The 72089-nt window shown below is 45.9% G+C and overlaps 1 protein-coding gene across 1 annotated transcript; it reads left to right on the plus strand.

Annotated features, from left to right (window-relative positions):
• The first annotated feature begins 4534 nt into the window (after positions 1–4534).
• Positions 4535–39429, plus strand: LOC132584066 (butyrophilin subfamily 2 member A1-like). Its single transcript, XM_060255858.1, has 12 exons — positions 4535–4632; positions 5958–6314; positions 9739–10023; positions 11451–11549; positions 15048–15074; positions 16691–16717; positions 23316–23342; positions 24305–24331; positions 29864–29890; positions 36526–36546; positions 36705–36731; positions 38098–39429. The coding sequence occupies exons 1-12, from the start codon at positions 4566–4568 to the stop codon at positions 38763–38765; spliced, it is 1659 nt and encodes a 552-aa protein (XP_060111841.1). The 5' UTR covers positions 4535–4565; the 3' UTR covers positions 38766–39429.
• Positions 39430–72089: the final 32660 nt, after the last annotated feature.

Genomic DNA, 72089 nt, shown 5'->3' on the forward strand with positions numbered 1-72089 from the left:
AGGCAGCGGAGGCGACTGGGGACACCCAGGCGACTCAGCGCAGAGCGCGGAGCACCCGCCTATCACCACCAGTGGCGGGAAATTGGCTGGCCAGGATTGGACTGGCCAGTCTGGGAGGTTGTTCCGGGCGATGTATATAAGCGGGACCCGGCCCGCGTGCTCTCTCTCTTGTGTATAGTGTACCAGCAATAAAGTATGTTGCCCTACTCTCGTCTCTCGTTGTGGTACATTATACAAGTGTTATACAATTCAATTGTCCCTGAAGTGAATTCATCTTCAAAATATGGTAGGAGACAGACAACAAAATTATTTGGCTAACTGAAAAGGCAACACTGCTCAAAAGTACACAAAGGTCACCCCCTGCCCCCAACATACAATATGAAAGTGTGGACTGTTTTTGAAGTTATTAAAAGTAAGAGTGATACAGAAGAAGGTACCTTTTCCTGAAATTAGAAGTCATCCTGGTTGTTCAGTCTCTAGTTACTGAAAATTGTGTAGACGAAAGCGAAGGCTGAGCCTTGATCAGGAAAAATGAAAGTAAATGAAGCACTTCGGCATGTCAAATATTAACCTCTAGAGCAGAGGTGGCCAAACTTGCTTAACATAAGAGCCACATACAATAAACATCAGGTGTTTGAGAGCAATGAGACATGAACGTCAGATGTTTGAGAGCAGGCAGGCAGGAAGGAAATAGATGGGAAGAGAAGGGAGGCAGAGGTGGAAGGAAAGCAACTCTAACTTTAAAAGCTTTTTTCAAGCCACCAGCCAATGGGGCAGGGAGGACTTCAAGAGCCACACAATATGTGTGAAAGAGTCACATGTGGCTCCCAGGCACAGTGTGACCATCCCTGCTCTAGAGGAAAGTACTTGATTAATTACCTTTTCCAACAGAACTGAACTCTAGTCGATGATATTTTTATGCTACAATCAGTCTTGTTAGTCTTGGATTTGACACCAGACTCTTTTATCATTAGAGTATAAACTTACCTATTGCAGCTTCCCCTTAGTTCCACCTTTCCAGCAACTTCTGCAATAGGAAGCAATAGGAAGAGACTGGTGGCTGGGTGTTCTCTTCCTGTTTGCCTGTTCTTTTCCTCTGATCCACTGATGCCACTCACATCTCTGCTTATGCCCTGGCAAATTCTACCTCTTGGGAAAGTCCTAGTAATTCTGGGGCCTGGGCAAATGTCCAAGATAGAGCCCCAGAATCATTGCTACACCCACCTTGGCCCTCATCCCAGTAGGAGTCATCACTAGAAGCTAGCTGCTTCAGATAGAGCAGGCACAAGTGGTTGCTGCTGAGCTGATTGTCTAAGCCACAGACAGGGTGGGCACAAGTAGTTCTGTGAGTGGGCAGCCTGTGTATAAGAGGAAGAGAGCACAGCCCCTCTGTTATTTTGCATGCATTTTAGAAGTTGGATAGAAAAATTGATAGTAAAGAGTTAACTAGAATCTAATTATGGAGGAAAACTCCACACCCTAGACCCCTCTGTTCCTTACTTTGGTTTTCCTGTGTTTCTCTGAAGTTGGTTGAAATACAGCAGATTGTTACATTCAGCAATTCCCATGAGTAAAGTAATTTATACCATTACTCGAGATCACAAAAGTGTGGGCTTGCAAACTGTTTATTTTGGTTGCTTTGTGTTTGTGTGTGTGTTCACTTTCATGTAGTGGAAGTACATGAACTCTGCTGGGGAACTCTTTGAAGGCAACAAAGAGGATGAGGAAATGAAGACTGTATTCAGGGGAACTGCACTGATGTATTTTTATTTATTTATTTATTTTAGGGAATGGAAAAGTCTCCAGACTGCACCCCCAGAGTCCCAAGGCATTTCCTAGTTGGACCTGGCAACCCTATGTTGGTTGGTTCCCCCATCTGTGACAGCTACACTGTTGAAGCAACGTGATTCATCTTGGGTGTGACAGTGTGAGTACTGGAGAGACCATTGGGGTTGTGGCCCATGAGGCTCATGGCCTTTTGTGGAGCATTTGTCTGTTTCCCCTTCAAGAAATGGCCAAGAGCTGTTACGGTTGCACTAGCAGTTGGCTGCCTTGACCACAGGGCCTCTCAGGATTAGGCTGCTCAACACTATGTGATATGAAGCCCTGGAATTTTGTGTAGAAGTACTAGGGTTGCCAAGTCCAATTCCAGAAATATCTGGGGACTTTGGGGGTGGAGCCAGGAGACTTTGGGGGTGGAGCCAGGAGACACTGGAGTGGAGCTAGGGAGGAGGGGGGAAATGGCGCCAAGGAGCATGGCGAGCCGCCCCATTTTGGAGTGGGCGATGCTGCTGCGCAGCTGCCGCCTCTTCTCCACTCACTGTAGCTGCTCCTCCGAGATGGGCTCAGACTGAGCCCATCTCAGAGGAGCAGCTACGGTGAAGCGGAGAAAAGGCGGCAGCTGCGCAGCGGCGTCGCTTGCTCCGCCTCTGAGGTAAAATCAGAAAAGGGGAGGGTGGAGGCAGGCCAGGAGCGCAGCTCGCCACGCTCCTGGCCTGCCTCCACCCTCCCCTTCTCTGATTTTACCTCAGAGGCGGAGCGGGCGACGCCGCTGCGTGGCTGCCGCATTTTCTTCGCTTCACTGTAGCTGCTCAGCCTGAGCCCATCTTGGAGGGGCAGCTACGGTGAGCAGAGAAGAGGCAGCAGCTGCGCAGTGGCGTCGCCTGCTCCAAGATGGGGCAGCTTGCCATGCTCCTTGGCGCCGTTCCCCCTCCCCCCACTTCCATTTTTTGGGGGAGCGGGGGAAGAGGCTGGAAATCCTGGGGTCCCCCGCCAGGGCGGGAGGGTTGGGAAGCCTAAGAAGTACACATTAGAAGTTTTGGTATGGTGCAAACATGTTAGAGTAAGAGCTACGAGCTGCATGCTAGACGATATCATTAACTCCTACCTGCTTCTATTAAGAAAGGAGAAAACGAAAGAAAAAATAAACAGTAGCAAGCAGTTTGTGTTAAAGGACAAAAGTCCACCAGAAGCCAGAAGCGGAGCTAAGGGAAGCAGCAAAAAGAATGTAACAGAATATTCTGGGCAGGTAAGAAGTTATATTTTAATAGAACCAGGACTTAAGTTGATTTTTCCGTCAGCCAGAAAGTACTTTTTAATGGAGAATTAGGGTTTTGCTTGAAGGAGATTTCCCCTTCCCATTTTAGAAACTGAATTATTCTATTGTAGTATATAAGTGTTAAGAACAAACATACTCTAATACTACATTTCATTGCTGGCCTTAGGAAATGTAAATTAATTATTGGGGAGGGGGGGAATGCATTCCTTGCTGTAAAGATCCTTCCTAAAAGTATAAGCTTTGTTAATGACCACTGCAGCACTAATTTGTAGCTGACAGAAAATGGCTATTTGCTGCCATTTCCATTTTATAAGAGCAAATTATATTCATCTTCAGCACAAGGCTACTTCAGTTTGCTTTCAGTTTGTTTCACTCAACAAAGTCAGTATGTTATTTACAGCAATTGCAATGTTACATTAAAATACTCGTGGTGTGGTGAACTGTTTTGTCCATAGGGCCTCTTTGGATATATTTTGAATGACTGTTGCATTCATGCTGGCAAGCTGCTTTTTCTACATTTAATTAGATCCCATTGTTACACTTGTACATTGAAGTAGTGAGGTATCATACAAATAATATAACATACCATTCATTTGTCCCCCCCCCCCCCCCCACAATGCAATGTGCTTTGGGGTGAGATTGAAAGGAAGGTGGGAAAATTGCTTGAGTGAGAGAAAGGAGATCTTCTGGAGGGTGTAGTGTTGGGAAGAAGCAGTTGGGAGATGAGGATTTTGTTTTAATTAGCATAGAGGGCAGATGGCTTTTTAGAGCAGGAACATGTATGATATTTTATATTTCCTGTTCTGGTTTATTCCTTTGTTAAAAAAAACAAGCCAAACCAGAATTTCCTGTTCTGGATGATTCCTCTGTAAAAATATATATTATGGGACTATACCATCAGTACTACTACATTCAGAAACATTCTGAGATAAATATGAATTTGATCTTTTTTTCTGATAATTATAGTCTGTGAAACTCTGATGTGTATTCCGTTGGACTCATGTTGCAAAGGTCTGAATATTCTCCCCAAGGAAGAGTGTTCATACTAGTCATGTTTAGAAGACACAGTGTACACTTGATTTTCTTTAAGCATGTATTGAGTAATTCTTATGTTAGAAATGCATGTGCAGCTAAACTTCTGAATGAATTTATTAAATGCATTTATTAAATTCAATTTCTAAACTTCCCTCCTTTGTGAGATAGGGATCAGGGCAATGTACAGCTGTGAAGCCCCACATTTATCCGTAGTCCCCAGTTTCATTTGTAAAGTGAATATGCTATGGCTTTAAAGAAAATATGTACATCTATGATATATGTGTGTTTACTGTATATGAATAGGACTTCTATCAACAGAAAAGCTCAAATGATGTGATAATTTCAAATTCTTTACAGCCTGCTGTAATAATCAAATGACCAATAATCATTTGACCAATATGATAAAAGACATGTGTTCTTTGTATACTCACAGTGGCTCCTGTTCAGCCCAGTCCTTCTCTTCTTCTGATCCATGTGTTCCTTAACAACTTTAGTTTGCCTCTTGATGGTTCTACAAACTTCCTATGTGGTGTATTCAGGTAAACCACTTCTGTACAGGCAGTCCATGAAACTGAGCAATTTGGATGTGTTAAACTCAGAGAGATGAAGTACTTCCCTTGTTTAGATCTACTTATGTCTTTAGGATGTTTTTTCTCCTTTTTAGGACAATCAGGTGAGACAGTGGGTGTTCTAATCAGGTTTTAGAGGAGTAATGGGATGCGCAAGGGCCAATGAAGCAAAGTTCAGTCTAGTGACAAGTGAGGTGCTGGTGGATTGATAATTATGCTAAACAGGGAATGAGGTGTCACCCTGTTTTAATGGGCCTGCATTCTTGCCAAAAGATCAGGGCTTGGATCCAGCCCTCTTCTCTTTTGTGCCAGTGGGAAACCTGATCCATCACAGATGATAGATGTTCAGGCCTCAGCTGTGGTACATAGTTCTTTCAATGAAACTTGAGGGTTGTCAGCCTCCAGGTGGGGCCTGGAGATCAGCTTCCCTGGAGAAAATGGCTGCTATGAAGGGTGGACTCTATGGCACTGTATCATGCTGAGGCCCCTCTCCTCCTGAAACCCCACCCTCTCCTGGATCTACCTCCAAAGTCTTCAGGTATTTTCCAACACAGACCTAACAACCCTAGGCAGCCTTTCTTCCTGGGAAACTGGCTACAGTTATAAGAGGTCTGTTCTATCCAGGTTAAATTTTGTGTTCTATACAGGGTAACTGTTGAATACTGTTCCAAAATTTCACTTAGTACAGAATGCAGCAGCAAGGTTGTTGACTGAGAAAGAACAGAACTTGAAGAGGCCACGGTGGCTGACATTCTGTTTCTGAGCACAATTCAAAATTTTGGTGCTTACTTTTAATGCTCTGAATGGATCCTGGGTATCTTAAAACCTTCTTCTGTATGAACCTACCCAAATATTAAAACCAGCATCACAGATCCTATGCAGTGTGTCCCACTATGTACTACGAAGACTTTTTCTGTGGTGGCATCTGGTATCTTGCATACAAAACTCTTTCCCCACTGCTAAAGGCTTGATACCTTCTCTGTGCAGTTTTGTAAAAACAGTTGTATTCCTTCAGGCAAAGGATGCCAGGCAATCAAAGAAGCTCCCAGCTATACATTTTATAATCTACCCTTGTATGATCCCTTGACATATATCAGGATAATGACAGGTTACAAGTAGAAACTTGAATCCAGTACTGGTAAATGTAAACTATTCCTCCTAGTTTTAAACATTTAGAAAAAATAGGTGGAAATGGTAAATGGACTCACCAGGGAAAAAGCTGGTTCCTGAGTAACTACCACTACACAGAAAACAAACCTACCTAAGATGTATTTTTGCTTTGTTGCTCCCTGAAGGTCAGTTTGCAATCATTCCACCCCCAAGCCCTGTTATTGGATTTCTTGGAGAAGATGTAATCTTGCCATGCCAGCTAACAACTTTCAGTGTACCTGAAAGTATGAAATTCACTGTCCATTGGACCTATGACAATTCTTCAGAAAAAAGTTATGTGAAGTCCTATGATGGAAGCAAGAAGGTGGAAACGCAGGACAAGAGATACCAAGGTCGAACAGAGCTCTTCCATGCTGAGCTTAGTAAAGGGAACATGTCTTTGAATCTGAAAAACAGCCAGCTCTCTGACCAAGGACAGTACACCTGCATGGTCTACCTTGAAAACTGGTATGATCAGGCAATCATTGAGCTGAATGTGATGGGTAAGCTGATAATGTATTGTGTTAAGATAATTAGCATTAGGACAATAACAAGTCTAGGGCCTGTGTGGTAGAGAAAGCTCAGTTTCCTGGCTCTCATTATTAAAGGGAGATATGACAACCTACTTGGAGGGCCTGTCTCTGTTCTGGCAGTTTAACCTCCACTCACCAGCCCTTCAGGCTCCAGGTGTGTCAGACTTGTCTGTCACTACCAGCACTTTTTTGGTAGAAAAAGCCCAGCAGGAACTCATTTGCATATTAGACCACACCCCCTGACATCACTAATTTTTCGCGCAGGACTTTTTTGTAGAAAAATCCCAGCAGGAACTCATTTGTACATTAGGCCACATCCCTGATGCCAAGCCAGCTGGAACTCCATTCCTGCTCAAAAAAGGCCCTGGACACCACCAAGATTTTAAGATATAGAAGGAGGAACTCCTTGACTTTTCTCCTTTTCCTGGTTTATACAAGAATGATCCCAACTTTCTCAGGCTTTCTCTTCATATGTAGTTTGTGCTATGTAGCAGACAGGAACAACCATGGGATAAATCTCAATAGTCTCCAGGTCCCTGAGTGCCTCCTTTTGTTGTTCTCTTCACCTAAGTAAAGGGGACAATAGCAGGGATTTGTTATGGGATAGAAACAACTAGGAGTCAGGTCACATGAACATACATAAATCCATAAAGGCTTTGTTGCAGACAGAAACTGTACTTAATACAACTCAGTAACATAAGGGGAAAATAATCTCTTAACATAGACAGCATTCTGAGAGGGTTGAACCAAGATTTGATCATGACATTTTATTTTGTGATCATCCCTACTCAGGCATGCCAGTATTAGAGATACGAATGAATATTGCTCTTGTGAATGATATCTAGGATTTTTTTTTGAGATTTTAAAACAAAGACAGCTGTACTGTGTTGCTGAGTAATTGGGAAATTCCTATCCTGCCAACTGAGAAGAAAGGAGTCTAGGATAATTTGAACTCAGTTTTACCAACCGACAGACAAGAATTAGTAGACTGTAATACTAGATCATTATCTTGTCAAAGCAAAGGAAACCTAGAAAGTGGATGATTAGGGGATAATGCTGAGTGTATGCTCTGATTTTGTGGACCATATCCTCCATGTGGAAACTACCGTATTTTTCGCACCATAAGACGCACCCCCCCCCAAAAAAAAGTGGGGGGGAAAGTGTGTGTGTCTTATGGAGCGAAGGTACCATACGTACCTTCCTTGGGGGGGGGGGGGATCCGCTGCCTCCGTCCCGGCGCTTCCCGCGCCTGCCTGCCTGGCTCCAGCTCTGACGCTTACAGCAAGCGCCAGGATTGCTCCCTCCGCCCTCCGATCCCAGCGCTTGCTTTAAGCATCAGAGCTGAAGCCATGCAAACAGGCAGGGAGAAAGCACGCTGCCCCCCTCCACAGCCGATGCTTGCAAAGCGCTGCGTTTGCGGAGGGGGGGGGGTGCTTCCTCTATTCCTGTCTGCCTGGCTTCAGCTGCTGCTTATAGCAGGGGCTGGGATCCCAGCCCTTGCTATAAGCAGCAGTTGAAGCCAGGCACAGAGGAATCACCCCCCCTCCGCAAACCCAGTGCTTCCCGAAGCGCTGTGTTTGCGGAGGGGGGGGCTTCCTCTGTTCCTATCTGCCTGGCTTCAGCTGCTGCTGATAGCAAGGGCTGGGATCGGAGGCAGCCAAGCGAAGCGCTGCATTTGCGGAGGGGGGGGTGCTTCCTCTATTCCTGTCTGCCTGGCTTCATCTGTTGCTTATAGCAGGGGCTGGGATCCCAGCCCTTGCTATAAGCAGCAGCTGAAGCCAGGCACAGAGGAATCACCCCCCCCCCCTCCGCAAACCCAGCACTTTGCGAAGCGCTGCGTTTGCGGAGGGGGGGGGCTTCCTCTGTTCCTATCTGCCTGGCTTCAGCTGCTGCTGATAGCAAGGGCTGGGATCGGAGGCAGCCAAGCTTTTTCCATGCCTGAGTGCCTGGCTGGGAGACAAGCGGCGAGATCGCTCCCTGCGAAGTGCTGGGTTTGCGGTGGGGGCGGAGGGAGCGATCTCGCCCTTGTCTGCCAGCCAGGTACCTGCGTCTTATGGTCCGGAGCGTCCAATGGACCAAAAAATACGGTACTTAACACATCCTCTAAACTATGAGGTAAACACTCTAAAGATCACTATTTCTCATCCTGCTGTAATGTTCAACAAATGAATGTATAAAACATAAAAAGGAAACTGAGGAACAGGTTAGGGATATATTCCATCCATTCACACACTTAAGCAACTTCAATGTTGTCCAATGGGGAGTGTGTAACCCAATGGTTTATTAGCAATCTAAACAGACCTAAATTCAGGAACACTTTCCCTATGAAGAAAGATTAAAATGCTTGGGGCTCTTTAGCTAGGAGAAACGTCGACTGCAGGGTGACATGATAGAGGTTTACAAGATTATGCATGGGATGGAGAAGGTAGAGAAAGAAGTACTTTTCTCCCTTTCTCACAATACAAGAACTCGTGGGCCTTCAATGAAATTGCTGAGCAGTCGAGTTAGAATGGAAAAAAGGAGGTACTTCACCCACTGCCACAGGAGGTGGCGGCGGCTACAAGCATAGCCAGCTTCAAGAGGGGGTTAGATAAAAATATGGAGTAGAGGTCCATCAGTGGCTATTAGCCACCGTGTGTGTGTGTGTGTGTGTGTGTATTGGCCACTGTGTGATACAGAGTGTTGGACTGGATGGGCCATTGGCCTGATCCAACATGGCTTCTCTTATGTTCTTATAGGCAGTTGCAGGGGAGAACTATTGTCTTCATGCTGTATTTGTAGGTCTTCTGGGGACCATCTCGGTGGCCACTGTAGGAAACAAGAATGTCATGTTAGATAGGCTCTTGTTCTGATTCAGTTAAGGTCTTTACGTGTCAGTATGTTGCCAGTCTTCCTCAATGAGGGTACTCTAGACAGATTCATTGTAGCAGTGGAATAATGGGGCCGCACACTTACTGATTGAAACGAAGTTTACTATTGGCACCAATAGCAGGGTTCATTTGAGCAGCAAGGCTCCCAAAAATAATGAAACCCCCTTTCCAGTCCACAGACCATCCCTTTTAAGCACCAGCAAGCTCAGCAAGCAGGCCCTTTACAAGTTATCCTATTCAACTTCCCCCCACCCCCTTTCTTCCAGAAGTTTTTCACTGTGAGTCTGCTTATAAATTCAGCAAGGAGTTTCCTTAGAAAACCTGTCTGCTATCTATACACATTTGTGACTCACACCCATTAGAGGCCTGTCTGGTTTTTTATCACATTGCAGCTTCTTCAATATTACATCAGACACCCTTTTTGCTTCTAAAGACAAGAGCATATTTTTATTTATTATTTTATAGGGTTATTCATTAATTATTTAGGGGTCTCTCCTTCATCATCTCTTGTTATTTTTGTGCAGCAAAAGGGGAGGGCCCTTCCATTTCCTTGGAGCTTTATGAAGGCCATGGAATTGGCCTCACTTGCAACTCTAAGGGTTGGTATCCAAATCCCCATACCCTCTGGCTGGACAGCAAAAGGAAAAATCGAACTGAGAAATCAGTCACCATGAACACAGAAACACCAGATGGGACCTTCAGCATTTCCAGTTCCATAACAATAGAGCCAGGAGCTGACAGTGAGATCTCTTGCAAAATCGTCAGCAATGTCTTACAACTAGAGAGTGAATCCAGAATCCTGATCTCTGGTGAGTATGAATAAGGCAGATCATTTGGTAGAAGGGCATGATGACACACAGAGTTTGTTCCACAATCAGCCTAAGTGTATCTTCTCACTAAGAAGCAGCTACATCTGGCAACATACACTAATGGGTTCAACCTCATCAAAACTATGAGTCAAATCCAACCAGCTTTTCTGGTGGTGAAAAAGAAAGAGAGGTTCCCTTTAGCACTTAAATAAAGGTATGCTGGGGGATTGCAGAACATTCATGTACAAAAGCCATGTGGGATGCGGGTTTAGCAAGGAGGGAAATTTGATGAGATTGCATGCACAAGCTTGCTGGATCCAACCCTAACAATATCCAAACACTTAATTTTGCTTCATACTCCTCTCTTTGAGTCAATACTCCCAATTTTCCACCCCCTCCTTTTCCTTACCTTTAGTGGATGGTTGTTTCATCTTTTAATTCTGATTGCATCACTTCCTGAAGTGGGAAAAGTCATAGTTTTTTGGCTTGCAAGATTTGTTTATGTTGTGATAAACTGTATTGTTTTAATGCTGTTGATGTGTCTGTTAGTTTTAATATTAGCAGGGCTTTTTTTTGTAGTAGGAACTCCTTTGCATACTAGGTCACACACCCCTGATGTAGCCAATCTTCCAAGAGCTTACAGGGGCTCTTAGTATATGGGTTACTGTAAGCTCCAGGAGGATTGGCTACATCAGGGGTGTGGGGTCTAATATGCAAAGGAGTTCCTGCTACCAAAAAAAAGCCATGAATATTAACATTAGAAATGTAATTCTAGTGGCTCTGGGGATCCTTCATTTCATTGGAGCAGTAAAATAAAAATATTTTTGTAAGTGAAAACATATCTGTTAGCCTCATGTACTTCATAGAGTTGAAGACTACTTTGAATTCTGGGAGTTCATCCTCAGGGATCTATAACCTGGGCAATCTGACTGGTTTTTTTTTTTTTTTTTTTTTTACAGTTTAAGGACTGAGTGAAAATGCAAAAACCGTCATAAAGATTTGGCCATAGATGTTTCACAGAGAAACATTTAGGGCTTGTGCCCTCATTTTGTTGCCTGTAGAATTTGCTGAGATGTGTACCTGGATGGTACAGCGTTTCAGTTCTGTCCAGAAGTGTTTCATATATCCAGTCATCAGCTGGGGAAACAGGTAATCTAGACAGGTTTTCTCTTCTAGCTTTCATGCCTTATGAAGAGCTGAGAGGCAGGAAAGGCAGGGCTGAACCAATACTACTAATTTAACATCTGCTCAGCTGAGTGAGGTTCTTCCAAAGTGGCTGTAAGAAGAAAACAGGGGAGAGGAGAATGGGTTGGACGAGAAGAGTAGGCCCTAAGGCATTGACATAATTCTGGATGATATTGTTTTGCAACTTGAATTTTTTTTGGGAAAAAATAAGAAGTATAACCAAGATTTTATTGTGTTTTCAGATGCCTTTTATCCTACCACCTCTGCCTGGCTCCTTCCCTTTATCATAATTTTATTGCTTATCCTGGGCATTATTTCTTTTGCGGTTCATAAGCTAAAAAGTAAGTATTCCAAATTTCTTATTTGAAAAAGTAAGAAAATTGTAGAAGCCTTCAGTTTTGTGTTATATAAACAAATAAGTGTTATATTTAGATGTCGAGAAGAAATACATATCAATTAAATTGGGTTTTGACTAAGATTAAGTCATTCATTTATGTACTACATAAACTGCTTGAGCCAGTCTAGTCATCTTGATCTTTACTATGCATTCTTGAAGTAATAGATTTACTTAACCAGGACCCCTTTCCCAAGAAACTAGAGTTGCCAGGTCCCTGCTGGCCACTGGTAAGGGTTGAAGGGGTGATGTTGTGAGATCCAGGTTGGAAAACTCTTGGAGATTTGGGGACTGAACCTGGAGAATTTACCCTCCAAAGAGTTCATTCCCCAAAGCATCTACTTTCTGTAGGGAAACTGATCTCTGTAATCTAGAAATAAGCTGTAAGCCAGGTCCCACCTGGAGGTTGGTGTCTCAACAAGATACACTGCGGCTGAATTCAGACGGCCAATTTGGGTTGAAATAGGCACAGCCCACAGGTGGATTTAAAAAGCAAGGTCGGGCAGGCACAGTTGCTGCCCGTCCCACTCCTGTACTCACCCTGTCCTCTGACATTGCTGTAATGGATCAGATAGCTACCACTTGCAAAGTGGTAGCAAAATCTTCTGTTGCATTCCTCCCGCCTTTCCTGGCATCTGAAAGCAGGAGTGTGCAAGTGAAGTGGATTGGCAGTGTGAACCTGCCAATCCACTCTGGATGTTTACCAGTATTTTTCTTCTTCTTTTTTTTTAAACCTGACCGAGCACATGTGCACATAAGTGCATGGCCACTAAAAATGTTAAAGGAAAAAAGAAACCCAGAGTGCTCTAAGGGGATGGTGCACAGCAACTATGTGAACATGCCAACGTGCCCTTCACACTATATATGGGTGTATCACATGGGAGCATTTGACCGGGATTTGTCCATTCCATTTTGGGGCGGCACAGTTGGAGGAACCTCCAGTGTGCTCAAAGCTGCCTGTCTGTCCTCAGCCTAAGTATGTCAAAAACCATAGTGAAAGTCAGTGTGGTATAGTGGTCAAGAAGAGTGATGGACTCTCATATAAAGAACTGGGTTTGATTCCATACCGCTCCATATGAAGCCTGCTGGATGACCTTGGGCCAGTCACAGTTCTTTTAGAACTCTCTCAGCCCCACAAGGATCCTGCTGTGAGAAGGGGAAGTGAATACAATTAAAAGCCACATTGAAGCTCCTTAAGGTAGAGAAAAAGCGGGGTATAAAAACCTTCTCTTCTTCTTTTGAAATTAGTTTGTTCTACAGCTACACAAACACAGGTGCCTTAAAAGAACATTTTGGAGACAGGTTCTTGAGCCAGTTATAGGACTGGTAATGTAGTCCAGAAAAAAAAGAGTTCCTTCCAAGCTTGGAAAGAGGCGGTGAACAAGGCAAAAGTTTCAAGTCTGTAACTTGATTTGATGGGGGGTGGGAGTGATTCATTCAGAGTCTTTGTAAAACTTTAAGGGATAAAGAAGAGATAATAGGTATCCAGGTGAACAGAAGAGATTATTTGAAGGCTGTTTTACCTAATCATAGAGAAGCAGATTTGATTAGCAGATTAGATTAGTTTATATTGCATAATATATAAGTGATTCCAAAACAGAAAAATCTTACTTCTAGGGATTGCTAATTTAGGAGCATGGATTTCTTTTTTTGATACTTGTTGACATTGTATTTTTGTAGATAAAGACACAAGGTCACTAAGATGCCTTGATAAATGAACTGATACTGGGCAAGACAAGGTTTTACACTGGAACAATCCCAGTAAATATGATTAACTTGAGTTAGGGTTGCCAAGTCTAATTCAAGAAATATCTGGGGACTTTGGGGGTGGAGCCAGGAGACTTTGGGGTGGAACCAGGAGCAAGGGTGTGACAAGCATAATTGAACTTCAAGGGAGTTCTGGCCATCACATTTAAAGGGACCACACATCTTTTAAATCCCTTCCCTCCATAGGAAATAATGAAGGATAGGGGCACCTTCTTTTGGGGCTCAAATAATTGGACCGCCTAGTCCAATCTTTTTGAAACGGGGGGGGGGGTATTTTGGGGAGAGGTACTGGATGCTATGCTGCAAATCTGGTGCCTCAACCTCAAAAAATAGCCTCTCCAGAGCCTCAGATACCCACGGATCAATTTTCCATTATTTCCTAGGAGAACAAGTCTCCATAGGCAATAACAGAGTTCCCTCCCCTCCCCGCATTTTCTCTCTCTCACTCACACATGCTTAACTGGTGGAAGTGGGCAGCCATGTTGGTCTGAAGCAGTAGAACAAAGCAGGAGTCTCTGGTGCCTTCACAACGAGGTAGGGAAAGTACAGGGGCTACGCTGCTCTTTTACACACACACTCACTTGTCCGAAAGGAAAGCAAAACAGACAGAGGGGCTGCAATCTCAGGAGGTCGGCTATTGCTAACCCTTCCCCATGAAGTACTTACTGCTCCAATTTAAAGGCACACACACATTTTAAAACCGTACCTGTTTGCAGGTCCTGCCCAAGATCTTGCTGGCCAGCTGGCTGGGGAAAGTCTGTAAAACCCGGGAATCCCCTGCTGGGACCTGGGGATTGGGAAGCCTAAGGGAAAAGGAAGGGGCAAAGAGAAGCTGCTGCAATGGGGCTGGGTGGGAGGGGAAGGGAAGGGGCGAGGAGAAGCTGCTGCGATCGGGGCTGGGTGAGAGGGGAAGGCAAGGGGCAAGGAGAAGCTGCTGCCATTGGGGCTGGGTGGGAAGGGAAGGGGCGAGGAGAAGCTGTTGTGATGGGGCTGGGTGGGAAGGGAAGGGAAGGGGCGAGGAGAAGCTGCTGTGATGGGGCTGGGTCGCAAGGGAAGGGAAGGGGTGAGGAGAAGCTGCTGTCATCAAGGCTGGGTGGGAGGGGAAGGGAAGGGGCAAGGAGAAGCTGCTGCCATCGGGGCTGGGTGGGAGGGGAAGGGAAGGGGCGAGGAGAAGCTGCTGTGATGGGGCTGGGTCGCAAGGGAAGGGAAGGGGTGAGGAGAAGCTGCTGCCATCGAGGCTGGGTGGGAGGGGAAGGGAAGGGGCAAGGAGAAGCTGCTGCCATCGGGGCTGGGTGGGAAGGGAAGGGCCGCCATTTTCCCCCTGCTTCCGGATTTTTGGCGAGCGGGAGAGGAGGCTCCAAATCAGGGGGTCCCCCACCTGGGGTGGGGGTTTGGGAAGCCTAACTTGAGTGTGGTCCTGTTTACTCTGATGACTCTGTTGTCTTTTGTTTCCATGAGGTCCAGAAAGTGTTATAAACACAGAGAGAAGGAAAAATAGTCCAGACTTTAAGATGGAAGTGGAGGGAGGGGAGCATAGACCAAAATGGAGGCATATTGGTAACAATCAAGATGGGCTTCTACAATTTATTCCTTCTGCAAAAAACAGATAGGATTGGGCTACATGTTCGATTCCAGTTTGAGCCACAAGCCTCTGATAATTTATTCTATTTTGTTTCAGAGAGCAATCAGAATGTAATTCAGTCTGGTGAGTAATTAACAATGACATTTTATAATCACAATATTTTTAAAAGAAAAGGCTGTTTGTTATAATGTTAATATTAGATGTGTAAGGAGCAATTTTTATAACCTGTATCCTAGAAGTAATTAGATATCTGTAGGGATACCATAACCTCTACATTTTCTGTTCCTGTGTGATTCTCATATGTTTTGGAAAAAATTCCTCCCACCCGAATTATTGTTTAAATGAGCTGGTTGTTTCATTGAATTTGAGTTGAACATGCTTTACACCTTTAATTTTTAGCTTTTATTTTTTCTGTCAAAGATTATAAATTGCAGTTGTTTAGTAGTCCAGATTTCATCATAAAGCTTAAATGACAATTGCTGTCTATCTTGAAGAATCCCATCTTGAAGAATCCCAGACTGAGTTGAAGCACAGAATGTCTTGCATTATTAGACATCCCCAAAGAATGCTTTCTTCCCTTGCAAGCAGAACCCACATCTTCAGATTAGCCTAGTATAAAATTCAGCTATGATTTATATTAAAGTGATAAATGTTTCATGGTGGTGAAAGCTAGTAAAAAGTAAAAGGTTGGACAGTAGAGTCATTTCAGAGAATTTTAGTCACTGGACATATTTATACTTCTCTTCTGCTACAGTTTATTTGATTAAAATTCATAATTCAGTGCTGGGTGTATTACTTTGCCATACCTAGTAGTAAACATATAACACATAGACCGTTTTCGCACACAGCTTACCTTGCAGTCACAATCCTGTTCCCTCCGCAGCGTCGGGTCGGATTTCTCACCATCTGCGCCGAAGTTACAGGAAGTGCCGTGGCTTTTGCGTAGCAAACGTAAACCGCTAAAACCCAGTTTACGTTTGCTATGCAAAAGCCGCAACACTTCCTGTAACTCCGGCGCAGATGGTGGGAAATCCGACCCGACGCTACAGAGGGAACAGGATTGTGACTGCAAGGTAAGCTGCGTGCGAAAACGAGGATAGTTATTTTTCTGTTTTGGAGATTACATCTCTACTGAAATTATGTGTGGCTCAATCTTAGTAAAGCAAATATATAAATATATATATATATATTTAAAATGACCTATTTGAAATATGTTTTTGTCTGATTTGAATAGATATTTCATTGGTGTTTGAATTTGTTGTCACTTAATTTTATGTCTTTGACCACGTTCACACAGAGGTAGCAAATCTCTGTCCAAATTGTGCCATTAAATATATATATATATATATATATATATATATATATATATATATATATATATATATATATATATATATATATATATATATATATATATTTAAAATGTGGGAGTATTCCATCATATGAGTCTCAAATGCTAACTGAAATGATGCCATCAAGAAAACAACAGATTACTGCTACTGCACAAACCTTCTATATTAGTATGTACTAGATACAGGTTGTTTGTGAATGAGCCTCCAGGTTCCCAAACTGGAGCCTGAGTTTATATAGCCAAGCAACTTGTCCTCACTATCCCTGGAGGGGAGGGGGAATTTGCATTTATGGCTGCTGTTACTGGATACAGTACATTTGAAGCAAAATGTCATTCAGTAAACAATTCAGTAAATAAATAATATAGAAATGCAATTTTTCTTTTGCAGAAAACAAGAAGAATACAATGAAACTTGGTAAAGATGTAAAAATATGTACATATTCTAGTGCTTAATGTATCTGCATGCATGCTTGTCTACCTTACATCTCCTGACTTATTTCTCTAGAAAAGTGGGAGAGAAACATTGAGTTGAATATAACTCTGCTTAGGACTGTAATGTAAGGATCGGTTATTTTGAAGTGCTTTTTATGAATGAGACTTTGATGGCTTCCTCATATGTTAGCTGCCCCAAGTTCAATGTTTTGGGGAAGTGGTTTTTCTCCTGCTTCCCCACAGCATGGTGGTTCATTCACAAACCACCAGGAGTTTCCATGGCTTTTATTTGACTTTTCTCAAACCTGCTTTGCTCTGAAGTATTGGGAAGGATTGCAGTAAAGCTTTAATAGATATTATGAGGTTGGGAATGTCAGATTTTATGGTCTACATGTCAGCCATTTTCTCTGACCCTGTTCCTACAGCAGCCATTTCCTCCCCTGTTACCCAAACTGGACCTAGAGAATGTGGAAATTAGCTTTAAAAAGCATCCAGAAAGGAATAATGCAGGACCTTTTAAGTCTGCTCATACTAGGATGGATCTTGGGAAGGATACTCCAAAATAAAATTATGAAGAAAGAGTAGGGTTGCCAAGTCCCCTGCATTCTCCACCTATTGTACCATAGAATTCCCCCTCCTAAATAGCTAGAGCATCCTGGAAAACCATAGAATTTTCCCAGAAACACCTAGAACGGCCGTGAGTGATGTCGCTGGTGTGATGATGTCATTTCTGGGTGAACATCATCTCACTGATGACGGGGGAGGTTCCCCCCACCTGCCCAATGTGGGCTGGCCGGTTGGGAACCTCCTGGGTGGGGGAACCTCTGCCCAGACCGGGGGGGCTTGGCAGCCCTAAGAAAGAGGGCGAGAAAGTGGTTGTAAACACAAGCAAACAATTTTAGTGTGTGTGGTGGAACCGGCCCGATTCTGCCTTCAGACCCAGTCCCGTCAACTCCCTATTGAGTCGCCAACTCCTGGAGGGAGCTATTTCTCCTCCTGCCCCTTGGGCTCGCTGCCACCACCTGCTCAGTCTACGGGTTCAGATTGAGAGGAACAGGACTCCCAATCCCCCTCTCCAGCTATGAGGCCAGGCCTCAAGGTCCTCTGCCACCCTGTACTTGGGTATCAAAGAGACCTCAGCACTTCTTTGGGGAACTCCTGGAGGATTGGCACCTTATCCAACTGCATGCCTTCCCCCTTCCCCGGGGCCCCCTTCTTAAAACAGCGTGACCTAAGGCAGTTGGGGATCTATGTGGTACAGAGATTGACTGCCAGCATTTAAAACAGTAAAAATATTTAATTAAAAGAGAAAAAGAAAAGAAAAGAAGTACAAAACAAAAACAGTTGCTTGTAAATGGTTAGCACAGCACAGCACACGCACAGCAAACAGCATGACAAAAAAAAAGTTGATTATAAACGCATCCTATTGTCCCTGGTCTAAACTGGTCCTGTCTTGTGGACGACTTACTTGGTCTGACTACCTGGGGGCCTTTTCCTGCGTAAATAGGCCTCTTCCCCAGGCAGGAGCTCCCATGCTCACATCCTTCTCTGTGGAGCGCAAGCTGAGAACTGACTTCTCTTCCTGCCTAACACATGCCAAGAACAAAAGAACTTCCTGCCGCTCTAGGAGACTTTCCCCCTAGAGTTGTTGGTTTGGCTCTGGAAGGGAGGGGGGAGTGAGGGGAAGGCTAGGCCCAAGCCTGCTTGGCAGTTTCATGTTTTCCCTCCCAATGAAGCACCAACATTGACTAAAATGGCGTTTCTCCACACGTCCCCCTCCTTAAATTCTGAGCCGGAGGGGTTGCCTCCTACAGAGGTGACCCCGTAGCAGAATCCAACCAAACAAGGAGAAACCCATTAACCCAAACAGAACATTCACCAAGATTAGGAATTTTCCCAACAATACACAAAGTCCCACACCCTAGGTGTCCATGTCCTTTCTGGACAAGTCGCATTGCTGCATTCGGAAGGAATGTCCAGTCTTTAAGATGTACTCCTCCATCTCCCAGGACCACCTCTGGAGTTTGGTGCTCTCCCTCCGTTGCTGCTGTTGCTGGGGTGAGTGGCCCATCAAAGGAGGAAAGTCCTGGCCCCACATATGAGGTTGGAAACTGCCCAGTTCCCACACAGTTGCTTCTTCTTTATCCCTCATTGGTGGAATGTTCCCTCTGTCCACTCTGACCTCCCAGAAAACCACCTCGGGGGCTCCAAACAATTGCTGTCCCAGCCTCTTTTTGTCTCTCTCCTTCCTACCTATATGCAACACCATGGACCTCGCAGAGAATGGCTGTGGTATATTCACCTGCACCACTTTAACTGCCTTTCCCGTCTTCTCCATAGCCACCACATAAGTAGCATCGTCCAGGTCATCCACAATCATATGGGGTCCCTCCCATTCCGCTTTCCGTTCACCAGTATGAAGTGGCAGGAAAACCAACACCCTATCCCCTGTCTCAGCTTCTGAGAACTCCACTTTCTGGTCCCTTGCCACCTCACACAGTGGTTCCAGCCTAGGGTCACTTTGAACCTCAGACAGGAACATTCCTGGCTCCCCCAGACTTTCTATAATCTGTTCCTTCAAGCCACCCCTAGTCCCACTGTTTCCCAAATCCTCAGCAAGGGTTTGGCTTGGGTTCTCAGTCCCCTCGGTTGGATGTTCAGCACTACCCAACTGACCCCCCTCCTGCCTGGAAGGTCCCACAGCTTCCCAGGACTCCTGTCTGCCCTGCTTCAAGACAACCTGTTCTGAGAGAGTCTCGGACGATCCCACTTCCTGATCCACAGCTACTTGGTGAACCGGTTCCCACCTAAGGCCACTCAGGACCCCCTTCTGGGACCACTCCCATTCCCTCAAGCCTTCAGCTATGTGCTCCTCTGAGCCCACATTAGCCTTGCTGCTCTCAGAACCTCCTGTGAAATCTCCACTCTCCACCTCTGTCTCTTCAGGATGCACATCCTTTACACTAGACAGGTTCCCTTCCTCGCTAGGAACATCTACAGTCTCTTGCTGCACTTGGGGAAAGCTACACCCCTCTTCCCCTTGGGAACACCCTCCTCCAGGGCTTGAGACAGGCTGGTCCTCCCCCTCCTGGGTGACTGCCCTCTCTTCATCCTCAGTAACCTGGGCTATTTCCCCCTCCCTGGTTGGTGGTGAGGTGGCTTCCCTAAAGTTGCCTTCCTCCTCCCACTTTCCTCTGAGGGTTTGGCTGCGGGTTACAGCATTAATAGAGTACTGGCCAACCAACAAATCCCGGCCCAATAACACTGGAACTGTCTGTTCCTTCATTACCCCAAATCCAGAATAGGATTTACATTCTTGTGGAGCTAAACCCCTGAACTGCTTTTGGGAGTGGTCTGGCCCCAGTTTAAACCTTTTAAATACTGTGGCTTTATAGGCTGCAAAAGTTATCCCCCCATCTTCCATAGGCATGCTGTAATAGATGGCTGAAAGTTCTCCAGTCAGGTTGCTACAGAGGTAAGACATATACTCTTCCTCTGCAACCCCCCACTGTTTGGCTGCCTTCTCAAAGTTGGAGAGGTATATGGAGGGGTCTTCTCCCTCTTTGTACACTGCAAAGTCTTTGGGGGTGACTTTGATCTTTTTGCTTTGTTCAGCTTTCAGATGTAGCACCTCAAGCTCATGGCGACGTTGCTCTTTCTGCTCCCGTCTGTGGATCTCAGCTCTCTCTCTTTCCTCCCGTCTGCGGATCTCAGCTTGTCTTTCATCCCTCTCTCTTTCACTCTCTCTTTCCTCCCGTCTGCGCTCTCGGTCCGCCTCGATACGCATTCTCTCCAGTTCCAACTGTAGCCGCAAGATTGCTTCTGACTGGGTGGGGGGCACTTCTGCAGGTGCCCCTGCATGCTGATGATGCTCCAACAGGAGGTCTTTCATATCTGCTACAGTCATGTTGTCACACTCCAGCTTTTGCTTTGCGCACTCTTCCTGGAGCTGTGGCTCTGTCATCTTCAGGATTTCCAGTCTCTTAGCACGCTCCATCCTAACTAGCTAAACTTTCCCTATTCCAGTTGACCCAAAAATAAAACAAAACCTCTGTTGCTTCCTCTGGGTGCTTGCACGTATCAAAAACCAAAAATGCCTGGCCAATCAAGTTCTCTGTTTGTTCTTATCCCACCGCTGCCACCAAATGTGGCGTAACCGGCCCGATTCTGCCTTCAGACCCGGTCCCATCAGCTCCTTATTGAGTCGCCAACTCCTGGAGGGAGCTATTTCTCCTCCTGCCCCTTGGGCTCGCTGCCACCACCTGCTCAGTCTAGGGGTTCAGATTGAGAGGAACAGGACTCCCAATCCCCCTCTCCAGCTATGAGGCCAGGCCTCAAGGTCCTCTGCCACCCAGTACTTGGGTTTCACAGAGACCTCAGCACTTCTTTGGGGCACCCCTGGAGGATTGGCGCCTTATCCAACTGCATGCCTTCCCCCTTCCCCGGGCCCCCCTTTATAAAGCAGCGTGGTCTGAGCGGTCGGGATCTATGTGGTACAGAGATTGACTGCCAGCATTCAAAACAGAAAAAAAAATTATTTACAAGAGAAAAAGAAAAGAAAAGGAGAACAAAGCAAAAACAGTTGCTTGTAAATGGTTAGCACAGCACAGCACACGCACAGCAAACAGCATGACAAAAAAAAGTTGATTATAAACGCATCCTATTGTCCCTGGTCTAAACTGGTCCTGTCTTGTGGATGACTTGCTTGGTCTGACTACCTGGGGGCCTTTTCCTGCGTAAATAGGCCTCTTCTCCAGGCAGGAGCTCCCATGCTCACATCCTTCTCTGTGGAGCGCAAGCTGAGAACTGACTTCTCTTCCTGCCTAACACATGCCAAGAACAAAAGAACTTCCTGCCGCTCTAGGAGACTTTCCCCCTAGAGTTGTTGGTTTGGCTCTGGAAGGGAGGGGGGGAGTGAGGGGAAGGCTAGGCCCAAGCCTGCTTGGCAGTTTCATGTTTTCCCTCCCAATGAAGCACCAACATTGACTAAAATGGCGTTTCTCCACAGTGTGTGCAAAATAAAATTAAAAAGAATAAAAATGTAAAGGACCTACACTGGGCACCTGAGAACTAATTCCCAGAGTAACCACACATGCACATACCAAACAATGTACACTTATAAAAGGTAGGACGGAGGAAACTGGGATGTTTTTAGGGGAGGGACATACAACATGAAATCCTAGGCTTGAGATCCAGGGGTAAATGCAGCTGAAGTCCGCGAAGCAGAGTATTGAGGAGGGAAACAAAAAGGAACCTGTAGCAGGGGTTCTCAGAAGGAAACCAGATCTCTGACCTGCAGAGATCTGGACTAGGGATCTGAGATACTATTTGCTAGCACTTGGGGTCTTTTATGGATAGAAGATCCCCAGAGTAGATAGGGTTTGGCCATCCTGGCTTTGGATTGGATCACGATAAATGTTTGAATCTCATTGACTGGTTTAAAGTTAACCGCTGTCAGACTTTGGAGGGGGAAAGTGGAAAAAATATCTTGATGAGTCTATCATGAGCCAAATCTGCCTGGGCATAAGAAGCAAGGGTGAGGAAACATAATTATCATATGTCAGTTATGTTAAAAGATAAATCTGCATGGACACAAATGTTTGAGTGAGTCAAAATAGCTCCTGAAACAGGTTAGAGCATAAACTGAGTGCCCTTCTAGAATAAAAAAGAGGAGCCAGATATTGGGTGATATCCCCAGCTCTGGAAAGTCTTTTATTATTGAGAACAACATGCCACTGAGCTGGGGGAGAGTGCTTTTAATCAGTTTCTAATTCAATACAAACTTTCTCTTCTTTCCTGGGATTTTCCAGTGTCATGACTGTACCCAGGTGCTTTTATGAGTCTCTCCAAGTTCCAGATCCCTTGGCACAAAAGTGGCAAAAGGGATGCCTATTTAAACAACTAAGCCCCAAATAAAAGAAGGGACTGTACTATCCAAGAGGGTCTTGGCTAGAGGAGGGGGAGGGGTCCTCACACACAACCTGTCACTAGCAGACTTTTTTCTAAGAATGAAAGTTGGGAATTCAGAGAAGCTGCTACACCTATTGCTACAGGAGTATATCACTATAACAATATTCTAGCACATTTAAAATGTTACAAAAGTCCTTGTGGCAGGGGGGTGGGTGGGGTTGCACTGCTGGAGGACTGAGGCAGGGGGACTGTATGGAAACCTGCTCTGTGGAAGCCCATTGCTGCTGTGCTTTATCTACAGCTGCACCAACAATGGCAAAACCATACAATTCTCTGTGTGGAATGCATCTTAATATCATAGGTGAAAATTGCCTGACTTTTGGTATAATGTGGTAATATTTGGAATATAGATTTACTCTGTTTCTCTGATGTTATGGTTTGATACCTTTACACATCTTGCTGTATGTTATCACGAACACATTCCAGGAAAATATGTATGTTATCTTGAGCACATTCTAGGGATACAATATTTTAATAAATAACTGGTGCATGGAACACTGCTTTAATAACTTTAGATTTAGGTATGAATATGTATGAACTGGAAGTGGACTAAAATAGAAATAATTTGATGGTATGGTGATCTAATACTACTTTACTATCAATGTTTTCAGAGCAAGAAAAACTAAAAGGTAAAATAGGTAAGGTGAATTTTTTTTTGTTTACATTTGCAAGAGTTTGAAAAAGAAAATTAGTTTGGAGAGATAAACCATATCCTTAGCAATGTAGGCTTATAAAGACTATGATGAGTGGTTGGAAAATTTATAAATGGCACGAAGTGACATCTTTGATCACTTCCAGGGCTTTTTTTCTTTGTAGCAGGAACTCCTTTGCATTTTAGGCCACACACCCCTGATGTAGCCAATCCTCCAAGAACTTACAGGGATTTTCTTACAGGGCCTACTGTAAACTCCAAGAGGATTGGCTTTATTGGGGTGTGTGGCCTAATATGCAAAGGAGTTCCTGCTGCAAAGAAAGCCCTGATCACTTCAAGCTGTTCCACAAGAATGTTATCAAGTTGGGAAGATTTAAGAAAGGTTGACAAAATGATAAAGAGGCTGAAAGACATCATATTAGAGAAAAGGCTAAAGGTATTAGTTACGTGTGGCCTAGAGGATAGAAAATTAAGGCAGAAAAAAAATGCTTTCACATAATTTTTGGAAAAGAAAAGCAGAAATAAAGTAGAAATATGATTGGAAAAAATATCTGCTCACTGTTGATGTTAACTCTGTAAATATGTAGGTGTGGAACTCAGGGAGTCAATATATGGAAACTGCTGCACCTGAAATCATGAGCACTTAACCAATCTCTTGCACTGCTCACATGAGAGGACATTTGTATCAATCACAAAAATAATATGCAAGCTACTTTAAGTTCTTCAAAAGAGTACAAAGGCAGAATAAAGTTAACGTAAGTGCAATAAAAAGCAATTATGCTGATCTATTTAGAAACGGAAAAGAATCAAGGTCCCTGAAATTTACTAGGTGTTGCCACAATTTTACTTAAACCTAGGTTGTAAATCTCATCTTGGGGAGTTTTATATGTATATGTGAATAAAGTGTAAGAACTCTGATTAGTAATTCTTTTTTCTGTATTATTGTAGACTCAGAAAGACTTACAAGGCAAGCCTGTGAGTATTCTTTAAAACAACAGCATAACTAATCACAAAATGCCCACTATTTTGGTTACATTGCCTCCTGCTACTTTACCTGACGTGAGGAAAGAGGGAAAAGTAGAAAAAAAATGGACAGAAACACAATAAAGTTTTTTAAAAAACCGATTGAAACAGTTCTTGTTGAACTGATGTTGGTAGATACACTCTAGTTTTTGGGCAAAACTCTCTGATAGAAGTTAATTCTACCATAGAGTTTTTGCCCCAAAGCCAGAACATTGCCCCCAATGTGCCTATGTCACTTCTAGGTCATGTAGGCATATTAATTTTTGGCATTCCTCTGTGCTCTCGGTAAATGTACCCCTCATCCCCCACTGGCTACTCCAAGGGACCTGGCAGCCCTATGATGTGTATTGTACTCCAGCAGGGAAATGTCAGAACCAGAAAAGACATTACTTGTGACACTGTGGATCATGATGATAATTGCAATGGTAGCAACATCAAATATCCAAAACTGAGCCAAAGTCATGAATCATGCAGTCATCTCTTGGTTCCTTTGTAAAGATCTATCAACATAGATAATTCGGGGAGGGCGGGATATAAATATACTAAATAAATAAACAAATATGATATAAGCAGACATCTTAAAAAATAAAATTAAAAAATACAGAAAATGGCAGATGCTAGAAGAAGCTAGAAAAAAAGGGCTGGCAGGAAACTGAATGGCATCGTTATAAGCGTGGAAGGCATCACGCCCATATCAACAATTGCCCCCCAAGTCGGAATGAAGAGTCGGACACAAGGTATTGGTATAACTAAGGGCCACTTTATTAAGTATAATAATAAACGGCAAGGGCAACCAGAACTGTGGCCTGGTCAAGGACAGGGGTCTCAACAGACTGCTCCCCTGCCATTAGCGGGTGAGACACCCAGCCCCCAGCCAGAGCTGTGTGGCACAGCTCCCACCAGGCCAGCCCAGCAAGGAGGCAAGCCCCAGAGGCCTCGACCACCAGACGCACATCTCAATGGAAGGCACCCTCTAGTCGAGCCTCCAGGATCGTCTACATTCTCACACCCCAGGTCATCAACCCTAAGGTTGATCCTGTCTAACTTCCCAAAAGGGGGAAGAAGAAGAAGAAGAAGATATTGGATTTATATCCCACCCTCCACTCCGAAGAGTCTCAGAGCGGCTCACAATCACCTTTATCTCCCTCCCCCACAACAGACACCCTGTGAGGTGGGTGGGGCTGGAGAGGGCTCTCACAGCAGCTGCCCTTTCAAGGACAACCTCTGCCAGAGCTATGACTGACCCAAGGCCATGCTAGCAGGTGCTAGTGGAGGAGTGGGGAATCAAACCCGGTTCTTCCAGATAACTGCACACTTAACCACTACACCAAACTGGCTCTCCAGTTTGCTTTCTGGTCCTCCTCTAGCTGCATAGAACCATAAACCCTTAACAACCTGCTAAACTAAAGTGACCAACCTATGTAACAGCACCTCCCTATAGCCAAATCCACAATCCACTGACCTGCTATGTAGGGTAGGCGAACCCCCCCCCCAGCAAACAGCCAATCAGCTGGAGAGCAAAAAATTCCTACCCGGCCCCCCCAACCATGAGGCGACCAGCACTTGCCTACATAACAAACAGGGCAGGTGGGAGGGCCGATCTTCTTCTGGGGACTGAGAAGGGGGTCGGATGGCTCTACCGTTACAATGGCAAAGTCCCGCCCCCTCCTAAGCATGCCCAAACGGGCTGCAAAAGTCCTCCCTTCCCTTCCAGGGAGGCAAATACACTCCTGCAACCTAGCAGCATTGCTGCTGGCTGCTAGAAATGGATTGCACCCCAAGTCGGAACGAAGAGTCGGACACAAGGTATTGGTAAGGACCACTTTATTAAGTATAATAATAAACAGCAAGGACAACCAGAACTTCAGCCTGGTCAGGGCCAGGGGTCTCAACAGACTGCTCTCCTGCCATTAGTGGGTGAGAGACCCAGCCCCCAGCCAGAGCCGTGTGGCACAGCTCCCGCCAGGCCGACCCAGCAAGGAGGCAAGCCCCAGAGGGCCCAACCACCAGACGCACATCTCAATGTAAGGCACCCTCTAGTCGAGCCTCAAGGACAGTCTGCATTCTCCCACCCCGGGTCATCAAACCCCAAGGTTGATCCTGCCAGACCCCTAACTACCCAAAAGGGGAATGCTTTCTGGTCCTCCCCTAGCCGCAGAGTACCATAAACCCAGTAAAAACCTGCCACTACTAAGACCAGGTCTCTACTTAGGCCTTAGCACCCACTGGGAGGCCCAAGGCCACCTGCAGCCCTTGCCGGAGATCTCTCAAGAAAAGCATGTTACCTTTTTCAGAGAGATGCACCCCATCCCCTCTGTAGAGGTCAGAAAATTTCGTAGAAATATCCGGTTGGGGCAGAGAGTGGCCCAACCCCCCTTCCAATGCCTTCCTAATTTCTTTGTTAGCTTTATAACAGGCCCTCTCAATACCTGCAGGATCCCAAGCACTATGCCAAACAAGGCGGGGAATCATGGCTGACCAAACTATAGTGGTCCTGGGCCATCTCTCCCTGATGTACCGAAAATACTCTCGGGCCTGCAAGACTAAAGCCTTGCCTTTTACTAGCCCTAGATCATTCCCTCCCAGGTGGATGATTAAAACCTGAGGAGGAGGGCCTGCATTCCCATGGAATAACAATGGCAGCAGGCCAGGCCACTGAAGACCCCAGCACTCGCGCCATTCGATAGTAACATATTGGCTGAGTCCCAGCTGAGAGCCGACCAAAGTTCTCCAAGCCTGATGTGCAGCCCAAAACACATAGCTGTGTCCACAGATGAGAACTTGGCTCCTCTGGCCAGGAACAACAGCATCTAAAAAGAAAAATTAATACAGTCAAACTAGAAATAAGAACCATAACATTCCAAATACAAACAAATGAAGCTAGGAACTGAGAAAAGGGCAAACATAAGAGTTATAGGCCAATGAGTGCCAATGGCCCAGGTGCTGAATGGAGGGGGAAGGATATCCCAGGCCAGCGGCCGTAGAGGCCACCCCAATTCTATAGAAGTGGGTACCAAACCGCACCCCGGACAACCCTAGCTTGGCTAAAGCCCGGGAAGTCACAGCCTAAAACTGATGCTTTGTCAGCGGGCTGCCGTTAAGGTGACAAAACAAAAACCCCTCATTAGGCCCCCCGAACTGCCAAATAACCAGCCAAAGCAGAAACCGGGAACAACTCAAGCTCAGAACAGGTGCCCAGCTCCAACATGGTCCCTCTTCGATGCTGGTCAGTCTTAAACTGTCGAATGGTAATGACCACCTTACTCTCCACTAACTCTCCACTAACCGCATTGCCAGAAACATCATTTCTGGAGCCTGCCACTAGCTCATAACTCTAAGGGCCCCAAAGAAGGCAGCTAAGGAAGCAGCATGAAACAGTGTGGACTTGAAATAAGATGCACACACTGTGCCCCAAACCCCCTTCAAGCCCCTAAGAATGAGAGGGGAAATAGGTTGCCTCGCATCAGGCCTAGGCCTGGCCTCTCTGGCCCACCCCTCCAGCATCTTTCAAAGATGAAAGTCTGCTGTTTCCACCTTATATCCCAACGCCTTTGGCAAAAGCCAAAGCAGACAGGCATCCTCTAATGGATCGCATGGCCAATCCCTTACCTCTTAGAGAAACACAGTGGCAGGGCAACTGCTCCACTGGGAGGGGCCAAACAATGTGATACCCTACCTCAACCCTAAAGTCCTCAAACTGCCGCACAGCACATTCGTAAGGCTTCCTGGTGCTAGGTGCAATGGCAAGGCCTATCGCTCTGCAGGCCTTGGCTCTCCAATCAGCCATAACTCCTGGGGCATTGGCGCCGGTTCGTGATCGGCATCTGGGGCCAGCTGATGAAACCTCTCCATCCACAGTTCAAATAGGCACCAGTGCCGACCCTGATCCTGCATCCCCCGGAGATAGAACTGATCTCCTGTCTGAACTGCCAAGACCCATGGCTTCTCCTGCAATGTTTACAGCAGACCTGCCCTTGAGAATAGACAATCTGGTTAACATATCTGCCTGAAGTGCCATCTTAGAAGCTTTTCCAGATCCTAAACCTTGTGAGGGAGGAATACCGGACACTCTCTCCAGCGCCAACAGCCTTTGCATAGTAGCTGCATTGACTTCATCCTCACCCTCCTCATCTGAAGAAGATAAAGGCGGTGGTGGCCTTTTTGGCGAGGCCTTAGGGGCCTTTGGCGCAGGCTGCTTACCCTTGGATCTTCCTGTCCCTTTTCTACCAGACATCTTTGCAATGCCAAGGGCAAATAAGACTACACAAAATGAAGCCAAAATGGCCCCATGTTAAACTGCACCTAAGACAGCTGCTCACTACTGAAGAACAGCCCCAGGAAGCTAATATTGCCTGCTTATGTGAATGTTTAGAAGTCAAGGCACAGTGAAAAGAACATGGGGAAATATCCTTGGTTAGAGTGGACAAGACATGTTTAGCCTACATAAAGTTCCCCACATTTTTTAAGGCATTATAGGGAATATGATGGCAACATTCTGATGGTGGCAGCTCATCCTAATATTTAATCTTCATCCCCTGATCCTTTTGAAGCATATAGGATGTAAAGTTAAGTAATGGTATTGTCATTACCAGGGCTTTTTTTGAGCAGGAACGCACGGGAATGCAGTTCTGGCTGGCTTGGTGTTGGGGTGTATGGCCTAATATGCAAATAAGTTCCTGCTGGGCTTTTTCTACAAAAAGCCATGTGAAACAATGGTGATGTCAATGGGTGTGGCCTAAAATGCAAATTAGTTCCTACTGGGCTTTTTGCACATACAAAAAAGATTTGGTCATTACAGTTTTCAGAAATGCAGTGGTATAAATGGCCCTCTGACTTCTCCTTATGGATGAGGGAGGAGATATAGCAGATCCCCTTCCGTAGTCTCTTTCAGATACTCGGGGATTTGCTATGCCATGGAAGTTACTGGAATTTGGGTAGTGGAGATATGATGCTTCTTGCAATGTAATGGAACATGCACAAATGTCTCCAATACTCATGCGGCAATATTGTTTGTGTTAAATACACAGATATCATCTCTGTGTTAGAGCACTATGATGATGCCATTCTTCTATGCTAGTGCAGGCTGTGTCTAATGAATGTCTCTGATGAATGACAGAAATATCTCAGGAAAATATAATCAGATTCTGGAAATTATATAGCACATTCTGAAACATTATTGCCACAGGCAGAACCTCAGATTCACTGCCACATTTTGTCTGTGGCAGAATTCGGCAAAATCCATTCTGCCATATAGCCAGATTAGTTTTCAGTTCATGAAGTAAATATGTGAAATATATTACCACACAATGTACTTAAAATTTGTCAGGTGGCTTTATGTGATTACTGCTTATCCATGCGATGAACTGCAGTTTGTAGAAGTTCTCAGATGATTGTTGTTAAGTGAATTGTTCACACATTTGTGTTTATGTCTTTTTATAAGAACTTTCCTTTCTACTGATTGAAATCATTTTTTTTTTTTGGTAGTCATTGCTGAATTGCAAGAGCGTTGTGGTAAGAGAAGCTATATGGGTTTGATGGATGGGAAAGGGATTGGATTAAGGGATAGAAATAGTGCAAGTGCAAAATCAGATGGGATTCAGCTAGCTTTTTTAAAATCTTGCCCATTTCTCTCTTATTCCAGATCCCATCTGTTATGGCTTTTCTCCATGCAGTTCCCATGCTCCCTTGCATAGCCTTTTCAGATTGCAAAAGAAACCCTTCCCTTTTTCACTAGTGGAAAAGCTGGTTGATCCTACCCATTGGCAGCCACCGGAGCAGTGCTGAGAAATTAGGATTATTTGAATGGGGAGGGTTGTAAAATGTATTTCAAATATAGTTAATACTACTGGTGGGTTCACTATGTATTAGCTTGTATTTTAATCACAAAGTTGGATAAATCTTTGGATACTTAAATCTAGTGACTGGAGCTGTGAATGGGAAAGACAGATCCTTCTACAAACCTGAAAAAAAAGCCCCAGGTTTGCAGAAAAATGTGAAATCTAATAAACCCAAGATACACTGGGAGCTTTAAAAAGCCTGAAAATGATAAATGGAGTGCCTGTAGCTTAAAAAAAAAAGCATATTCCCTCAGTGGCTGTTGCTAGGCAACCCCAGCATTCCATGTTTCAGTTTCTGTGAGTAAAAAGCAGTGGGAGGGGGAGGGACCTTTTCTAGGCCTATTTCGGCCTTTGAGGAAGGACTCACTGGGGCCAGGGCTGACTAGGGTTCCAGTTCCAGGTTGGGAAATTCCTGGAGATTTTGCAGTAGAGTCTGAGGAGGGTAGGGTTTGGGGAGGGGAGAGGTCTCAGATGGAAATAATGCCATAGAGTCCACCCTCCAAAGCAGTCATTTTCTCCAGATCGCTGCTGCCTGGAGGTCAGTTGAAATTATGGGGGATCTCCAGATCCCTCTTGGAAGCTGGCAAACCTAGGCCTGGAAGCAACCTCTCTGTGACTTGATACCAGCCAACTTGTATAACTCAACTAGACCTGGCTGCTTGCTATTCTTCAATAACAACAAACGTATGAAAGCCAGTGTAGTATAGTGGTTAGAACTTCAGAGCAGGGTATGAGACCCAAGTTTACATGTCCAGCTTGCTGTGGAAACTCTCTGGGTGATTTTGGATCAGTCTTATACTTTCAGTCTAATCTACATCACTGGGTTGTTGTGCAGATAAAAATTAGGAGAGGAGAATACTGTAAGGTGTGGAGAAAGTGGGGCATAAATGAGATAAATAAATGGTAAATATAGCAGATAACAGCAAATATAGCAAATATAAGGTAGGTTGGTGAATGCTGAGGAGAGAATGAGGCAAGGAAAGGAACAGGATTTGAGGTTTGTCAGGAGAATGGAAAGAGGAAATAGTGTAGGGAGGGGGATACAGAGGAAAGTGAGGCACCTCCCAAGTTCTTGAGGGTTACCTCCCATGAGCTATAGCTTTCCTATGCAGAGACTGCCTGCGGTGGGCAGCTTAAAATAGAAAGGCAGATAAAGGTAGTGTAATGTACTCAGTGACGAGACGTGTAGAAGGCAACATACTTTATTGCAAGGTACATCACAGAACTGGGCAACGCGGGCTGGGACCCACTTTATATACATTTCTCCCGGAACAGCCCTCTGGCTGGCCAGTCCAATCCTGGCCAGTTGAACTTCCCGCCACTGATCTTGATAGGCGGAGCCTTTTCCCACGCTGCGCAGGGTGACCACGGGACTTCCCCTGGTCGCCCCTGCTGCAAAGCCGCACGGTGTCTTGTTTAAGCCCAAGACACTACACTCCTCCCCCCCAGTCTAAGATACATAATCCTGCAAGTACGCTGGCGCCCTGCGCTCCCGGGTAGATCGCCTCGGGGTTGCTTGCGGCGCGTAAACGGGCCCTGTGGAGGGGATCGCCTCTTGGGGATTCACTCCCGGTGGCTGGCGTGCTGGCTCTGGTTGTGGTTCAGGATCAGCCGGCCCCGGGAGATTGTATGTCGGCAGGCACGGCGCTGGCGGGGCCGCTTCTGGGTTTTCCGTTGCTGGCTCCCTCTCGCTCTCCACCTCGGGCGGCTCCTCCGGCAAGGTGCGATGCCGCAGCTGGTCGATGTGCCTCCTAAGAATTTGCCCCCCTTCTGTCGCTATCTCGTATGATTGGGACCCCGTCACCCTCAGTACCCTGCCGGTTACCCATTCTGGGCCACTTGCAAAGTTCTTCGCATACACTGGATCGCCCGGAAAGAACCCCTGCACTGCTTCCCTGACTTCTGGGGAACCGTGGACGTCAGTGGCTCGGTCCGGGTGTAGCCTATCTAGCCTGGTGGTTAATTTCCTCCCCATGAGCAGTTCCGCAGGACTGGAACCTGTTGTTGGATTGGGGGTGACCCTGTTATGGAACAGGAAGGCTGCGAGGCGGTGTTCCCAGTCCCCTTGAACAATGCGACCCAGGGCCTCTTTGGTGGTTCTTACCATTCGCTCAGCCTGGCCGTTGGTGGCCGGATGGAAAGGGGCGGACCTAATGTGCCTTATGAGGTACCTCCCGATGAACTCCCGGAATTCCCGGGAGGTGAATGCGGTGCCGTTGTCCGTGACCAGGGTATCGGGGATTCTGTGCGTGCAAAAAACCCTCCGCAATGCTCTGACAGCCGCTGCCATGGAGGTAGACCCTACCGGAATCACCTCTAGCCATTTTGTGTAGGCATCGACCAGGATGAAGAATATTTGCCCCTGGTACGGCCTGGCGAAATCTAAATGGAGACATGACCATGGCCGCCTGTGAGATTCCCACCTGTGGACTGGTGCGGAGGGCGGACTCTTGGCATGGTTGGCACCTTCTCACCCACCCCTCTATCTCCTCATCCATACCTGGCCACCACACGTAGCTTCGAGCCAGGGCTTTCATTCTCACAATCCCCAGGTGGGTTTCGTGTAGGGCTTCCAGTACCTGTTTGCGCAAGGGGGGGGAACCACCACCCTGCTGCCCCAGAGTATGCACCCCTTGTGGGTGGATAGTTCGTCCTTCCTGGATGCGAATGGCCTGAACTCACTGTCCACCTTGCCCGTGGGCCACCCCCTCGCCACCCAGTCCGAGACCCATGCGAGGATGCGGTCCCTGCCTGTTGCCCAAGCCACCTCAGCAGCGTGTAGGGGCCGCTCAGGCAGGGATTCAATGAGCATCACCAAGTGGGCCGGGGCGGGATCTGGGTCCATCGAGGGAAGCGGCAGGCGGCTGAGGGCATCCGCGTGCCCCATGGCTCTGCCGGAGCGATGTACTAGTGTGTAAGTGTACGAGTTCAGGAACTGGTTCCACCTCAGGACTCGCTGTGACAAAATTTGGGGGGTCTGACGATCAGGGGCGAGGAGACCCAGGAGCGGCTTGTGGTCCGTGGCGATGGTGAAATGCCTACCATATAGGTAGTCGTTGAATTTGTGCACCCCCGCCACGATTGCCAGGGCCTCCTTATCGATCTGCATGTAGTTGCGCTCCGCCGGAGTCAGAGTCCTAGAGTAGTATGCCACCGGGACTTCCCTCCCGTCCGGGAGTTGGTGTCCCAGAACGGCGCCCACTCTGTACGGGGAAGCATCGCAAGCCAGAATCAGCGGCAGGCCCTCATCAAAGTGGTGAAGCACAGCGTTCGAGATGAGGAGGTCTTTCACCGCCTGGAATGCAGCAGCTTGGCGCTTGCCCCAAACCCACTGGGCTTGCTTGTCCAGCAGCCGGTGGAGCGGATCCGCAATGGCAGCTTTGTGGGGCAAGAACGAATGATAGAAGTTCAATAACCCCAAAAAACTCTGTAGCTCCGCCTTGCACGTGGGGGCTGGGGCTTGGACTATAGCCGTGGTCTTTTCCTCGGTCGGGTGGATTCCTGCCGCATCCACTGTGAACCCCAGGAACTCCACCCGCGGTACTCCCAGCAAGCATTTTTCTTGTTTGACCTTCAGCGCCGCCTCCTGGAAATGGCAGAGAACCTCTCTCAGGTGGCTGCTGAAGTCTCTGGCGTCAGGGGCGGTGATTAAAGCATCGTCAAAAAATGGCTGTACTCCGGGGATTCCTTTAAGAAGAGAGTCCATTATACTCTGGAAGATCCCTGGAGCTACGCTTACCCCGAATTGTAGCCTCCGAACCCTAAAGGCCCCCCGGTGGGTTACAATGGTCTGAGCCTCGGCAGTCTTGGCGTCGACCGGCAATTGCTGGTATGCTTGCGCCAGGTCCAGCTTCCCAAAAATTTTGGACCCTGCTAGTGCCGCTAGTATGTGGCTGACCACCGGGACGGGGTAAGGGTTGTCTTGGAGCGCTTTGTTGATCGTGCACTTAATAAATAAATAAATAATAAATATAGTCAGCGCAGATCCTCACATCCCCATTGGGCTTCACGGGAGTTACTATGGGGGTTTCCCAGGCCGCGGAAGACACAGGTTCTAAAACTCCTTGGGCAGTGAGGCGGTCCAGCTCCGCCTCGATTTTTGGTTTTAAGGCAAACGGGACCCGCCTCACCTTGAGCCAAATCGGTCTGACCAAGGGATCAAGTGGCAGCGTGATGGGCGGCCCTTTGTGACACCCCAGGGACCCATCGAATATTGCTGGGTCATGGCAGATGTCCTCGAAACTGTTCGCCTGCACCTGGTCCACCCCCACTAGCTGGATCCCGAGTGGTTGGAACCAGGCCAGCCCCAAAAGGGTGGTGAGCTGGCGCTTCACCACCAGAATATCCAAGGGTCCCCTAAAACTCCCCCTCTCCACCCGCACCCGGGCCCAGCCCATGATGTGTACCGGGTTTTTCTGAAAATCTCTTAGCACAAAGTCAGCCGGCCTCAGTTGGAGGTGGCGGCAGGGACATAGCTTCCGTAGCGTCTCCTCCAAAATAATGGAGATGGAGGAACCCGAGTCCACCTCCATAAGACAGGGGGCGCCCTCAATGAGGACCGACATTTTGACCTAGTCGGGGGCTGAGAGGGGCAAGTTCAATACCTGTAATCTAATAGACGCTGTCGTGTAAGCTTCGGTAGAATCATGGTGTGCTGTCGGGCGCCTGCGGCTGCTCTTGGCCCAGCACGCCCGCGCGATGTGGCCCATCTTCCCGCAACTACGCAGTCCATGTTGCGGTATGGACAGTCCCGCCTCTCGTGGGGGTCGCCGCAGCTTGTGCATTTGCTCGTAGTGGGCCTTTCCGTTGCTCGTTGTCTTGTGGGGGCCCTTGGGTCCGTCCCTTGTGGCTGACGGAGCTGAAAAGCCTCTTCGTCCTCTGTGCCGCCGGGCGCCATCTCTTCCTGGTGGACTGCCTCTCCACGTAGGTGGCTGTATGCCTTGGTGGCTCTTTCGAAAGCCGTCACCTCGTTGAAGGCTTGTTGGAGGGTGAGCTCTTCCTTGGCGAAGAGCTTCTGCTGCAGCCTTTCGTCTCAGAGGCCCCAGACGAAGCGGTCCCTCAGGGCCTCCTCCCGTTTGTCGAAGTTGCAGTTTCCTGCAATCTGCCAGAGAGCGGCCAGGTAGATGGCCGCTGTTTCCCTGGGCTTCTGATTCCTCTTATGAAAGAGGAATCGGCACGCTACGATGGACGGTTGGGGCGAGAAATGCCCAGTGAGGAGTCGGACGACCTCCCTGTAGGTCCTCTCGGTGAGCTTCACGGGGGCTGAGAGTCCTCGTGTGATCTCGAAGGTCGCCTCTCCGTAGACGCTCAGCAGGACGTCCCTCATGCTGTTGTTGTCGGTGATCATGTTGGCCCGCAGGTAGCACTCGACCCGTTCAGTGTAGGTCTCCCATCTTCCGGGGTGGTCAGGGTTGAACTCGGCAAGATGGCCCGTCGTTACGCTAGGGTTCACCATTGTGGCGGTGGGCGTCTCTGTTTCTTGCGGTCCTGCGCCTTCCTCATCCCCAGCCAGGTAAGCTGCTATCCTCTTGGGAAAAGCCTTCCTAGCCAGATCCCACCTTCATCGCCAGTGTAATGTACTCAGTGACGAGACGTATAGAAGGCAACATACTTTATTGCAAGGTACATCACAGAACAGGGCAATGCAGGCCAGGACCCGCTTTATATACATTTCTCCCGGAACAACCCTCTGGCTGGCCAGTCCAATCCTGGCCAGTCAAACTTCCTGCCACTGATCTTGATTGGCGGAGCCTTTTCCCGTGCTGCGCAGGGTGATCACGGGATTTCCTCTGCTGCAAAGTTGCGCGGTGTCTTGTTTAAGCCCAAGACACTACAGGTAGGTTGGCTGTTGCATGGTAAAAAGATAGGGTTGCCAACTCCAGGTTAGGAAATTGCTGGAGGTTTGGAGGTGAGCCTGGGGATGGTGAGGTTTAAGGAGGGGGCAGAAAGCCATAGACTTCAAGCTTCAAAGCAGCCATAGACTTCAAGCTTCAAAGCAGCCATTTCCTCCAGGGGAACTAGGGCTGCCAGCCTCTAGGTGGGGGCTGGTGATCACCCAGAATTACCACCACTTTCCATATTATAGAAATCAACCCTCCTGGATAAAATGGCTGCTTTGGAGGATGAATTCCGTGTCATTATAGCTTGCTGAGGTCACTTCCATCCCAATGCCTAGCCTTCCCAAGCCTCCACTCCCAAATATCTAGGAATTTCGCAACCCGGAGCTGGCAATCCTGTAGTACACTTATTCTCCACCGAAACATCCCTATTTGAAAATGTTATCAGTAATTGGAATACTTTCTATTTCAGGTAGACTCACGGTTGAACTTGGTAAGCCACAATGCTTTTGGTAACATTTTCTGTACTGGGAAATGATTGTTTATTTAATATTAAGATAAAACGACCTCTTTCTGAGCTGTCCATTGAGTTCATATATAATTTCCTATTTCACATTCTTTCAATTGATTCATTTTTCTTTCTTTTTGGAGATTTCAGAAGAGCTCGGAGTTACGCAGGTAAGAAAGCTATGCGATATTGTAGTTGAAGCCTAATTAGCATTTGTATGATCTCATTTAATATTTTATCATCTAATCCATCCAGTGTGTGTGTGCTTCTCATTTTACTCAGATTTAGAACTCTCCAATTGTTCTTGTTAAATTGCATTTTATTCACACCCACCCACTTTTCTAGTGTGTTTGGATCTTGTTGAATTCTATCTTTGTCTTCAGGTGTGCTCCTCCCAATTCAGTGTCATGTGCAAATCTGATAAGTAGTCTTTCCACTCCATCATCCATATCATTTGTAAAAATACTGAAAGATACCTGGCACAGAACCAAGCCCTATGGCACCCCATTGAATGCCTTCCTCCAATCAGATGAAATGCCATTAACAGCAACCAGTTCCCAATCAACCTAATTATCCTAGAGTCCAGTCCACAGTCCTCCAGTTTACTCATCAGAATATCTTGATGAACCCTGTCAAAAACTTTCCTGAAATCCAGGTAAATAACATCAATGACATACCCACTTGATCAAAAAAGGAAATGAGGTATGTTTAGTAGGACTTGTTTGTGACAAATCCATGCTGACTTCCCCAGATCACCAAGTTGTCCTTCAGATGCTCACAGACTTGACCCCCTTTAAAATCAAATCCAATATCTTCCCTGGGACAGAGGTCAGACTGACTGGCCTGTAGTTTCCTGGGCCATCCTTCCTTCCTTTTTTTAAGATTAGGATAATATTCACCCTTCTTCAGTCTTGTGACATATCTCTTGTCCCTCAAGAAGTCTTGAAGATGATGGATAAAGACTCTGAAGGCTCTCTAGAAAATCCCTTGAGCACTCTTGGGTGCACACCAGAAGATGTGTAATCATCCAGTGCAGCCAGGTGCTTCTCAACAACCTCTTTGTTCATGTCAACTAGCAGTCTGGACACCGTACCTTGCATACTACTGTATCTAGATAAGCCTCTTCTTCAGGGGAAAAAACTGAGACAAAATAGACATTGAGTCTTTCTGCTTTCTCTGTCCTCTGTCAGAGTTCTCCACTTTCATCCAATAGCAGGTCTATTGCCTTTTACCTTGTGTTTGGTCCTCACAAAGCTGAAGAAGCTTTTATCATTGTAGCAACACTAGTGAGCCTCAGATCATTCTGAGCTTTAGCCTCTCTGATGGCTTACCTACATTTCCTAGCAACCCTCAGATACTCTTCTGTAGAAGTATGTTTTTGTATGAAAATGTCATGGTAAAAAACTCCTGATGCACCTGATGATATACTTTGAATGAGAAAATACTAGTTGTAGCTTGTTATTGTTGCTGTCACTGGTCCTGCTGGTGGTGGTGATGATTGATAATAATGATTCCCCCCCCTTCCCTTCCCTACAGCTGCTGTCACCTTGGATTCACATTTTAAACATCCTGTGCTCACCATCAGTGAGGATCAAAAAACGGTCTTTGTTAAGCCTAGCAAGACTGAGCAAGAAATTGCTCTTTCTGGAAATCCTGTTGTAGTGGCAAAGGAGGCTTATGCCTTTGGGAAGCACTATTGGGAGGTGAAAGTAGATGACTTGATGGACTGGGAGTTAGGGGTGATGACTGAAGCTCAGAGGGACAAAAATAAAACTGAGACATTTGAGAAGCCCCTGGAGAAAGAAAGCTGGACTCTAAAAAGTCTTGGGGGAGATTTTTTTTCTAATCAAAATAAAATTGAAAAGAAAGAAGTCCCCCATTCACTGATTGGCATATTCCTGGATCAAGAAGAGCAAAACATCACATTTTATAATGCAAATTTGATGTTCCTTATAAAATCTATTCCCATTCAGTCAACTGGGAAGTTGTATCCATTTTTAAGTTTTGGGAAAGCTCATGAAATTGGCAAAGAGAAATCACTACAGATAGCCCATATCAGGGTACCTACTCCCTTTAAGAACCCTTTAGCAAAAGATATTAATCAAAGCTTGCTATCAGAGGATGCCATAAATTCATCCAGAGAAGGGACAAGGAGCAATAAGGAAAATAAATCACTAAAGAAGAAAAAAAATGAACTAAAATAATTTCCACAAACTCAAATGTACTACATTTGCCTTCCAAATGATAAAAAAAATAAAAAACGGATATATTATGTGTCTAAGAAACATGTATTTTAAAAGATCAAGAACATATATTAAATTGCAAAAGATTAGAGGTTATATATAAGGTATTGCAATATATATTAATAACCAAAGTTCGGAAGTTCATACACTCCACATACACTCCAAATAATAGAAAAAATATGATTTTTTTGATTTTAAAAAAACTTTGAAGAAGGATAGATTTTAATTTTTGGAGATATGACTTCAAAAAAGACAGATCTAAGAAGGAGGAACTACTCCCCCCCCAAAAAAAAATTAAATTCAAATGTATGAGAATTCTTGAACTGGAAGATGTTTGGCAAACATTTTATACAGATGAAAGAGATTTTGTATATTCTTTCAACAGGCAACAATCATATTCAATAATAGACATGTGTTGAATATCAAAAACTTTAATTACCAGAGTTGGAAAAACAGAGATTTGTTCAATTTACCCTCAAAACATAGATTGAAGATTTTTGGCTCTATATCTCTTTTTACATCTCCAGCCTATGTCCTTTACATCCATACAAATGTATATAATTTCCTTTTTAGTATCAAAATAACTCCCCCCCCCCTTTGAGAGAAATAAAGGTTTTGCCTGTATTACTTCTGGACTCCTTGTTCCTCACAAGTGGTCAAGATTATTCCTTCTGAAATTCCAAGAAGGGGGAAAGTGACAAGTACAATCACAAAGCACCTTTGGAAGACAGTGGTGCCTTTGTAATCACATTAGTACAATTTCTCTCATAGAAGGCAGTCTCAGAATTCACAAAATAGTTTAGGTCAGTTGATCAATATTTTTCTGGCCACTTAGTTATCTGAATTTACTTTGAGATTGGCAATGAAGGGAAATGGCCCTCAAATTCTGGGAAAAATCAATAATATGCTACCACAAAGAAATATTGGGTTTTTATTAATGGTTATATACCCTTAATACAAGCCATCTCTGCTGTCCTGTCAATACACCCATTACAATGGGACTTAAGCAACTTTGCTGCTGGTGAAGAAGAGTGGAAGATAGCGATTACCCCAAAATTTCATACTTCAGATCTTGGAGCCTTGTGAAGAAAAAGCATGACAGACAAGAGCTGCAGTGTGGTGAACCACTAGGTAAGATTGAGCAAAAAAGAAACCAAACCTGTCTGGATCCAACCAGACAACTAATATAGTCATGCAGACATTGTCATATATGTATGCATTTGCATGACAATGGATACAGAAAAAAAATGTAAATATTTCACTGATCACCACTTATTTTGATTTGCACATATCCTTTTGTTACCTGTCTTGAATTTCCAGGGTATGGTGAACTGTAGATCTAAAATGAATGGATGGACAATGCAAGAACACATCTAATCTCTTATAGGCACCCACAATTCCCAGATTTCTCTTTTCAAAATGGATCATTTACTTGGAACCACTGTGCAAAGTCCATGTGGGAAGATACCACATGGTGGCTACCATCCATAGGGTTCCTTCCTATGCTTATTACTAGAACAGTTAGAAAAGGTGGCTCCTGCAGCATTATTATTTTCAATTTTAGTTTATTTCAATTTATATCCCGCCCTTCCTACCAAAGTGGCTCAGGGTGACTCACAACATATAAGATCTAACATAAATTTTAGATTTAAAATACATCAAGTTACAGCAGTTAAAACAGTAAAATAATAAAACAAGCGATGTCAGACGTTGGAACTTCAAACTAGAATGAATCATTTTGTTTCAAAATAATCCATTTATTTGAGAACCAGTGGTCTGGCATAGAAGCAGGTTGAGTTTGATACATTCCAAGGTTACCCTTGGGTTTTTGTAGAATACAGAAAGTATAACAATAAAACCATTCTCACACCCAGAGAGACAGTTGTCTGTTCCCATACCTCCTTATCTTGTTCCCAGGAAGGAACCCCGCTGGTTACCTTGGGCATGCCATCTTCAAAGGCTTAAGGCGCTGGGAACTGTCAAGGGAGGAATTCCTCTCTTGTGGTTTACAACCATCCCTCTCTGTTTGAAATGCACATTTTTATTTCTAGGGTTAGTAACAGCAGACAACATGGCGTTAGTTAGGTCAAGAGAACTCATCTAAGCAAAGCATATTTTAAGGCAAGTTACAATGTCTGACATACTGCCCCCCCCTAAGCTCCTGCTCAGGGTTTGTTTGGGTGCAGTAGGTAAAATTTCTTCAACAGTTGGGGGGCCCGTAGGTCGGTGGACTTGACCCACTCATCGCAACTACTGGGGAAGTACTTCCAGCGCACCAGGAAGTATAGAACCCCCCTCTGGACCCTGGAGTCCAGGATTTCCTGCACCTCATGGTGGCTCTGGCCCTTCACTTGAATAGGAGGTGGCTCTGGAGGGTGGGGGTGCCAAGACGTGGCTCCAGGATCCTTGCGAAGAAGGCTGCAATGAAAAACAGGGTGGATCTTACTAAACATCTTGGGTAATTCCAATTCCACTGTCACTTTGTTGATCACCCTTTTGATTTTAAATGGCCCCCAAAATTTGTAAGCTAGCTTCCTACATGCCTGGGGCAGGGGGAGGTTTTTGGTTGACAGGAATACACTCTCCCCTTCCTTGAACTCCCACTGTTGAGAGTGTTTCTTGTCGAATTGTGCTTTGTAGTCTCTTTTTGCGGCCTCGAGGTTTTCTTGGATCACCTCCCAACCCTTCCTCACTCCTTCCCACCACTGCCGGCAGGAGCTAGGTGGCGAGGCTTCCTCTGCCGGTGGCAGCGTTGGGAAGGGCCTCCCCTCGTAGCCATTTACTATTTGAAAAGGGGAGGCTTTGGTCGAACTGTGCAGGCTGTTGTTGTAGCCATATTCTGCAAAGGGTAATAGCTCGACCCAGTTGGACTGTTGGTAGTTAATGTAGCATCGCAGATACTGCTCCAGAAGCCCATTCAACCTCTCCGTCTGTTTGAGGGTGATAGGCAGAGCTCAGCCCCTATTCTATTCCAGCCATCTTACAGAACTCCCGCCAAAAGTTGGCAACGAATTGCGGGCCGCGGTCGCTAATGGCCTTCTCGGGAAAGGAGTGGAGTCTAACCACGTGTTGGAAGAATAGATGCGCTAGCTTTTTAGCTGTGGGGAGTTGTTTGCACGGTATAAAATGCGCTTGTTTGGAAAAGGTGTCCACCACCACTAAAATCACCATTTTCCCTTGCGAGGGGGGCAACTCTACTATGAAGTCCATCGACACTACTGCCCACGGCCTGGAGGCGGTGGGTAGGGGTTGGAGCAGCCCCGGCGGCTTCCCTCCCCGTCTCTTAGCCATGATACAAGTGGGGCACGACCCTACGAATTCTGAAATATCTTTCTTCATTTGAGGCCACCAGAATTGCCGATTCACCAGGTGTAAGGTTTTCACGTACCCAAAATGCCTGGCTATTCTACTGCAGTGGCAGTGCTGTAATATTTCTTGTCGGAGGCTTTTGGGGACGTAGAATTTCCCATCCTAGTACCAGAAGCCTCCCTCCCCCTTCTCTATGTTCTCTGGTCTTTCTTCTCCCTCCTTTTCCGCCTTCTCCCTTAGTCTTCTGCTCCCCCAAGGCTCGGGCGGTCCCGTTTGCTTCCCAGATCGGGTGGTCACTCCCCCCGCTACGACCGAGGGTGGAATGAGCGAGTCAATGACTTTGTCTCATTGGCTCTCGTGCTGGGGCAGGCGTGATAGAGCGACTGCCAAAAAGTTTCTCGAGCTGGGGATGTGTTTTAGCACGAAGTCAAATTTGGCGAAGAACCTTGCCCAGCGGATTTGTTTGGCTGTTAGCTTCGACCACCCCGTTAGGGCTTCTAGGTTCTTATGATCTGTCCAGATCTCGAATGGGACTTGGGCCCCTTCTAACCAGGACCTCCAGGTCTTTAATGCGTAGGTCACAACAAAAGCTTCTTTGTCCCATACTGACCAATTTCTCTGTTTGTTTGAGAATTTACGGGACATGTACGCACAGGGCCTGAGTCTCCCTTCTTCATCCTTCTGCATTAATATTGCTCCGACGGCTACATCGGAGGCGTCACATTGCACCACGAAGGGTTTTAGCTCATTGGGGCCAGCACGGGTTCGCTCGTGAACATCCTTTTCAATTTTTCGAATGCTGCTTGGCATTGCAGGGACCAGGGAAGGCGTGCCCCGGGTCTCTTTGCCTCGGCCCCTTTCCCCTTCGTCTTTAGCAGGTCGGTTAGGGGCAGCATCACCTGGGCGAACCCCTTAATGAACCCCCTATAAAAATTTGCAAATCCGATGAAAGATTGTAGCTGCCGTCGGGTTCTTGGGGCTTCCCAATCCAGCACTGCTTGGATTTTTGCTGGGTCCATCGCTAAACCCTCCCCCGAGACCCGGAACCCCAAGTAGTCTAGTTCCGACTGGTGGAATTCACATTTAGACAATTTGGCGAACAGTTTATTTTGGTTGAGAGTGGTCAGTACTTTTCGAACCAAAGGCACATGGGACTCTAGGTCCTTGGAATAAATAATGATGTCATCCAGGTACACCCCCCCCTTGTACAGGTACTCTCTCAACACTTCGTTTATAAAATTCATAAACACCCCCGCGCCCCCTACAACCTGAAAGGCATCACTCAGTATTCAAACTGCCCCATTGGGGTGTTAAACACGGTTTTCCACTCATCCCCCTCCTTAATCCTGACCCGAAAATAAGCATCTCTGAGATCAAGCTTGGTAAAGACCTGCCCTTCTGATACTGTGCTCAATAGATCCTTGATTAGGGGGATGGGGTATGCATTAGACATTGAAATCCCATTAATCCCGTAAAAGTCTGTGCAAAGTCTCAAGCTTCCGTTCTTCTTCTTCCGGAAGAGGACTGGAGCGGCGTGTGGGGCTGTAGCGGGTCTTATAAAGCCCCTTTTTAAGTTCTTGTCTATGAATTTCCTCAGCTCTTCCTTCTCCGCCCACCCCATCGAATACAGTTTGGCGTGGAAGCTCCTGCCCCGGGATTAGTTCAATTGCACACTCTGTGTCCCGATGGGGTGGCAGTTCGTTGGCTTCCTCCTTGCTAAATACGTGCCTTAGGTCCCGGTACTCTTTGGGGATGGATCTGATCTCTTCCACAGTCACACAATTTTTTTGTTCTGCGGAGGGGGGTTGGGGCCCCATTCTTCCTGCCAGTGGTGGTGATTGCACCGCCAATCGGTGAAATCTATCATTTGGGCCTCCCACTGTATGTCCGGTTGGTGCCGGGCCAGCTATCTGATCCCCACAACTACGTCGAAGGAAGACGAAAATCACCACCCCACCAGTGGCCCAAGGTCCCGACCGGCATCTCTTGGGTTTCTTCGGTGCACGGTTTACCCCTCATCGCTGTCCCGTCCATCTGTTCAAATTGTATGGGGTGGGGGACCGGGACCTTGGCTAACCCTAGAGCCTTCCACCAAGCGGGGGTAATGATCTCCCGGGTGCAGCCCGAGTCGATTAAAGCTCGGGTGTGCATGAACCTCTTCAATTTGGGGTTCAACAAAGTTACGGGCATAAATAGTAGTCCCCCCGTTATTCTCACCCTCAGTGGTGCCATCAGCTCCACGACCTGCCGCTCAGCACCCATCAATGCAGTTTGCTGTCGTTTCCCGCCGACTCCGGATCCCACGACTCCTCTCCCGAGTCCTCGACCATTATAATATCCTTGTCAAGCGCCATGGACGTGGCGACGTTACCCCGACTGGGTTCCTTGGGCTTGCTTCCGGTCTTCTTTGGGCCCCCGGCGGTGGTTTTCGGTGTCGGGGGGGAGCCCGTGGTTTTTCGGGGCAATTAACAGCCAGATGCCCGGGGTCACCGCATTGGAAGCATCGCCTCCCGGAGGTTGGCGCCGGGCCGGTCCCCGCGACCGCTGGCTTTTTTGCCTCTGGCTTCGTGGCGGCCTTCGGTGTCTGCCCCCCTTTCCCGGCCTGCTGCTGCTGTCGGCGGATCACGACATGCTGCAGGTTGGTCTCCACTTCTCCGGCTAACTGGATCCATCCCACCAACTTCTCGGGTTGCCCTTGTTGGTAGCAGCGGTTGAGGATGCTTGCATTAAGGCCGTTCTGGAAGGCCTCGTACTTCATGTGCTCACTCCAACCTCTCACTTTGGCACAGTGGGATTGGAAGTCTGCGGCGTACTCATGGATCATTCTCAACCCTTGCTCTATCCCTTGCAGGGCGGCCAGGGCCTTCACCTCTTGAAGGGGTCCCTGTACTGCCGTAGCATCACCTGCAGGAATCCTGCAACTGTAGTTAGCGCCGGGCGTCGGGTGGCGTAGATGCTCACGTACCACTTCCTCGTGGCGCCCTTCAGTTTGGAGGATAGGTAGTCAACCCGGCTTGCCTCGTTTGGGAAAGTTACCCCCCAATGCGTCATAAAGCTGTTGCACTGGATGGTGAAGTACTCCACTTCCTCTGGGTCCCCGTCGAAAGTGATTTGTAGCTCTCGGCCCCGGGCGCCGTCCCACGGCGCCAGAGCGTGGGGTGCCGCCGATCCCACTGGCCACCCCGGCGGGGGTGCGGGCAGTGGTCCCAAGGCAGGAGCTGGTGCCAGGGCCCCGATCGGCACGGGTTGTTTGCGTGGCTGCCCCGCTGGCGCTCCGGGTTCGCCTCCCGCCGGGGGGTTCTTGGGTCGCTCCTCGCATCTGTTCCCGGATCGCGTCCAGTTGTCTCTGTAGCTCCCGGGTGATCTGCATATGACTGGCTTGGACCTTGTTGTGGATCTCTCTCACCCATATGACATCTCATGGCGGAGCAAGCTCGCCTCCTCACCCCCCCTCGGGACCTGGCCTTCGTCTTCCTCTGGGTCTTCAATCGGGTCGGTTCTCGCTGCTGCGTCGTCCCCCTCAGCTCCGGTGCCCCCCAGTAGGTTGGTGAAGCGCCCGGTGGCTTCGTCCATCAGGGCCGTCAAGGTGCGCGGCTTCCACTGCTTCGAGGTGTAGAGGAGCATGGAAAAGTGCACGGGAGACTTCGCTCTCCTGCGGGTTACGGTCACCCCCTTCGGGATGCTCGACTCTTCAACTGGTTTGGTGGGCTGTCCGTTATCTGGTGCCTTGGTGGCCATCCAGCCTAAGTTACCAGTTCGGATAAGCTCCAAAAATGTTCAAACTCAAAATGTCAGATGTTGGAACTTCAAACAAGAATGAATCATTTTGTTTCAAAATTAATCCATTTATTTGAGAACCAGTGGTCTGGGATAGAAGCAGGTTGAGTTTGATACATTCCAAGGTTACCTTTGGGTTTTTGTAGAATACAGAAAGCATAACAATAAAACCATTCTCACACCCAGAGAGACAGTTGTCTGTTCCCATACCTCCTTATCTTGTTCCCAGGAAGGAACCCCACTGGTTACCTCGGGCATGCCATCTTCAAAGGCTTAAGGCGCTAGGAACTGTCAAGGGAGGAATTCCTCTCTTGTGGTTTACAATCGTCCCTCTTTGTTTGAAATGCACATTTTTATTTCTAGGGTTAGTAACAGCAGACAACATGGCGTTAGTTAGGTCAAGAGAACTCATCTAAGCAAAGCATATTTTAAGGCAAGTTACAATGTCTGACAAGCGATCTATCAGAATACTACACTACAACCTTCTATAGAGTTTCCAATGCCAGTTAGTTATAGGTCAGCCGGAAGAGGGCTGTCTTACAGGCCCTGCGGAACTGGCCAAGGTCCCGCAGGGCCCTCACCTCTTCCGGCAGCTGGTTTCACCAGTAAGGAGCCGTTACAGAAAAGGCCCTGTCCCTGGTGGATTTATTGTGTTCATTAGCCCTTCTCTCTTCCTACATTCCATGTATCCTCTTAAGGATAGATTATTTGTCTACTGGCCACCTAGTTTCCCAGTGGGCATCCTTTGTTAGCTGGCAGAAGTACTCTCAGATGTGGAGCTGGAGACTCCTAGACTGATATTTTGGAAGGACTTCAACATTCATGCCAAGGATACCACAACAGGACTGGCCCAGGATTTAATAGCTTCTTTGACTGCTTTGGGCATCTCTTGAACTGTGACAGACCTATCACACTAAAGAGCAAATCATGGACCTAATCTCTTGCACTGTGCTGTTGAGGGAAGGCTTGGTTTCAGGGTTGGGGATTTAACCTGAAGCATGGTCAGACAATTATCTATGCAAGAAAAAGGAAAAAGACCCCCAGCATGTAAATTGCAAGGGAAAGTAAGAACACCGAGGTTAACCATCAGAAACTATATTTGTATATGTTAAAATAATATATATGCATATGTTAAAATACGTTAAAATAAAACTTTTATATTTATAACTTTTCAGTGTGTGTTCCATTTGTTAAATAAATCACCTTTTTTACACTGAGTCAATTATAAATTTGGTGGTAATGGCTGAGACATGCAAAATTATGCATGTAGGTATTCTACAAGATTTAAAGCAACAAAGTGCTTATTTTGCATGTGCTTGCAGACATCCTATAGATCACACAATAAATATGAACTGTAAGTTACAAAAGCAAATAATTGTAAACTACCGTATTTTTCGGACTATAAGACGCACTCCCCCCCAAAAAAAAAGTGGGGGGGGGAAGTGTGTGCGTCTTATGGTCCGAAGGTACGTACCTTCGGGGGGGCGATCCGCTGCCTCTTCCTCTGATCTGGCACTTCCCCCGCGCCTGCCTGCCTGGCTCCATCTTCTTCAGGCAAGTGCTGGGATCGCTCCACGTGGCCCCACCGCAAACCCAGTGCTTCGCAAGCGCCGGCTGCGGAGGGGGCAGTGTGCTTGCTCCTTGCCTGTGTGCCTAGCTTCAGCTGTGATGTTTAAAGCAAGTGCTGGGATCGCTCCCTCCGCCCTCCGATCCCAGCGCTTGCTTTAAACATCACAGCTGAAGCTAGGCACACAGGGACAGAGGAAGCACCCGCCCCCTCCGCAAACCCAGCGCTTTGCGAGCGCCGGCTGTGGAGAGGGCAGCGTGCTTTCTCCCTGCCTGTGTGCCTAGCTTCAGCTGTGATGTTTAAAGCAAGCGCTGGGATCGGAGGACGGAGGGAGCAATCCCAGTGCTTGCTTTAAACATCACAGCTGAAGCTAGGCACACAGGGACAGAGGAAGCACCCGCCCCCTCCGCAAACCCAGCGCTTTGCGAGCACCGGCTGTGGAGAGGGCAGCATGCTTTCTCCCTGCCTGTGTGCCTAGCTTCAGCTGTGATGTTTAAAGCAAGCACTGGGATCAGAGGGTGGAGGGAGTGATCCCAGCGCTTGCTTTAAACATCACAGCTGAAGCTAGGCACACAGACAAGGAGCAAGCACGCTGCCCCCTCCGCAGCTGGCGCTTGCAAAGCGCTGGGTTTGTGGTGGGGCCACGTGGAGCGATCCCAGCGCTTGCCTGAAGAAGATGGAGCCAGGCAGGCAGGCGTGGGGGAAGCGCCAGATCAGAGGCAGAGGCAGCGGATCGCCCCCCAGGAGGAAGGTGCGTCCTATCCTCCGGAGCACCTTATGGTGCGAAAAATATGGTAAGTGTCCAGTATTATATCATGCTCAGTCAGACTTCCAGAAAACTTTATAAAGAGCTGCTGGACATAGTGGGACTTCAATATTCTAGTAGTTGATCACATCTGAATCTCTTCCCCTATGTTTTGCCACAACAGTTTCATGCTTTTTTGCTGAGCCTTCTGCAGGCAGTAGTCTGCATATGGGGAAAATCCACAATTGCCCATTCATGTGCTTTCTCCACTGTAGTCTCCACCTGGAATGGCCCGCCTGATGAGGACAGGAAGACTCCTGCTCTTCTGGCTTTCTGCAAATTATGCAAAACCCAAATTACTCAAGAGGGTTTTTCTATACAGGTAATAGGACCACATTGCAGCAAAAATATTTCAGAAAGTTATGAGGGTAATTTGTTGGGGACTGTGGTCTATAATACTGTGTATAGCTTGTACTGCATATGATAGAGGTAATGTAATACTATGATAGAGGTGTCAAACTAATTTGTTACAAGAACTGGATCTGACATAAATGTCACTTTGTTGGGCTGGCCCATGCATGCCATAAAATGAAATAAGAAGTACTAGAGATGTTACACAAATTACCTGTATCCTTTAAAATGGGAGGAATTATATGGATTGGACTCAATCAGACAGACCTGGCAAAATGGGCAATAACAAGAAGGATCTTACACCTATATATACCAGGGTCCGTATCAAAGAGAAAAACTCTCAAAATGATTGAGACCAATTTAAAAGGAAAATACTTTTATTGAGAAATAGTAATTAAATGTGGGACATACACAGTAAAGCATCCAAATAACACATGCAATACAGCTACAGAGCCTTTTTTGTCACCGTGTCACACTGACTGCTCATATTTAGTTTACAGTCTGTTAGTACCCCAAGGTCTCTTTCGCACACACTACTTCCCAAGAGTGCATCCCTCATCCAGTATTTGTGCTTCACATTTTTGTGGTCCAGATGTAAGACTTATCTTTGTTGAACTGCATCCTGTTCGCAACTGCCCACTTCTCCAGATTAATCAGATCTTGTTGAATTTTAACTCTATCCTCCTAGGTGTTTGCTACTCCTCTCAGTTTGGTATCATCAGCAAGTTTTATGAGCAGCCCTTCTACCTCTCCATCCAGTTCATTGATAAAAATGTTGCAAAGAACTGGGCCCAAAACCGAGCCCTGTGGCACCCCACTGGATACCTCCCTCCAATCTGACAAAATTACATTGACAACCACTCTTTGGGTATGGTCCTCTAACCATTTTCCTATCCATGTAACTGTCCAATAGTCCAGTCCACAGTCTTCCAGTTTGCCCATCAGAATGTCATGGGGAACCTTATCAAAAGCTTTACTGAAAACCAGGTAAACCACATCAACAGCGTTCCCACAATCCAGTAATCGATCAAAGAAGGAAACCAGATTGGTCTGGCAAGACCTTTTGGAGACAAATCCATGTTGACTTCCTTGAATCACTGTTATCCTTCAGATGCTCACAGATCGACCTTTAAAATGTGCTCAAATATCTCTCCAGCAGAAGTCAGATTAACCGGCCTGTAGTTTCCCGGTTTATCTTTGTTCTCTTTTTTAAAGATTGGTATAACGTTTGGAGGAAATAGAACAAAAGAGGCAGGAAATAGAAAGCAGGGAGTAAAGAGCCACTGAGGGAGCTGGGGGGTGGGGGAAACAAACATCGTGTGGCTGCAGTAGCAGGAAGTTGCTCGTAGGATGGATCTGAGCCCCGCAAGGGCTGGATCCTGCAGGTGGGTCATATGGTTGAAACCCCTGTACTATGTTATTTTTTCATTATTTAATTCATGTCATGTTAATGCTTATTTTTGCTTCAGTTTTGTTTTCAGAATTCTGGTCAGCTCCAGATTTCTACAGTCCAAATCCAGTTGCATTGTTTATTGGATACCCCATCCTGTTGATTATATTGACTTACTGTGTATAATCTGTCTTGCATAGCAGTGAGAAAAGCAAACTACGAACATTGCAGGTTAAACAAATAAAAAATAATGTTCTTTTCTTCTTAGCAAGTCATAGTTTTCTCAGGTGTTATTTCCAGGTGGCCCAAAACTGGATTAGGAAATATTCTTTTGTAAGAGCCCAATCCATTACTCTCACTGTTTATGGTATGTGACAAAAGTCACAAGAAAACAAGTGTTGGTAAAAACTTTATTTAAAAATATTTAGTTTTCATAGTATAAAACCCCCTTTTTCCTGTTTATGAAAATGCATGAAAAGCACAACATAAGCTAAGACAATTCCTTTTCAAAACTGAAATCAGGCTGCATACCCATATTATACCCATACAGCATACTGCATACCCCATGCCCTTATTACTCTCATTGGCATGCTGTTTCTCAATTTGCAATAATTATAACACATTCTTTATAAACCTTTCATATTAAAAATTGTTTTACATTCAGGTTTCATCATGCGAAGCTATCAGATATATACCCAACTATACCTTCATTTAGTTCATGTGATGCTCTTACATGGCATGACCTACTAGCAGGGCTTTTTTTTGTAACAGAAACTCCTTTGTATATTAGGCCACACATCCCTATTGTAGCCAATCCTCCAAGAGCTTACAGGGCTCTTAGCACAGGGCCTACTGTAGCTCCAGGACGATTGGCTACATCAGGGGTGTGTGGCCTAATATGCAAAGGAGTTCCTACTAGAAAAAAAGCCCTGCCTACTGGCATGTTCCTGGCACTCTCAGTAAGTGTCATAAAAACACTTCGTTGGGTGTCTCTCACAAATTACAGCCAATATACAAAGCTGCTGGAAGGTGTGAGAGTTACTCTTTATAAAGGCTATCTTTTACTTTTTGTTCTACTCATTAAGCTTACTACATGGAACCACAATCACCCAGAAGTATTTTAGGCAAGCTCATATTTGACTATTATGTTATTTTTAAAAGTCTTAAGGCTAGGGCTATATGGTATTTCCTTTTTGCTGAAAAGAAGACTGTATTAATGAAGTTTGCTAAATGAGCAATCATGAAAACCTCAGATAAATGGATGAAAAGAACCAGCATGTGTACAAAACAAATTGAAATATGTTCTGGGAACACAGTGGCAGGTATAGAGTTTGCAAACCAGTTGCTGCATGCCATGGTATGAGAACTAAGCATCCTAATCCCATACATGTCAGAAGTAAAGGTGACCAAGTTCAGTGAACTCACTTGCTGTATAGTCCAAACATCATGTTTCTTCTTAAAAATTGAATTTGGTCGTTTCTCTGACCCAACTTATTACCCTGCAGCTACCAAGCAGCTGTAGAAACCTAGTTTATAAAGCTCTGTGTGCATCTGATTTGGCTCTGATTTGCGTCATTAAAAGCTTTAATAGTCATTAATAGTTTGGTCCCAGGGCTTTTTTGTAGCAGGAACTCCTTTGCATATTAGGCCACACATCTCTGATGTAGCCAATCCTCCAAGAGCTTACAGGGCCTACTGTAAGCTCCAGGAGGACTGGCTACATCAGGGGTGTGTGGCCTAATATGCAAAGGAGTTCCTGCTACAAAAAAGTCCTGTTTGGCATTAACTGCTCAACCTAACCATCAGTGCTAAAACCCACAGTAGAAAAAGTGAGTCACTTGCCTTATTAAGGAAGAGGGGAGAACTGTCATTTTTGTGATTTTCTCATCAGGTCTCTGAAAAAACCACTGGCAGTCTAAAATGAACAAGCGCTCTAACTAAGCTTTCTCCTCTTTTATAGAGCAGATCATCATGGTAGTTTCTTTGTGTGTGTTTTTAAAGAATGGAAATATTTCTTCTGGGAATGAACAGCCTCTAAATACAAACAGCACAGACATATCTGAAACATTGAAAAAAGTCACCTCCTTTGGTTGGAAACTGAGGTAAACACCAATTTTGCTGGGCTTTTTTTGCACTATGAGTCTTGTCCATGGATCTGTTTTTGCCCAATAATTTTTTCCACTCCTCCCCAGGACCCAAAAGCCCTCTTTTGATGATATAGAAAATTGTCCTTTCCTCTGTATAGATCTTCTGGGTACTCCCAGGTCCCATTCATTACTGCTGCCAGTTTCTACGGTCCAGTAATGGTTTCCAGAGGAGAATCCTTCACTGCTCAACACAGACACAATCCCATCAAAACACTGAGGATTCATTGAAACTGGGAGAGGGTGAGGTTCATAAGTGAAGCTTTTTTTATTGACATCCATGGAGATGTTGGGATGGGCTGAATCTGCATCTAGAATGATGGTGTCTGAAAATAAAGTTCTTAGTTAGGCACTGGGAACCAGAAGGCAGAAATATGGTTTTATATCTAAGATCCCATTTGCTATCCCTGGATAAACCATTATCCTCAAGTATCAGGTCACCATGTCTAAAATGCAGGGGTCAGCTGGCTGTTGAACTTACAGGGAAATTTCCCGGGTGATCTGTGCCCCAGAGGGCCACTGGCAGCAAGTATTTAGTGGAGTCAAACCCCAGAAACTCTACTAATGTCTCAAGGGCCACTTGGCTTGGATCCTTCACTGACAACAAATATTGTTGGCTTATCTATTGCCTTTCTTTGCACTGCCTCCAATTTGCATCAGGAAACAATGGGTAAGTTCATGCCCACTGTAGGCACTGTTGAGCTGAGTGGCTGTTGCAGCACTGACTTATAGCCATTTTAATTTCTCAGAATGTTTCTGAATTAAGGTGATCTATCTTATATGGTGGTTATTGTGAAATGGAACTAGGGATTACCTCCTGGCAACTGGTGGGGGATGGTGGAACTTGGCAGGAGAAAGAGAAGGGTTCACGCCGCATTGCCGGCAGCACACAGAAAGTGACATAATCACATCAGCAACTTCCTGGTAACATTCTGGTATTTGGGCAAAAATTATGCATTAAAACTGTCTTCAACTATATAACACCAGATCATCACCCAGAAGTCACTGAATGTCAGGCGATGGAGACTCAAGGCAGCATTCATTGAAATAATGTATACTTTATTGGAAACTCATAGTTGGATACAAAAGTTGAGACATACCTGGGAATGGGTGTCTCTTAGTCTTAAGGAATCTACATCAAAGCATCTACTGTCGCATTCCTTTGCTCCTTTACAACCTAAACAAAGTTTACACATCAAACGTCCCCCTCTTTGATATGCATGCTAGCTACAGTACAACAAAAGGCTTGGAGTTAGTATGAAGAGTTCATTTAACATGAAAGAGTTACAGAGCCTGGCACTGATATGATGATGTTAATTCCTGGCAATGCCAACAATGTGGCATAGGTTTCCCTTTTTCTACTGCTAAGTCCCCCACCAGCCAGCTGATTGGTGACAGGGGCTGGTGGCAGGGGATCACTGCCTCCTCCCGGAGGTCTGGCAACCCTAGATACTACAAGTGAACCTACAAGTGATACTACAAGTGATACTGCTCAGTGAACCTGTTTTGCAGTCATATTTACCTTTTTTTGACTCTTAGAAGACTGTCAGCCATTGTGTTCAGAATGCATCAAAAAAAGAAATTGGCTAAGATTCTAATCCCACCCCCCACTAAGTTTTCTCCATCCCCACTGATCTAGGAGGCAGCAAGGCTTCCTGGGTGGGAGAACAGAAGAACCCAACTTCCATCTGATCAGCTGGGAATGTACTCCAGATTTCTTCCGGCTCTGAAAACTTTGCTGGGGTCAGAGCTAAATTTCCCCACCAGATCAGAAAATGATTCCCAGCTGATTCTTCATCAGCTGGAAGATGGCTTCTGTTGGCTACCTGATCACTACTGGCAAATGGAAAATAAGCCAAACAAGCAGGCGTTTGAACATCCATAATGTAAGCAAATTAGACCTTTTGAAAATGTCACCTATTTTAGTACACTAATAATACTTACAGAGATTTTAAAAAAAAGAAAACTAGGAAGGCTGATTGGATTGCAAATTTGTTTTTAAGATTTTTTTTGTTCTATAAATGGTTCTATAAATAGAGTCAACATATGTTGAAAACAACTGGATGGCACTTAACACACACACACACACAAATAGCACAAATAAAAAAAAATATGTGAGTGAATCTTGGCACTTTTTTATGGTGTGGAGTCACTGGATGTAAAGCATGGATATTTCCCACAGTTTTCTAAAACCTTTTAGTTATGATCCAGTTAGGGGTGCACACAAACACAAAAATTGGCATTTTTTCATTTGGTTATATTGGACCCCAAAAATATCAGTGTTCCCTTATATTCCTGAATTCCAGTACCAGTACGGTATATGGATTCAGGATTTTTCAGAAATTTGGATTTTTTTTGGCTCCATTATACCCTATGAAATGTCAATGTGGAATCTATCCAGGGTATCCAGGACTTGGGGAGGGGCTTTTTTAAAGCATAGCTGCTGGTGCCTCTCCTCAGAAGAAACCCCAATTTTCAAAAAGATTGAACCACGGGGTCCAATTCTATGGGCCCCCAAAGAAGGTGACCCCAGCTTCCATTGTTTCCAGTGGAGGAAAAAATAACAAAAAAGCAATGGCGATAGAAGCCCACCAGAACAGATCAGAATCAAAGTCCCAGAGAATCTCTGCAGTAGAAACTGAAATGAGGGCAAGCCTAGCATAACCAGCACAATATGCCCAGCAGAATCAGTACCACTATGACAATACGGACCCCAGGACTGAAAATATTTGCAGTAGAAACTGAAGGGGGGCATTTTTGCAAGCTCAGAAGAATCAGTGCAATGCAGAATCCCCAGAAGTATCTGTGCAATCACAAAGGGCCCAGCAGAATCTAGTGTCATTGTGGCAATGCCAACTCAACAGGTTGATGTGAAGTACAGAATCACAATGGGGTTAGGTGGGGGTGGGGTGCTGTTAACCCAAAAGAGGCATTTAAAGGGTTCATTTAAATGCCTTTTGCAAGCTGCAAGTTCACTCTGAAGGTGTATAAAGGACTCACAGTCCATTTAACCATCTGTGAAAGCTGCAAATATACTCCAAAGGCATTTAAAATGACTACAAGCCCTTTAAATGCCATTTAAATGTGACCATATGACATTCCTGGATAATCCCTAATATTTTTAAATTTTTTTGGACTAGCTATACCAGATAGTTAAAAATAGATTCCTGTGTATATTCAGGTGAATAAATTGCTAAAATATATCAATAAGGTTTTTTTCTTTGGCTATTTTTTTGATTCGGACATATTGAAATGTATATCCCTAGATCTAGCCAAAGTTAAACATTTATGGGGTCTTACATTCAATAAGATGTATGGAAACATATGTTAACCTTGACATCAAGTAGTTTAGGTCACTGTTATAATCCAAACACCAAAGATGGAGTTGTTCCAGGATGCTAATTCCAACATCTAACATATTTATGCTAGAATTATATGTTTGATTTTACCTGCATTGCTACAAGCTCTCCTCCATTCTGAAATGAAAAATGTTAAAAAGTCAAAATTTGAGGAAAGATGGGGTTTAAGTGAAGCAACCAAGTACCATTCCTGCTCCGGCTCTTCAGCTCAAGTATACATAATGATATGATATTAAACAGTCCAAATACATTTATGCCAGTTTGTGGGCAATGGAAGGCTATAAAGCTGAAAATTAAATTAAATTGAACTAAAAATTATTAATCAAGAGAGCCAAACTTGGCCTTGTTAGAAATGTTTTATCTAGGGGGGGGGGGGGGTTGTAGAAAAAGCCCAGTAGAAACTTATTTGCATACTTGGCTTTGGAGAGAGCTGCTGCTCACATGCTTTCCTAACCAGACAGAGAGGCTAGTAACTTGCACTTTATGAATAAAAGCTGCAGTATTCAAGATGCTGAAATCAACATTTAATTCTTAATAAACTGATGCATGCCCCTTCTTAGTAAGTAACAGTAGCTTTAACAATATACACAAAAAACAAGGCAAATATATTTTTACAACAGTAAATAAATGCAAAGTGGATCAAAGCTCACATTCAACCTTCTGTTTCAGTAGTAGCTACTACTATTACTACTGCTATATAATCTCCTAATAATTTTTCTTCAAATGTAATTGAAAAAAGTTCCTTGGAAATCAACACTTTAAAAATACTAAAGAAAACATGATAAGAGGTCCCCAAAGAGATGAAAACCAAATGGCAAAACTACCATGTCATAATGACATTATTGGCATGCAAGATACAAGAAAACAGACTTACCAACTTCGCATTTGAGTTTCTGTAGTTCTTCTGAAGGAAAAGGCATGAGACAAAAATTCATACACATCTACACTTATTAATGCATTTGCCCCCCAAGTCGGAATAAAGAGACGGACACAATTGGATTGGTGAAACTATGGGCCACTTTTATTAAAATGAACAACATCGGCAAGGGCAACCGGACTGCGGCCAGGTCAGGGCCAGGGGTCTCCTTAGACCGCTCCCCTGCCTTTTCCAGCGGGCGAGAGACCCGGCCCCCCAGCCGGAGCTGTAATCCACAGCTCCCGCTAGGCAGACCCAGCAGGGAGGCTCGCACTGGAGGGCCCAAACACCAGACGCGAGTCTCAGCGAAAGGCACCCATCCAATCGAGTCTCCAGGACAGTCTGCATTCACATACCTCGGGCCACACCAAAGGTAGATCCTGACAGACCCCTAACTCCCCAAAAGGGGGAGGCTAACCGGTCCTCCCCAGGCCGCCTGGTGCCATAACCCCGTAGAACCTGCCCTAAAAGTGACCAAACTCTACCAGAGCACCAACCCAAAGCCAATTCCTCAATCCACTGAAATGCTATGCAGGGTAGGCAAAAAACACCCCCCAGTCAGAACCCAAATAGCCGGGGAGTGAAAAAATTCCTACCCGGCCCCTCCAAACGGAAGCGACCAGCAAAAAGCCTGCATAACAGACAGGGCGGGTGGGTGGGCCGACAACGCTGGGAAGACTGTCCCGGCCAAGAGCGGGGCTTGAGCAACGGCGCTAAAGCCCCGCCCACTCAAAAACGCGCCTGGGAAGGCGCGGAAGTTGCCGCTCTCCCTCCGAAGGGAGGCAAAACGTCCCCTCAGCCACGCTGGCGAGCAGCGGGCTTGTGGAGACTTCATTGCCCCCCAAGTCGGAATAAAGAGACGGACACAATTGGATTGGTGAAACTATGGGCCACTTTTATTAAAATGAACAACATCGGCAAGGGCAACCGGACTGCGGCCAGGTCAGGGCCAGGGGTCTCCTTAGACCGCTCCCCTGCCTTTTCCAGCGGGCGAGAGACCCGGCCCCCCAGCCGGAGCTGTAATCCACAGCTCCCGCTAGGCAGACCCAGCAGGGAGGCTCGCACTGGAGGGCCCAAACACCAGACGCGAGTCTCAGCGAAAGGCACCCATCCAATCGAGTCTCCAGGACAGTCTGCATTCACATACCTCGGGCCACACCAAAGGTAGATCCTGACAGACCCCTAACTCCCCAAAAGGGGGAGGCTAACCGGTCCTCCCCAGGCCGCCTGGTGCCATAACCCCGTAGAACCTGCCACAACTAAGGCCAAGTCTCTACTTAGGGCTTAGCACCCACAGAAAGACCCAAAGCAAACAAAAGCCCTTGCCGCAGATCTCTCAGGAAAAGTATATTGCCCTTTTCCGAGAGATGTACTCCATCCCCTCTGTAGAGGTCAGGACATTCCTTAGAAATATCCGGATGGGGCAAATAGTGACCCAAGCCACCCTCCAAAACCTTGCGAATTTCCTTATTCGCTCGGTAACGAGCCCTTTCCAACCCAGCTGGATTCCAGGCACAACGCCACTCCAAGCGTGGAATCATGGCCGACCAAACAATAATGGTACCAGGCCATCTGTTCCTTATGTACCTGAAATCATCCCGGGCCTGCAAGATCAACGCCTTGCCTTTAATTAGCCCGAGATCGTTCCCTCCCAGGTGAATAATCAATACCTGCGGAGGAGGGGCCCCAGACCCGTGAAACAAAAGGGGGAGCAAGCCAGGCCACTGAAGCCCACGGCGCCCCCTCCACTCTATCGTGACAAATTTGCTGAGCCCCAGCTGAGAGCCAACAGCAGTTCTCCGAGCTTGATGTGCCGCCCAGAACACATAACTGTGCCCGCAGATGAGAACTCTGCTCCTCCGGCCAGGAACCACAGCATCTAAAAAGAAGAAACAAACAAGTTATACAAACCAAACCTCAAAGCCCTCCCAGCTACTCACTAAGACTCGTTAGCGGAGCATAGGGCGAATATAACCTTTATAAGCCTGGGAACGCCAACGGCCAAGGCGTTGGATAGCCGACGGGGAATAACCCAAGGCCGCAGCTGTAGAAGCTGCCCCAATTCTAAAGGAATGGGTACCAAACCTCATTCCAGATAAACCCAACAGGGCTAAGGCCTTTGATGTCACTGTCCAAAATTGATGCTTTGTCAGGGGACTACCTCCCGCATGACAAAACAGCAATCCCGCGCAGCCTCCCCGCACAGCCAAATAGTCGACCAATGCAGCCACTGGGCAAAGCTCCACCTCCGAACACGGACCCAACTCCAGCACTGTCCCCGTGCCCACCTGGTCAGTTTTAGATCGCCGGACAGTAAGGACCACCTTACCCGCCAGCAACTTGACATCCTTCAGAAACAACGCCCTACCGGAAACATCACTCTTGGAGCTTGCCACCAGCTCGCTAACCCTCAAAGCCCCAAAAAAGGCCACTAGAGAGGCTGCGTGGAACAAAACTACTTCAAAAGGAGACGCACAGACTGCGCTCCAAACCCCTTTTAAGCCCCGAAGGATCTCAGGAGACACCGGGGCCCTAGTATCAGGCATAGGCCCAGCCTCCCTGGACCACCCCTCCAGCATCTTTCGAATACGAAAATCTGCTGTCTCCTCCTTGAACCCCAAGGCCTTACTAGCGAAGGCCAACGCAGACATACGTCCCCGAATTGATCGCACGGCCAATCCCTTACCTCTCAAAGCAACACAGTAATGGAGCAACTGCTCCACTGGGATGGGCCAAACAATGCGATACCCTACCTCAGCCCTAAAGTCCTCAAACTGCCGCACGGCACGCTGATAAGACTTCCTGGTGCTGGGTGCAATGGCTAAGCCTATCGCTCTGCAGGCCTCGGCTCTCCAATCAGCCACAGCTCCTGGGGCATTGGCGCCGCATCCAGATCGGCGTCTGGGGCCAGCTGACGAAACCTCTCCATCTGTTTACGAGAGAGAGCGTCAGCCACCCCGTTATTCACCCCAGGAACATGCTTGGCCAAAAACAAAATGTTAAGCCGCAGGCAGCGCAGAGTGAAGGCCCGCACCAACCTCATAACCCGCGAAGATTTGGATGTAAGGGAATTAATAACATGGACCACAGCCATGTTATCGCACCAAAAATGCACGGTGCAATTCACCATATCCTTCCCCCACAGCCAAACCGCGACTAAAATAGGAAAGAATTCCAAAAACGTAAGGTCCCTGTTTAAACCTGCCTGTACCCACGACTCCGGCCACTCTTCCATGCACCAATGTCCACGGAAGTAGACCCCAAAACCCAGTGACCCAGCAGCATCTGACATGACCTGAAGCTCAGCCTCAAGCCTCATGTCCTCTCTCCAAAAAGAAATCCCATTAAAGGATTCCAAAAACTCTTGCCACATCTGCAGGTCCTCCCTCATGCTGCCAGTAACCCTGGTCCTGTGATGTGGCGAGCGAAGGCCCGCCATAGCGTCACAAAACCTCCGCAGAAAAGGCCTACCCGGGGCGACCACTTTGCAAGCAAAGTTAAGGTGCCCCACCAGCTGCTGCAACTCCAGCAACGTAACCTTTTTCTTACCCAGAAAGGAGTTAATCCTTTCCTTCAAATCCAGCAGCTTCGGCTCAGGAATCCTAGATGACTGCTCCAAAGTATCTAGCTCAATCCCGAGAAAAACAAGGCGTTGGGCAGGGCCCTCAGTTTTCTCCTCTGCCAATGGCACGCCCAACTCAGCGGCCAATTCAACAAAGCCGGCTAGCAACTGAGCGCAGCGGCCTGAGCCTGCAGGGCCCACAAACAGGTAGTCGTCCAGGTAATGAACGACCTCCTGCAAGCCCACTTTTTCGCGCACAGCCCATTCCAAAAATGTGCTGAAGCACTCAAAAGCAGCGCATGAAACAGAGCAGCCCATAGGCAATGCCCTGTCCATGTAGTATTGCCCCGCAAACGAAAAGCCCAGCAGCTCGAAATCATCCGGGTGGACAGGGAGAAGGCGAAATGCCGACTTGATATCGCATTTCGCCATCTCAGCCCCCTGACCACAGCGTCGCACGACGCCCACGGCCTGATCAAAAGAGGTATACCTAACGGAGCAAAGCTCCTCAGGTATGCCATCATTGACCGATGAACCCTTAGGATAAGAAAGATGGTGAATCAAACGAAATTCACCAGGTGCTTTCTTTGGTACCACTCCCAACGGGGAAACCCTAAAATTGCCAACCGGAGGCCTGGTAAATGGGCCCAAAATCCTGCCCTCAGCCAGCTCCTTAGCGATTTTTTCCTTAACTATATGTTCAAGACCCACAACTGAACTAAGGTTCCTGGACCAAGTTGGTACCCGAGGACCTTGAAAAGGAATCCTAAAACCTAACGTGAAACCATTCAACAGATAACAACTGTCCTCTCTACGTGGGTATCTACGAAGCCACACACTAAGAGGCCCCACCCTTATCGGGCTGGGACCCTTTACCAGGCTGGAAAGAACCCCCACCTGATTTTTTCTGACCCTTGCGGGGTCGGACTCTGGGGCAGTTGCTGAAGGAGTGCGGGCCGGCACACAAGGGGCATTCATGCTTAAAATGGCAGTCCTTTCGACTGCAAGCCCCCTGGGACCCGAACTCCCAGCAAAGCAAGCGGGGTTGAACCGCCTGCCCCGCAACACTGCGGGAAGAAGAAGACGTACCAGGAAGAGAAGCGGGACCTTTAGAAACAAGGTGCCCGCTGTCGGATCGCTCCCCCAAATTGGGCCTAGCCGGTGACATCACCTGCAGCCACAACTGCTGGTGGATGCGATCCCACGGGAGTGAAGGGTACAAGGCGGCCCGCATTCTAAACTCCTGGTCATACTGGCACCAGGCAGGGCCACTGAACATCGTATACCCCTTGTAAACGATGTCCAAGTATTGTATTAAGGCAGCCGCCCGCCAGGGCTGAGCCCGCGCGATGACTCCCGCATATATCAGGAACCCAGGAAGCCAATTGGCCCAGGTCCGCTCAACCTTCCTTTTCCTGAGCTTCTCCTTATCTTTGTCGTCAAGCTCTTCCTTATCTTTTTTTTCCAGCTCTCTATATAAAAGGGTGAATACATCCACATATTCACCCTTCAAAATTTTTTCCTTTGTGGCGGGCAGCAAGTGATCGCCTAAAGGTAAGGCGATCTCACCAGAAGGCATGGCGCTAAATGGCACCGCCCCATAAGGAGAAGGGAAACCCCAGCAGCCAGGCCAAGCCCCTCCTGTCCCCTGCTGCCCAGCCCCGGGCCAAGGACCCATCATGCCCCACTGACCCTGAGTCCCCATCCAGTTACCTGCCTGATCTAAACCTGTAGCAGAAGCGGCCCCTAGAGGAGAGCCAACCCCACTAGTGCCAGCAGACCCCCATGCCCCCCATGGCCATGCAGGCCCCGTGAGAGGCAGGGAGCCATCCCCAAACTTACCAGAAGGCCCCGTGGGCACCAACGCCGACCCAGCGCCACCGGCACCCGAGGATGGGCCAGCACCAACGTCAAGTCCACCAAGGCCCACAGCACCACCAGCAGCCGCTGTTGATCTGCTCTCAAGAAGAGACAAGCGGGTCAGTATATCAGCCTGCAATGTCCTTTTGGAAACCCGCCCCTCCTTGAGCATCAGGGAAGGTGGAAGGCCCGCTGCCCGCTCTAATGCTTGTAGACGCTGAAAAATGACAGCGTTGACTTCGTCCTCCCCCTCCTCATCCGAAGATGAGTGAGGCGGTGGACGCTTTGGTGGTGGCTTAGGGGTCTTAGGGGCCGGCTGCTTCCCCTTGGATTTTCCTGAACCCTTACGGCCTGACATGCTGTGTAGAACAAGGCGCAGCACGAAGTAAAATACAATGAGAGATAATAACCTGAAGGCAACTAGCCCTTTGAAAACAAGCCAGCCACCAAACAGGAATTGGGGGGGGTGTTGACGGTGAGCAGGCAACCTGCCTCCCAAATATTCACCGCCCCACCAATCTATGAAATGTCCACCCCTTACAGCCCTCTAAAATGGCCGCCGGTGCACCCACCTAAGATGGCCCCCAAGGCAGAACTAGGACAAGGAGGCTCCAAAATGGCCGCCCCGCACCAGCAAGAAGCTGAAAAGAACAACCTCCTGGTGCTAAGCAATGGCAGGTGGCAAAATGGCCGACCAGCCCTGCTAGCCACCCGGCCCCGAGCTGACAGCCACCAAGGACCACCACACCCCAATAAACCCCCCTCAAACTGCCTCCCTGAACAAATGAGATGTAACAAGGGGGGGGGGGATAGCAAAGACCCCTGCAGCCAGAAGCCTTAATGCCAAACAGCCGAAATGCACCCACAAGCCCCCAAATGGTTAATGGGGAAGCCCACTGAGACCCTCAGGACACCGCACCAAACCCGAACGCTAACGGGACCCAGCACCAAACCAGAACGCGAACGGCCAAGCCGCCTGGCCGAAGACAGCCTCCAGGTGTGTAGAGCGTGGGAGCACGCTCCACTCTGGAAGAAAGCCTCCCGGCCCCGCAGACAGCCTGCCACTCGAAGACGATGATCCCGGACGCTCCACAGCACACCAGCCAAAACAGCTCCGCCGCTCCGTCGACGCAAGCACCAGCCTCCCCGAGCCAAGAGCGTACAAGCACGCTCCTAGCCAAGCCGACAACGCTGGGAAGACTGTCCCGGCCAAGAGCGGGGCTTGAGCAACGGCGCTAAAGCCCCGCCCACTCAAAAACGCGCCTGGGAAGGCGCGGAAGTTGCCGCTCTCCCTCCGAAGGGAGGCAAAACGTCCCCTCAGCCACGCTGGCGAGCAGCGGGCTTGTGGAGACTTCAATATCAATGTTCTGTTTTATCTGTTGATCCCCCCCACCCCACAAGCAAAGATTTAAAGCTTATTTCTCTTCTATCCATCAGAGGTATTTAGCAGTGTATTCCTAAGCAAAGCTCAGTTCTTCTCAGTTTATTTCTGTTTAGGATAGTGCTACATATCTGTACATATTGAGACACATGGAAGAAAAATTATTGTGCGGGCTGGTTGTTAGACTACCTTGGCTAGTTTCCAACAGAAAAGGAAACTGGAAGCTCTTTGTCATTAAGAGAGGATGCTTCCATAATGGAGATGATGGGAGACCTCTCAGAAAAACACACACACAACTTACCTTTGTCTGTCTGCCATTGATCTACAAGGAAAAACAACACATTTTGGGGGAAATTAATTTTATCTGATATAGAATATAGTACACAGGAAAATCCCTGTTCTACATGCAAAGTTGTCAACATGAATTGTCAAAATATCCATACCAACCCAAATCTTTCCAAACACAAGAGTAGCCAAACACTGCTAAGTCTTAACCCCAGGATTTACAGCTATTGCCATTTCACCTCCTCCCTGTAGTAAATGCCAGGCCAGCTCAACAAAACTGATGTCAAGCACAGAATCTAAGTTTGGGAGGACTGCAGGAGAACAGAAGCAGTACAGTAGTGGCTGCCCAGGAGCAGAACCCAGTGCCAACCAACTAGTGCCTAGCAGCAGCACCCTTTGGCATTATGACAAATGTCAACAAGAGATAGGATTTCTCTCCCACCCATCATGGAAATTTAACAATGAGTTCCTAAGCCCAACTAGACTCTTCTTGGTTCATAGAAGTCAATTTACTATGAAAGGAGTACTACATTTGGGATTCCACTATATTACATATTGAGACACTGGGAAGTACAACTACTGCTTAGGCTAAATTTTGGAATACTGTGGCTAATTGCAAACAGAAATGCAAACCAGGAAATCCTCTGCCCTTTGGCAGATATGGTGGTGCAATAGAGAAGGAAGAAGACCTCTCAAAACCATGATCAAACTCACCCTTGTCTATCTGCCAGTGTCCTGCAAAGAAAAAATATATTTCCTCATAGAACCAGTCTTATGTAATAGAAGGTATAGGGCTCATATAGCAAATCTGTGCTTCAAAACCAAAAAATTAAAATCTTGAGTTGTCAAAACATCCACACCAACTCAGATTCTCTCACAAAACACAATAATAGCCAAAGAGAGCAAATTCTTAAACCCAGGACTTTAGCCTATTGCCATCTCCCCAGTCTCACAGTAGAGGAAAGCTCCATAAGCTGTATTAGAAACTTACATTTCTCCTCATTAAGGTTATCTGAAAAAGAGGGGAGAAAGGTTCTTTACAATGCAAGTCACTAAGTCGACACTAATCTTGTTGAATGTCAAAACTGGTTCTCTAATAGTTATTAGTTTCTATGGCAAAGAAGATTCCTCTTCTCCATGAAGAAGGCTATGCTGCGCTTGCATGGAAGATAAACATATGAGATGAGGGCTGTAGGAAGGAAAAGAAGTAGGTGCAATTGACCAGAAGAGATGGCTGGATCCAGCCCAGTAGCTTCATACTCATGAAACAAATATATTGCTTCAAAGGTGCAATGATTGCTGTAATTTAGGGGCACATCCTTATAATAGTAAAGATGGTGGGAATTTGCAGCTGGGCAGGAAGGAGGACCTGCAGGTTGTAGGGTCAGAGAGCATTCAGGGAAAAAGTAAGAATACTGTTTCAGATGATAGCTGTATTGCTCTGCAGAAGACCAACTGGATTGGAGTAGCATCACAGAGACCAACAAGAATTTGAGGGTAGAGCTTTTGAGTGTCTCAGCTTTCTTCATCAGAGGAAGTGAATTTTGATCGTCAAAAGCTTGTACTCTCAAATTCTTGCTGGTCTCTAGGGTGCTACTGGACTCAGATCCAGGGGAATACTGTTTTTCTTTGGCAATAAAATTTACTTCAGTGTGCCTCTCATATGATTGAACCCTAACTTCTAATAAAACTTACCGACTTCTATTTGAAGTTCTTGGAGTTCTTCTGAAGGGAAAGATGTAAAAAGAAAAAGTCATACACTTTTCCACATTTCATAACTCAGCATACACAACTGAGTAGCCTTTTCTCCCCAGCAATCAAGGATCATCAGGAAACATTAGCATTCCTACATGCCTAGCAACATTGCATCAAATGACATTAACAGTTCCTGTTAACACCAGGAAGCCCATCCTCTTACACAGATAATAATAATGATAATAATAATAATAATAATAATAATAATAATAATAATAATAATAATAATAATAATAATAATAATAATAATATTTTATTTTATTTATATCCTGCCCTCCCCGCCGAAGCGGGCTCAGGGCAGCTAACAACATATTCATATAGTTATACAGAGGTTTAAAATCACATTGGTTTTAAAAAAACATTCCATTTAACCAGATACAATGCAAAATTTTCCAGGTGCAAATATGGCCATATCTTTGTCTTTCCCTGGGAACACCAGTCAACATTTCCCCAGCACATTGCTTCATTTCCAGATAATCCCTTCAGGACATGGTCACAAGGGGCATATCACTGTGCTCTGAGGTAATATTTTGCCTGTATCTGGACAAGCATTCCTCCATTGTTCACCCCCAACTTTGTTTGGGTCACTTTTCATCTTCACATCATCTGCTCCATTGACTTCTGAATGGTAAATGTATTCCTCTTAAACCCTTGCTTTAATTCCCGCTCCCCAGGGCTGGCCCTAGACTGTTTGGCATCCTAGGCAAGGCTAACGTCTGCCCCCCATCACTAATGACATCACCAAGTCACATGGGGTGCCCAATTCAGCACCCCCAGAAGGCTGGCGCCCTAAGCAATTGGCTAGTTTGCCTGATGGCAGAGCCAGCCCTGACTTTCCCACCTATTTTCTCTCATCTTGTGTATTTGTTTTCAGTGTGCGTTTATTTCAGGGTAGCAGAAAATTGTCTGCAGGAAGCAATTAGTGGCTTTGGTTCAGTGACAGATCAGACCAGAGGCAGGATCAGGAAAAACAGCTTTTCTTTATTGAAGAACATGCATGCATGGGGTCAGACTGAAGGACTCCTGTCCAAAAATCAGCCTGAGCACTGGTTCAAGGAAGCATGTGTGATTTTTGATACTATTTCCTCTTTCTCAGTTAATCAATGGGCTGGTTATTTCTCTTTTTTTAGTTAAAACAATTTTTGTTGGTAACATATGGTAATAAATCTTACATCTCGAATAACTTCTATTTATCTATCCCATATATTACTTTCTACCCACCACTCCCCCCATTTCTTACCCCCACCGATGTTATTTACTTAAAACACTAGGAAGATAGAAGATAAGAAGATATTGGATTTATATCCCGCCCTCCACACCGAAGAGTCTCAGAGCGGTTCACAATCTCCTTTACCTTCCTCCCCCACAACAGACACCCTGTGAGGTGGGTGGGGCTGGAGAGGGCTCTCACAGCAGCTGCCCTTTCAAGGACAACCTCTGCCAGAGCTATGGCTGACCCAAGGCCATGCTAGCAGGTGCGAGTGGAGGAGTGGGGAATCAAACCCAGTTCTCCCAGATAAGAGTCTGCATACTTAACCACTACACCAAACTGGCTCTCCAGTACTCTTAACTAATAAAGGTACTCTTAACTAATAAAACAAAAACTAATATTCTTCTTCGTTCTAAAACTTAATCATTATCAAAAATGTCCAATGTCCTTTTATTTTCCATTCTTTTTCTACATATCTTCTAAACTTTTTCCATTCCGTCTTAAAAACTTCTAAATCATAGTCTCTTAATATTCTTGTTAATTTGTCCATTTCACTCCATGACATAACTTTTACAATCCAATCCCATTTATCTGGTATTTTTTCTTGCTTCCACAACTGCGCATACAATGTCCTAGCAGCTGAAAGCAAGTACCAAATTACAGTTCTATCTTCTTTTGGAAATTTTTCCATTTGTAATCCCAACAGAAAAGTATCTGGAACTTTCTTAAATTCATATCCCAAGATCTTAGAAATTTCTTGTTGAATCATCTGCCAATACTTTTTTGCTCTTTCACAAGTCCATGTCAGAACTGGAAGAACTTCAATCGAGGCCCAAAACTCGTTACAAAAGTATAAGCGTTTATTGAGAACTGCAGGGCTGAGGGTACAGGATAACACTGATGCCAAGGCCTGGCATTCGTTACATTTTATGCGGTTATTGTAGCAATACTAGAAGCAATAATAAAACCATCTTTCACACGCTTGGAGACAATTGTCTCTTTCCCAGGATCTGTTATCAGAAGGGAGGATGGAGTCCCGCTGTGAAGACCTGTTCGGCCTGGCTTCAAAGGCCACCTGCAGATGTTGACCAGGGGTTATCTGCCATCCTTCAGTGATCACAGTTTGTTTGAAATGCATAGGAATCTGTGTTAGTGGCCTAGCGCAAGGCACATTGGGTTAGTCTCGGGTTACAGCATGGAGTCAGTTCAGCTAACAGCATACAGGAAAGTTACAAGTTCTGACAGTCCACCACATATGGTAGAAAGAACCTTCATGTTTTTTACATTTCCAACATCTGTCTGGCATCTTGTTCATCTTTGCCAATTTTTAGGAGTCATATACCATCTATATATCATATTAAAACAGTTCTCTTTAATACTATGACAAGTCGAAAGCTTCATAGAGTTCTTCCACAAGTATTCCCAAGTTTCCATCTGTATTTCTTTATTTACATTAATTGCCCATTTAATCATTTGAGATTTCACTACTTTATCCTCTGTAGACCATTTTGAAAATAATTTATATATTTTTGAAATTAATTTTTCATTGTCTCCAAGCAGAACTTTTTCCATTTCTGTTTGTTCTTTTCCTATTCCTTCAGTTTTGATATCATTGTCCACCAAACTATTTGTTGCATTTGAAATCAATCATATTTATTATTCAACTCTTCAGCAGTTTTCAATTCTATTTTGCCGCCTTGTATTTTTAATAATTGATTGTATGACAACCACTTTTCTTCACCTATCTCAGCCGTTATTTTTTTTTACTTCAACTGGCACTATCCATAACGGTCTTCTCTCATCTCCATATTTCTTATATTTCATCCATGTATTTAACAAATTGTTTCTTATATAATAGTGAGAGAAAAAAAAATCCATCTTTTTTCCCCCATAAAACATATAAGCATGCCAGCCAAATTTATTTCCGTGGCCTTCCAGCACTAAAAGTTTTTTGTTTAACAGCGTTATCCATTCTTTTATCAACACTAAACAAACTGCTTCCTGATATAATTTTAAATTCGGTAGTTGAAATCCACCTCTCTCTTTTGCATCTGTTAAAATTTTCATTTTAATCCTTGGTTTCTTCCCAGCCCACCCAAATTCTGAAATTTTTCTTCGCCATTTATCAAATTGTTTACTATCTTTCACAATGGGAATAGTTTGGAACAAATACATTATTCTTGGTAGAATATTCATTTTAATTGCAGCTATTCTACCCAACAGTGACAAATTATTCAATTTTAGCATATCTTTATCCATTTTACGCCATAGCTTCTCATAATTATTTTTAAACAGATCAATATTCTTCATTGTTATCTTCACACCCAGATATTTTACCTTGGAGGTAACTTCACAGCTCGTTAATCTCTGCAATTCTTGTTGCTTATTTATTTGCATATTTTTACATAGAAATTTTGATTTTTCTTTATTAATACACACTCCCGCCAATTCCCCATATTCTTGTATTTTGGCTAACAACAAGGGTGTGACTTTTATGGGGTTTTCATTTATAAACATATCATCTGCAAATGCTCTATATTTGTAAGTAAATCCTTTTATTTTTAATCTTTCTATTTCTTTTTCTTCTTGAATATGCATCAGTAATATTTCAAGAGTAATTATAAACAACAATGGGGAAAGCGGACAACCTTGTCTTGTACCTTTGCTAATTGTCATATCTTCTGTAAGATCTTCATTTATACATAACCTTGCACGTTGTTCTGTGTATATTGCTTTTATCGTTCTTATAAAGCTTTCTCCCAGCTCCATTTTTTCCATTACTGCAAATATAAAGTCCCAGTTTAAATTGTCAAATGCTTTCTCTGCATCCGGAAAGAATAATACTACTTCCTTTTCTGGATGTCTTTCATAATATTCTACAATATTTACAACAGTTCTGATATTGTCTCTTATTTGCCTTTTGGGAAGAAACTCCGCTTGATCTTCTTTTATAAAATTTATCAAATATTGTTTAAGCCATTCTGCCAAGATTCTTGTATATATTTTATAGTCATTATTTAATAGCGAAATTGGTCTGTAATTTTTTACATTCGTGACATCTCTATCTTCCTTAGGTATCAACGAAATAACAGCTTCCTTCCATGTGTTTGGTGTTTTCCCTTTTATTCTTAACATATTCATCAACTTCTGCAATTTCGGTATTAACTCATCTTTAAAGGTTTTAAAATATTTAGCTGTATATCCATTTTCATTCCATTAATTGCTGCTTCAATTTCTATTTTTTCAATTGGATCATTCAAATCTTTTTGCATATTTTCAGTTAAGGATTCTATTTTTATCTTTTGTAAATACTCATCCATCTTTTCTTTCTTTCTTTATTTTAACACCTTTAAACAACTTGGCATAGTACTTTAAAAAATCTCTTTTTATTCCCTCTTGCGTAACCACCTCTCTTCCATCTACCACAATTTTATTAATAATTTTATTTTCTCTCTTTTTCTTCAATTGCCAAGCCAAATACTTTCCAGGTTTATTTGCTCCGTCAAAAGATTTCTGCTGCAGTCTTTTCAAATTCCATTCCAATTCTTTATTTAACAAATGTCTCATTTGCATTTGTAATATTGTAATTTCCCTTTTCTTCTTCCCTGGCCTTTTTCTCAACTCCCCTTCATTTTTCTTTATTTCATTTTGAATGTCCAACAACTGTTTTTCTTTTGCTCTCTTATCTTTATTATTCAGAGTAATCAATATTCCTCTCATTACTGCTTTATAGGCATCCCAGACCATCTGAAATTCTATATCTTCTTTGTCATTCATTTGAAAGAAAGCTTTAGTTTCATTTTCTAGATATGTCACTATTTCTTTATTCTGTAGCAAATCTTCATCTTCTCAACTTCAATCTCCATCTTCTCAACTTCTTAGACAATTTTTGTAATCCACATTATTGGGTTATGGTCAGCCCCAATTTTAGGTAAAATCTCTATTTTCCTTGTTATAAGACCTAAATCTTTAGTGCCCCACAACAAGTCAATTCTGGAAAAAGTTTTATGTCTTGCTGAAAAAAAAGTATAGTCCCACACTTCAGGGTTAAATTTCCTCCATATGTCTTCTAAATTTTCTTGTTTGACCAATTAAAAAAAAGACTTTGGCAATTTTCCTTCTTTTTTATTATCCCCCCCCAACCTATCCAATGAGTTCTTAATTGTGCCATTAAAATCTCCCATTATCAAAACTTGGTCATAAGTCAGTTCATCAAATTGTTGTATAATGTCTTTGAAAAAAGCATCCTTTGCACCATTAGGCGCATACAGTCCCAATAACACCAGGCCCGGACTAGCGGGCGGGGGGGAGGGGTGGCCTTTTTCATGCGGGAGGATTGCTCCTTCAGGAGGCTTCCACCGCCAGAGATCAAGGGTGTGGAGTGTGTGGGCCTGGAGTGGGACGTTGGGGAGAGTCTGGCAATCTGGCTGGTGTACCGTCCGCCTAACGCACCAGCCAGTGCCCTGCCGTCCTTGATGGAGGCTGTAACAGGCTGGGCATTGGAGCATCCTCGACTTATAGTCCTGGGTGACTTCAATGTCCATGCCGAGGACGCAGCTTCCACTCGTGCGACGGACCTAGTGCTTTCCATGGCAGCACTGGGACTTTCCCAATATGTAACAGCGCCCACACACCAGGCTGGGCACACACTAGACCTGATCTTCGCGGCGGGAGTAACAATGGGTCAGATATCTGCTGAGGCAGTGCCATGGTCTGACCACCAGGTCCTGAAGGCCCGTGTGGACATACCACCTCTGTCCCGTTTAGGCGGTGAGCAGATTTTGGCTCGCCCGCGTAGTCAGATGGACCCATTGCGGCTTCAGATGGCTATGCGGGACCCTTGGCCTACCAGCGACTCGTTGGATGGACTGGTGGAGACCTGGAACAACCGGCTCTCCGAGGCCATCGACGAAATCGCCCCCAGACGTCCTCTTCATCCTCGATCACGATCCACCCCGTGGTATACCCCGGAGCTGCGATCGATGAAACGACGATTAAGACGACTAGAGAGACAATGGCGTCGCGCTCGTGACGAAGCTACGAGAACATCATATAGGTCATTTATGAGGGCCTATGAGATGGCTATTCGGACTGCAAAGAAGGAACACTTTGCATCCAGAATCGCATCTGCGACCTCGCGCCCAGCACAATTGTTTAGTATAATTCGGTCATTAACAGAATTGCCACAGGGCAAACAAAATAGTAGAGAATTGGAAATAGGCTGTGAGGCTTTTGTGAGCTATTTCGCAGATAAGGTCTCGTCACTCCGACACGACCTACCCGCCATAATTAATACAGTAGATGAACTTGGGGCACCGAGCACGTCTTCTGGTTCAATTCTGGATTCCTTCAGTCCACTCAGTCTGGAGGAAGTCGACAGGACCCTTGCAGCTGTACGCCCTACGACCTGTAGGTTAGATCCGTGCCCGTCTTGGCTTATAAAGGCTAGCCAAACGTGGCTACGTGAACCACTACAGGACATCATCAATAGGTCCCTGATTGAAGGGATCTTTCCCACACCTCTTAAAGAGGCGTGGTCCGTCCCCTCTTAAAAAAACCATCAGCAGACCCGGCCACATTGGCGAACTATCGGCCGGTGTCAAACCTTCCCTTC

This window comes from Heteronotia binoei, chromosome 15 (assembly GCF_032191835.1).
Source record: "Heteronotia binoei isolate CCM8104 ecotype False Entrance Well chromosome 15, APGP_CSIRO_Hbin_v1, whole genome shotgun sequence".
In the NCBI taxonomy this organism is placed as follows: domain Eukaryota; kingdom Metazoa; phylum Chordata; class Lepidosauria; order Squamata; family Gekkonidae; genus Heteronotia; species Heteronotia binoei.

Bases quoted from the DNA above. Each gene is read 5' to 3' on its own strand.
- LOC132584066 (XM_060255858.1), top strand. From the start codon at position 4,566: ATGTGTTCCTTAACAACTTTAGTTTGCCTCTTGATGGTTCTACAAACT. The intron at 11,550-15,047 runs GTAAGTATTCCA...ATTTTGTTTCAG, and splicing joins TGCGGTTCATAAGCTAAAAA to AGAGCAATCAGAATGTAATT. The intron at 36,732-38,097 runs GTAAGAAAGCTA...CCTTCCCTACAG, and splicing joins AAGAGCTCGGAGTTACGCAG to CTGCTGTCACCTTGGATTCA.